This window comes from Eucyclogobius newberryi, unplaced genomic scaffold (assembly GCF_026437365.1).
Source record: "Eucyclogobius newberryi isolate DKJ021-1_F unplaced genomic scaffold, fEucNew1.0.hap1 SCAF_1, whole genome shotgun sequence".
Taxonomy (NCBI): domain Eukaryota; kingdom Metazoa; phylum Chordata; class Actinopteri; order Gobiiformes; family Gobiidae; genus Eucyclogobius; species Eucyclogobius newberryi.
Genome location: NW_027315723.1, coordinates 34,282,363 through 34,354,451, shown reverse-complemented (window position 1 = coordinate 34,354,451; position 72,089 = coordinate 34,282,363). Strand labels below are relative to the sequence as shown.

General features: G+C 40.1%; 2 protein-coding genes across 3 annotated transcripts in view; both read left to right on the top strand.

Moving 5' to 3' along the window:
- The first annotated feature begins 25,097 nt into the window (after positions 1–25,097).
- On the top strand, positions 25,098–50,838 carry kcnk13b (potassium channel, subfamily K, member 13b). The gene is made up of 3 exons (XM_072451695.1): positions 25,098–25,699; positions 40,189–40,931; positions 50,573–50,838. Exons 1-3 carry the CDS (start codon positions 25,369–25,371, stop codon positions 50,726–50,728), a joined length of 1,230 nt encoding a protein of 409 aa, XP_072307796.1. The 5' UTR covers positions 25,098–25,368; the 3' UTR covers positions 50,729–50,838.
- An 11,667-nt stretch (positions 50,839–62,505) lies between these two features.
- Positions 62,506–72,089, top strand: part of psmc1b (proteasome 26S subunit, ATPase 1b) — a 471,402-nt gene continuing 461,818 nt past the window's right edge. The window contains exons 1-11 of one of the 2 annotated variants that reach the window (XM_072444716.1): positions 62,506–62,528; positions 62,989–63,042; positions 63,199–63,295; positions 63,712–63,836; positions 63,911–64,096; positions 64,299–64,427; positions 64,887–64,983; positions 66,204–66,393; positions 67,203–67,354; positions 67,889–68,043; positions 70,552–70,689. In XM_072444716.1, coding sequence (XP_072300817.1) covers positions 62,526–62,528; positions 62,989–63,042; positions 63,199–63,295; positions 63,712–63,836; positions 63,911–64,096; positions 64,299–64,427; positions 64,887–64,983; positions 66,204–66,393; positions 67,203–67,354; positions 67,889–68,043; positions 70,552–70,686 — 1,323 coding nt within the window. In that variant the 5' untranslated portion in view covers positions 62,506–62,525 and the 3' untranslated portion in view covers positions 70,687–70,689. Of the gene's footprint in view, positions 62,529–62,988; positions 63,043–63,198; positions 63,296–63,711; positions 63,837–63,910; positions 64,097–64,298; positions 64,428–64,886; positions 64,984–66,203; positions 66,394–67,202; positions 67,355–67,888; positions 68,044–70,551; positions 70,814–72,089 lie in introns of those variants that run through there. The other variant, XM_072444708.1, reaches the window with a different exon arrangement.

Sequence of the window (72,089 nt, the reverse complement as noted above, 5' to 3'; positions counted from 1 at the left end):
TCTGCTCCTGCTGTGTGATTATTACGGCATGGAGCTAATGGCTAATGGACAGTATAAGGAAGTAACTAAATAAATGTACCCAAACTACTGTATATTGTTAGTTACTCTTTCACTTAGTGGTGTTCAGAATATGGTTCTTTTCCGAAAATAAAAGGAATACAGTGCAATATGTGACGCAATTTAGGCTTCAAACGGCACCTCATTACTAAGAAAGATATACAACATCAGCTCTCTGTGCATATGTCTCGAATCTGTGACGAATAAATGCAGAAAAAAACAGTGCGACAAACAGTAGGCTGTTTTAATCCTACATCTTACTTTTTACACTTTAATATAATGTAACTGAACATGAAATAATTTTTAAAAAACAGAACACGGTAGCTCAATTGGACAGTGTAACGGAGAACATTACGAAATATTTTTAATGCAAGTATACAATATTAGAAATACATTTGATTCTTTCCATACTGCTTGTGTGATAACTGCTGCCTGGAGTGAACAGTGAACTGCTGTGGCTGTGATGAGAGACAAGTGCCACCTCATTCTGTTCTGATTAGACACAGTGAGGGAGGACTGTTCAAACTGCTGCAGCTGATAACATGCCCCAGTGATCCAAAGCTGAATAGGAAACAGAGGTTAGAGCTATAGACGCTCTCCCTATTAAGTCCGAGGAACTGTCTAGCCCTCCTTGCTCGCGTTCACAAAACAACAGTTGTTGAAAGCTGATCTAACTAACGCAATTAGGAAAACTATGTTTTTTTCCTTCATCCTGCTCCAGTTGAGCGCTGTAGACCTACACAAAAAGCTCAAACAAACAATGAAATCAACATTAAAACACAATTATTCACATGCAAGTGCTTTTCCTTTGAGGACAGGCCATGGCTCATTCAGAACTCAGTCTCACTGAGCTGCAGAGGCTGCACTAGCACTGCTCTATGATCGGTGCAGTTGCTGGGCTTGAGAGAGGCATTTTAGGTTAATTTCCAACTACCTTGTAGTTTTAGTTGTAGAACTGGCAACCCACATGGGAAACTCATGTGGAGCTCGTTCTGCTTTCTGATGGAAATATTGAAAACCAAAACTCAAAATGAAAACACGAACAATCTTTTTTTTGTAATAAAGAATAAAGGTGCACCGAGTCTGCATATAATAATAAACTTTATACTTGTTTGCAAACCCACAAGAAAGAGCTGAGCGCTGAGAGCGGATGAGCATTGACAGTCGACCTCTGCTTCACTTTACCACATGCAAGTGTGAGAGTAATATGTGCCAAAGGTTTTGAGGGAGATAGGAACCCCTTTTGTGTTTTGAACACCGCGTATAATGTATCATATGCATGATAAAATGAAGTGTTACAAAAAATAAAACAAATACAAACAGAAGGCAACATTGTTTTTTCCAAGTTGAACTGTGCCATTAGTTATTATGACTTTTCTGTAGTGATCATGGCTGACTCATGCCCTGCCTTTGGGCCTCAGCCCTCACAATAATCTCATTTGTGGATGACATCAAAGCATCTCTCTGTGGACCCTTCTCCAAGCTGTGGTCGCTCGCAGCCTTTGACCAAGGACAGATTACCGCTTATGCAACACTTCACACCACGCTTAAGAGAAACAAGGGCACACCTTGGAAAATATGAATAAAAATCAAGAACCAAAAGAGATTTTTTTTTTCTTCCAATCTCTCTCAAAGGCCACTACAATCATGCAACGCTGTAATAATTTACTATACATGCATAAAATGTGATCACCTCATGCAATCAGGGCAATCATACTGGAGAACAATAGCGGCCAGCGGCTTAATACTGTTTGTGAAGGTGTAGTGAGCTCTGAGCTCTGGTGACACTATCCTTATTAAAACATGCAGGGTCAGTGCTGAAGTGCAGCCTTAAGCCGGGGTTGATTCTCTAATGTACTAATTAGCTTATACAAGTCCACTATAAAATTGTGCAGTACAGAATAGAGAAGGAAACATGGATATTTTAAAGGTGCCATATCATGCTTTTTTGTGTATAATTGATAATAATAAGGGTTGTGCAACACCCATAACATAATAGTTAAGAAACATCACCCAGACCTTGGACCCCCTCACCAACCCGGAAATGCAAATGGCTTGGTTTGATATTCGCCCCCACCCTTGCGAAGAGCGATCTGGCTCCCCCGCCCAACCCGTGACGTAGTCTCAGAGAGCGCGTGTGTGCCCCGCCCACCCCGGAGACGGTGGGGGTGTAAACAAACTAACTCAATAATCACGTTTTCGATTCTAGCGGCGGTGAAAGACGACGGGACCGGTCTCCTTGTCATACGTTGCCGTCACTTGTTGCGTTCCTTTGCACTGATAGAGCGTGGAAAGTGATCTCAAACGTACATTATGGAGCCCCCAGTGCTTTCAGAGGCCACAAACTCCTTGGATGAGCTACACAGGTCAATATTTAGAAAAGCTGCGATCAATCAACTCAGATCCATATTTTATGCCTAAATCACGACTCTTCCAGATATCTCCAAGCCCACTGGGTGGAGAGGGGGAGGGGGAGGGGGGATGGTGACGCGTGCCTGTGGTTATGACGCGGTCTTGCACCCACCATCCGTCAGTTTGGAGATTCGAGGAAAGGAAATAGTCTGTAATATAGCTAAAAACTGCGGAAATCAATCAAAAAAACACTCTGGGTACATATATGAAGCACAAATAGCAATGTAAGAAGGTTAAAAGCTCTGAAAAGTCGATTTTGCATGTTATGGGACCTTTAAGTATCTTTCTGTGTGCACATTTAATGTAAACAATGTTTTATTTTATTTATCCTTGTGGATTTGTTTCAAGATTGAAGCTTTACTACATTTGAATAACCTCTATAGCTTGTGTGTGTGTTTTTTTAAATCATTTTAAACTTGAATACATGTATACATAGTTATCGGTCCAATATGATACACTATTAGACATGTTCTGGGTCAACAAGCCTTTTTCAATAGCTGCCGCAGTATTAACCCGGACCAACTTCTCCTTCTCATGGGTCTAAGCATTGCCCCCATCTCTATGGCAACGTCGTTTATTATCGGCATGTTGAGTAATATGTCCAATTGCCTCAACCACAAGATTATCTGGATTGGAAAATTGTGTACTTTTCAAGGGCCCGTTCTGATTCATCTATTTATCCACAGGGATTCAAACTAAAACACACTTGACATTTCAAATGACAAGCGCTCCTGGAAAAAGTAGGAAAATCATATTGAAAGCATTCTTATTAAGCGGTTTATGCAATGTGGAGGGAAATTGCCTTGCTCACAGTCTCATAATAAAACCTTTACAATTAAATTGTATTGTTTTTTTGGCTTAAAAATGGACACCAACTGTGAAGCGAAGCATGTCTGTCAAGCTTTATTTTACAGATTTAATAGAATAAACTACGTTTTTATGTCAATTTCAAAAGGAGACATATTATACTAAATTTACTTTTCATATTCAATTCCATACCCCACACGGAGCAGCTCCGGGTCCAGTGAAAAAAGCATACTATGTCCACTTATCCCAGTATGGTCATTGAGGGTTAAAGGCATGGATGTATTTGCAGTGAACATTTCAACACATTCTTTCCGTAATTTTCCAGCTCAGAAACAAAGCTGGAAAATACTTTGAAAACGATTACAGTGTGTTCCTTCAAACACAACTGAATACAATGACAACTCACAAGCTGCTTTCTTGTGGACGTACTTGTGAAGGTGTGGGAGGAACCGCTGACCTGCGCTGACCTGCTTCCTGCTGGTGCTGCAGGAGAAACACCTCTAATGTGAGCTCAATTATGTGCAGCACACTCCATGTTTGGGTAAGAGTTAGTTTTAAATGCCACTGCCCTTATTACCTGATTAAAAGGAGGTCCAAGTACAGCCATTAATCGAGGGGTGAATCTAACTGGAGGCACTGCTCTCAGGAGTTCTGTTTGTTTTAACATTATTGGACCATAAAGAACGAATTAAACAACGCTCCAAACAAGTGAGCTGACTTGTGCTGTTGGAAACATTAATTTATGTTATAGGACTTAGTTTAGTGGGAAATGTGTGGTGAATATTCATCATCATTTTGCATCTGTCATGTGGCATGTGTTTGTGAAGAAAGTTTAAACAAAGTTGAGAATGACAGGAAGCAGCACTGAATTGTAAAACATGTTCATGACATCACACTGGGAGCACTCCAGAAATGTTAGTGTCTTGGAGAACCCTGTTGGCTCTACATGCATAACACATGCATAACTACATGCATAACACATTCATGCATATGTTTATGGGTCCTGGCTAGATTCACATCTATGCTGGACCATGAGTGTCACCCCCTGCAGGACACTCTGTCCGCTCTGGAGAGCAGCTTCAGTGAGAGACTGATCCACCCTCGCTGTGTGAAGGAAAGGTTTCGCAGGTCTTTCCTTCCTGCTGCTGTCAGACTTTATAACAAACACTGTTAGTCCTGAACACTCGCAATACTGACCTAACCATGTGCAATTCCGTCATATTCATGTGCAATTACTGTCGTGATTCATGTGCAATTACTGTGGAATTCATGTGCAATCTATGTGCCGTTGTGACACATATTCATGTGCAATTACTGTCGTGATCACATGCAATGGTATTTATGTATTTATTCATTTATTTATTTTTATCTTTATTATGTTGTTGTATATGTATAGACAACATCCCATCATTATTTAAAGGTGCACTATGGAACTTTCTTTGGTGCTTGTCCTCCTGAAGATTTTATTGCTTTTGCTTCACTGTTCAAAATAATGCTTTCCAAGGTTTAGCTTTAAAACAACTGATATTTAATGAATGCAAGAACAATACATTGATTACTGTAGAACATTCCAGGCAAAGCAATAGCACCCTCCGTCTGAAAAGTAACATTGTGCACCTTTAAAAAGGTAAAGGTAATATGTCTAGCAGATGCTCTAACTTGTGTGGCAACAGCAGTATCCTCTGCTTCTGACTACTTTTTCCATCAAATAATATTTCATATTTAATTTCGCTTGCAATCTGTTCATTGCCTTTTCTTCTTCTTCTCCCACTTCCCCGCCAGGAGTGGGACAGGCCCAGAGGATCCTCAACTCCCTGGAGGAACGGTCTCTACTCCACATGAACGGTTCTTCATCTGTCTCGAGGAACTTGTTCTCCTCCTGAGTGGGTCCAGCTCCACTGTCTCTCTCGCGTCCGTCTGTCCATCTGAGGGAGCCAGATCTCTCCTTCACTGTGGAACTCCTCCAGGTTTCTACTTTTTCCCAAGGAGGTTTAGTCGTTTTTTCCTGGCCGAGGAGTAGGGTCAGGGGAGCTTGGGACATTTGTCTAAAGGACAGAGGAACTTGGGACATTTGCCTAAGAGACAGGGGAGCTTGGGACATTTGTGTAAGAGACAGGGGAGCTTGGGACATTTGTCTAAGAGACAGGGGAGCTTGGGACATTTGTCTAAGGACAGGGAACTTGGGACATTTGCCTAAGAAACAGGGGAGCTTGGGACATTTGTCTAAGGACAGGGGAGCTTGGGACATTTGCTTAAGGACACAGGATGCTGGGACATTGCCAAGTCCCTATGAACATTGTTTAATCTGTTTTTCACTGTCGCCCCTCAAGGCAACTGCTGTTGTGATTTTGGGTGTTACAAAAACATTGAATTGAACAGTTCTAAAATCACAATTATCAGCTTAGTCGTACTGAGAACACATGGGTTTTGTACATTGTTTTAGAATCAGTCATTCAAAAGGGAAAAGCTCATACTCTCTATAGCTCAATCACCTTGAGAAGTTACTTTTATTTAATGTAAACCTGCGAATATATCTACATTACAATAAATTAAAAAAAAAGTCCGGACAAAGATTCATAATATATATTCTACCTTTAAAGTATGAAGTAAACAGTCTTTTTAATCACTTTATGCATCTCCAGTGATATTTTCTCGTTTATGCACTTTCAACTGTCCAGATTGGAGTGAGCGTCCAAAATGGAAGTACAACATGACTAGATTCATGGTCTTGGACAGATGAAAGCAGCACTTTCTCCATAGTAACGCTCCTGCCTCACTACAGAAGCGCCGCAGAGGGCAGGGGTCCTTGAAAGGGTGTTTGCGCCTGTGTTTGCAGTGGACAAAGATATGAAAAATAAACACCCAAATGATCAGCAGGCACAGCCACAAAGCAATTTAAAAAAAAAAAGGCTTTCGGGAGATCAAACAAGGAAAATAGTGTGGCTGGTGTATTTATAGTGTGCCTTAATTATATATAATTTATAGTGCAATGCATCAATTTGAAATAGTTGGTGAAATGTTTGGTGTTTCATGTTATTAATGCAAAGAAGTAGGATTTAGAATCTGACTCTATATTAATTCCTAAACCAGTAAAGATGGTTAACATGATTTTTCAGCCAATACTAATATCCAAAGGACTGGTATTGACAAAGTTTAATGTACATTTTTGGAGTATCCCGTTAATGATAGTCAGACATTATTCCAACAGAAATGTGTTAAACGTGTAATATTGTGGACAATCTCAGAATATACAACTCCTTTTAATAAATGCATGTATTTTTGGTTTATTAATTTAAATTAATTCTTAAGTCTGGGACCTGCTACTGCAAAAGCATGGTCCCCTCTGGTTTTTTACCTTGGATTTTCCGAGGTCATCAGTGTCACGAACAGCAGAATGGAGCCAATTACGGAGCTGGAAACAGGCGATGATTGTAACAGATTTTAATTGAACAGACAGAGAAATGTACAAAAGTCACTGGTAAGGTCTGAACGACCACGGAAGGGTCCTTCCAACGGTGGTCAGAGCCAGCAAAATAGCGGTGTCAGAGAGCAGGCGAGAGGCATAGTCAAAATCCGTTCCAGGTTCGGTACGCAGATGTTCAGCTAAGTCAGAGGAAAGGCGGAAGGAATACTCAGGACGGTCCAAGGTCGATAACAGCAAACAGGATCATGAGGGTTGGGCAAAAATCTGAGTCAGAGTCAAAACACGACTCAAATATCAGCGCGCTCGTATACTGGGGCAGAACAGGGCAACGCAGACAATCTCGCACTGAAGCAGAGGAAACAAACACCTAAAATACTACACCCAGTGATTAACAACCAGATACAGCTGTGAACCCACACACAGGTGTGAGGAGCCTGTGATGAGCCTGATGACGCGTGCCTGTGGTTATGACGCGGTCTTGCACCCACCCCCCCGTCAGTTTGGAGATTCGAGGAAAGGAGATAGTCTATAATAAAGCTAAACACTGCGGGAATCAATAAAAAAAAAACACTCTGGGTACATATATGAAGCACAAATAGCAATGTAAGAAGGTTAAAAGCTCTGAAAAGTCAATTTTGCGTGTTATGGGACCTTTAAGGCAAGACAAGTTTATTTGTAGAGCACATTTCATACACAGGGCAATTCAAAGTGCTTCACACAGCAGGACAAATGCATTCAAATCACAAAGATATTACAGAAACAGAAATACAATAAAATTAACTAAATAAAAAATAAAAATAAAAAACACCTAGCTACAAAGGGTAACGTGTTTTCGGAGACCAACTCCTTTTTAAATCCTTTTTAAATCAGTCCAACTGATTGTACATAAGATAAGATAATATATTCCTTTATTGTCCCACATGGGGAAATTTCATTGGTGCAACGCAGGTAGATACAGAGGTAGATACAGAAGAACAGATCACTTATAGGAAGTCTGAAAAACACTTTCAGTAGAAGATCTCCTATAAATAAATAAAAACTCCCATAGACAAATAAATACCATTGCATGTGATCCCGAAAGTAATTGCACATGAATATGTGTCACGACAGCACATAGATTGCACATGAATTCCAACAGTAATTGCACATACGACAGAATTGCACATCAGTATTAGGTTAGGTCAGTATTGCGACGGGATAACGTGACGATCTCCGGGTAAGACGACTGTACATACTTTTACACGTCTAACGTGTTTTGGAGTCCAACTCCCTTTTAAATCAATCCAACTGATTGTCTAAACTAATTAAATCACAAACATGAAAGAGAAGAGTCCAAAGAAAAATCCTTTCAGTCATATGCGCAGCTAAACAAAACTGAAATACAGATTCCCATGTTTAGTCCTGACTCTGGGCACCAGCAGGAGGCCGGCCCATGTTTAGTCCTGACTCTGGGCACCAGCAGGAGGCCGGTCCATGTTTAGTCCTGACTCTGGCACCAGCAGGAAGCCGGTCCATGTTTAGTCCTGACTCTGGGTACCAGCAGGAGGCCGGTCCATGTTTAGTCCTGACTCTGGCACCAGCAGGAGGCCGGTCCATGTTTAGTCCTGACTCTGGGCACCAGCAGGAGGCCGGTCCCTGAGGTCCTCAGAGTCCGAGATGGTTCATATGGCACTAACATGTCCAAGATGTACTTTGGTGCTAGGCCATGGAGAGACTTGTGCACAAGCAGAGCTGCTTTAAAGTCTCTTCTCTGAGCCACAGGAGCCAGTGCAGAGACCTGAGAACAGGACTAATGTGATGGTACTTCCTGGTTCTAGTTAGGACCCGAGCAGCAGCGTTCTGGATGTACTGCAGCTGTTTTACAGCTCGTTTGGAGCGGCCAGTGAGCAGGCCGTTACAGTAGTCTAATCTACTGGAGACAAACGCATGGATAAGTCTCTCTAAATCTGGTTTTGAAACTATATCTTTGATTTTGGCAATCTTTTTTAGATGGTAAAAAGCTGCTGATGTTATTGATTTGATGTGGCTATTAAAGTTCAGGTCTGAGTCCATTATTACCCCCAGATTTCTGACTTGGTTTGTAGGTTTTAGAGCGAGACTCTGGAGGTGACCGCTAACACTTTCATACCGCTAACACTTTCATATATATATATATATATATATATATATATATATATATATATATATATATATATATATATATATATATATTTATATATATATATAATGAGGACCAGAGCACCTTGATGACAAATGGGCTGCTGGGACAGACATTAAGGACAGTTACAACTGTAACCCTCTTAGACTGTCTCTACGTGTGGTCCCAGTAATCTCCGCACCCCCAGCGTCAGGACTCTGCGTTGTGTTGAGGTGAGGTAGGAGCGGCTAGGTGTGGTGCAGGGAGAAGGAGCACAGCAGACAAGATAGTTCTTTTGGATTGTGGACCGAGCAGTGAGAGGCAGGCACATTTATTTTCAAGTTTTCGGTTGGTGAGGTTTAATGGTGTTTCACTGACTCTTCGAACCTTTCGGAGCAAAGGCGGGACAAAGAGAGAGCATAAAAAAAAAACAATTAATCAACTAATACAGCACAGGTAGTATGTAACATAAATCAGAACCAGCACCACTTGACCTAATTTACATTTAAGTTTCACAATACAAATGCTGGCCGACCAAAACAGGGCCAAAACTAAGGAACAATAGCTTAGGCAGACTATTTAGTGCATTAAACATGTGAATGGCGAATAAAAACAAATACATTTACAGATTATATCAAGAGCAAGTGGCCATGCGTACCTTTCGGAGCAAAGGCGGGACAAAGAGGAAGAAGCGCCGTACTGCGCAGCCTCTCTGCTCCGCTTCCGTCCTACGGCGGCATGAAAGGGCCAAAAACACCTGATAGCGAACTCACAATGAAAACAAAGTATGAGTGCACCATCTAGTGGTCACTCCCTTACACAACCATCACCATGGCAACCTTGAAGGAGGAACAGAGGATGATGAGGTGCTGGAGGAACCATCATGGGAGGACAAGCCTTCATGGGATGGAACAGCACAGAAGGCCAGCTTAATAGAGGCCCAGATCTACCACACCAGAGTTAGGGTTAGACCCTAACCCTTTGCCGGAGGTGGTCTTAAACACCTGTCACTTTAACTAATTTAATCAATCACTCACTGCACTGTTGACTTTCAACACTCCTGTCAATGTTAACTGTACATTTTGTGTACATATTAAGCCTATCTTTATCCTATAGCAGATTCAAATTGTTTTTCTTTAATTCATGCTCTTTTTGATTTAAGATTGTTTTATTATTGTTTATTGTTTTATGTCGCACTGAATCACCAAAGCAAGTTCCGATGTTTGTGACGTCTGTTCTTTAGCAATGGCAATAACCTTTTCTGATTCTGTTTCTGATATCAAGCACTGTCTCAAATTGAGCACTCCTCTTGCTGCATCTATGATCAATCTCAACTAACCATAAACACAAGCGTTCAACAAAGCAGCTTAGCTGCATGGTGATGTCATCAGACAATCACAGACAAAATTCTGAGTAAGCTCTTATATAAACTCTAAGGTACTGATGATCAAACTATTCTTCTAGGCACTTCTATGCTTAACATAACATCCAGACATGTCCAAACTATTCTGATGAATCCAATGTCATCACCTTTCTTCACTTTTCATTAGTCATTAGTTTAATAGATGCAGGGGCTATTTGCCGATCCAACACAGACTGAAACAAAAGCAGCCAATTAGCTCAACCTCCTCCCAATTAGCTTGTTCTGTGTGTGCGTCATTGAAACAACTCACAGCTTGTGTCAAAAGAATTGGAGATGAAATCCAAATGTTCATCCTGTCTCCTACCATCTCCTGTAGAGAAGACAGTGTAGCTAATTCTTCTAAAGCATACCTGACATTTAAATCATCAATGCACCATCTGTGAAAATAGATGCTTGGCTTGGACAATATTTGAAATGAATCCACAGTAAATATCACAGGCAGCTCTTATATATCCTTTCCCCGTTGCTCCTCCAGCAGGAAATGGAAGGGAAGTTTATGTTGATAGTTTATAAAAAAAATGCATTACATCACATGTGGTTTGTTCAAACAAAACTTTAAATCAGTGGTCCCCAAACTACGGCCCGCGGGCCACATCCGGCCCGTTGGGCCTTTCAATCTGGCCCGCCAAGTTGTCCAAGTTATATTCCATCTACTAGTAGATGGAATGAGAAAGAAAGGAAGGGGAATGATGTGAGAGAAAGGAGGACATGCAGCAAATGTCGGAGTCAGGATTCAAACTCACGATACTGTGGCTGGCCGTTCATTTTACCTTTCGCCTGTGATGCCCACATTTCCCCAAGAGATGGCCACTGTTCCTTCTAAGCTGCTCGCACTTAGTGCACTGCTCGCGCATAGTGCGCGCATAAGAAAATCTATGGCGCGCAGGAAGCGCAAGTGTTTGACACTGAAGAAGACTCTTGCGGACAGTAGAAGACTCTTGTGGACAGTAGAATACTCTTGTGGACAGTAGAAGACTCTTGTGGACAGTAGAATACTCTTGTGGACAGTAGAAGACAGTAGATAATGAATCATTATTGAATGCATTTGGAAAACAATTTGTACATTGAGCCTTGCATTTGTTGCTTTGTTACAAGTTACAGGTCAAATCTTGCGTGTAATTTATAGTAATTCATTAGATCACACAAACACACCATATTTTCCTGGCCCGGCCCCTCGGCCAAATTTTAGAATCCAATGTGGCCCTCGAGTCAAAAAGTTTGGGGACCACTGCTTTAAATGATTCACAAACATTGTTGTAGATTCCTTACTGTAAGTTGCATTCGTATCCATAGATTTCAGAGCGATGTAAAGTTAGCACAGCTGCCATTGCAATTAAGAATTCAAAAAAAAATATAATATTCAAACTGGAAGCTGAAACCCGTATCTAAAAATCAACGGGGACATCAATGGGGACATTATGTCCAGATCTTGAGCCATAAGAAAGAAAGTCCACACAGAAAGATCCAGAAATAAACCCCAAGACCTGTTTGTCTCCTCCCCTGTGCCACCAGTGTAGTATTAGATCTGTACTTTGCTACCCCTTTGCCCTCACTCACTAACTATCCATCCTCTCTCTATGAAGCCTCGACCATAGACGATGTAAGTTCCATAAAACATCAAAGCAGTTTTTGGTTTTGCATCTGCATCTGGATCCTTTGATTGAGAACAACAGATCCCGCCAAACATCATTGTCTCCATGGATTAGTCTTGGTGTGCAGGCACAACAAGCCTTTGTCACAGTGAGTAACAGGACACTGAACAAACTGCTCTCCATCATGGACCCTCACCCACTCCAGTGAACAGTACAGGACCGAAGGAGCTCTATACCCAACAAGCTCCCACAGTGACTGACACAGAACCACATTCATACCATACAAAAGTTCAGCAACTCACCTTATATGTCGGTGGAAAAAGAGGAAGTGATAGACCGGCCTCTGTATTACAGACTGTATCCTGGGGAAGCCATGCCATTCATTTATGGCCTTCCAAAAATACACAAAAAGGATGTTCCACTCAGACCCATAGTGTGCAGCACAGATTCCATCACCTACAATGTGGCCAAGCATTTAACAACTATATTGGCTCCGCTTGTGGGGAATTCGGAACATCATGTGGAAAACACGCACAACTTTGTGGATAAAGTGAAACATCTCCAACTGGACCCAGATGACCTCATGATTTCATATGATGTTGTGTCCCTGTTCACCTGCATCCCGACCTCTGAGGCAGTAGCAGCAGTGAGGATCAGACTGCATGAAGACACCACCCTACAGGAAAGGACCAAACTGACACCTGAACACATATGTAAACTGTTGGACATCTGTCTGAACACCACTTACTTTCAATTCCGGGGACAATTTTACAGACAGATTCATGGCTGTGCCATGGGCTCGCCCGTCTCTCCCATAGTGGCCAACCTGTACATGGAGCACTTTGAGAAGAAGGCATTGGCCTCCTTCTCAGGCATTGCCCCAAAGCTGTGGCTTCGCTATGTCGATGATACTTTTGTAACAATCAAGAAACAAGAGCTGCCTTCTCAGAGCACATCAATGCTGTGGACCCACATATCAGGTTTACAAGAGAAGACGTTAAAAGGGGGAGTTTCTGTTGAAACAAACAACTCTTTCTACTTCAGGAAGGCTCCTCCCAATGGGCTGGACTTTACACAGAATAGTACAAATATCGGAGTTCTCGACCTAAATTCTTTTATTGTCAATGACTCTTGGATGAGAGTCGAAACGTCAAACTGAGTCCAGATGACTACAACTGAAGCTTTTTCCACAACTCACCTTATGTAAGAAAAAACATTTTGTCATTGCAAAGCTATATCATATCCATATTTACAATGTATTTCAGAGGCCCTGGGGAAGACCCAGGACACACTGGAGGGACTATGTCTCTCGGCTGGCCTGGGAACACCTCGGGATCCCCCGGAGGAGTTGGAAGAAGTGTCTTGGGAGAGGGAAATCTGGGAGTCCCCACTTAGGGAGCTGCCGCCGTGCCGCCCTTATAAGCGGAAGAAGATGGATGGATGGACAATGAATTTACTTATGTAAACCACCTTTTGTATTGTGTTGTATTGCATATGTTGTCTTACAAAAGTACAATATAAATTGGTATATTTCTACCTTTATCAGTATTTTTGTTTTATTATGTTGTGGAAAAGAAGGACCTGAGTCAAAAGGCAAAGCTCTTAATTTTCTGGTCATCTACGTTCCTACCCTCACCTCTGGCTATGAGCTTTGGGTAGTGACCGAAAGGAGAAGTTTGCGGGTACAAGCTGTTGAAATGAGTTTCCTCTGGCTTGCTGGGTGCTCCTTAGAGATAGGGTGAGGAGTTCAGTCACAGGAGGAGCTCAGAAAGAGCAGATCATTGGGGAGGTGTTCTGCATCCCCGAGGAGGAGCTGGAGGTATGCCTTCAGTCCAGTCCCCAGACATATAATATTCAATAATTATTTAATTTAAAAACATAGCCTACGTCCAGCTCCAAGAGGGTAACCATGGCAACGGGAAAATAAGTTTTTAATGAAAATTGTGTAAATAAACTAGAGGGAGAGATTATCCATGATTAATGTAGTGAATGTGACAATCAAAGTGCCAGGTTTATTGAGTTATGGAGTTATTCAGGTTGTAAGAAACCACAATGCCAACACAGTATTACTAAAAACCATTGGGGAATATGAGTGGAAAAATGTAAAGTGGATAATGATCTGTCTTAATTCACAAATGCTGTTTGCACCCTTGCATTTATTTATGCTACAGAACAGTAATGAAATAAGCCTGTGTGATATGGATCAATAAACAGTATTAGTAACAGAAAATACATTTATGCAAATCTTATGACCAAGCTGTGAATGGCGTTTTCAAGTTGGTCGGGCTGTCTAATTAACCAATTTTATAAAACAAATCATGTGTCTAGGAAAATGTACTAACATTTTGTATGTTCCATTTGTTGCATATGTTTTGCAATCATTAGCAATTTTCAAAGTTGTACAGTACACATGTTAAAGAATACCTAAACCATCATCTCTCAAATGTCAACTCATCCTGTATCTTCCACTTGATGAACTCAGTGGTGGAAAAACTTGATAAAAAGCATCAAAATTAGCGACCTGAATTGAATTGGGCTGATTTGCACATGTTTCTAGTAGTTTTCATTTGAATATTTTTGTTTACTCAAACTATGTGAGTGCTAAAAATAACTACAGGATAGTAAGTACTTCAGTCCTATTAAACATGTAGTGGAGTAGAAAGTACAGATACATGCTCTCAAATGTTATAAAGTAAAAGTAAAAGGTATCCACTATAAAAAAAAAAAAAAATACTGAAGTAAAGTACATATACCAAACAATGTATGGGACCAAAGCGTAATTCAGATAAACGTAAATCAAGAGTGAGACAGTGTGTAGACGTTTTCTTATGCACCCGTGTCCCATCAGGTCCTAGTCCACCCTCAAATACACACAGTTTGAAATAGTTGATGTTAAAATTGACTGGAGCTGCAGGGTTTGGTTTGGCTAATCTGCCATCCGGACTTAACACATCTGCTCAGTTCAAAGAAAAAAATAAATCTGATGAGAATCTGAAGTTTATAAGGCCAACATTTTATCTAATAATACTTATCTTAAGAAAGATTGTTTGACAAATGTTAAGTTTTAATGTCGGTGTAATCCCTCATTCGTCCAGGCGTGTTCCATAGTAGAAAAAGCTTCAGTTGTAGTCATCTGGACTCAGTTTGAAAAAATAGACGTTTCGACTCTCATCCAAGAGTCATTGTCAATAAAAGAATTTAGATCGCGAACTCCGATATTAATACTGTTCTGTGGTAAGACCCACCCATTGGGCGGAGCCTTCCTGAAGTAGCAAGAGTTGTTTGTTTCAACAGAAATTCCCCCCTTGTATCTACCGAGCTAGCCTATTCAGAATCTTAATGGGCTATTAGAATCCTCTTTGTCTTTGTGAGACCCTGGCTCAACCACCCTGAGTACCTGATTAGCATCTAAATGTCCTTGTCCTGGTCCTCTACCTTTCCAGGGGTTCAGTAACCCATTATAAATAACAGGAAGATTAAACCATAGCCCTCCATTTCTGTTTAAAGAAGGTCTTTCTTTTTTAACAAAAATAGCTTCCTTGACTCCTCTTTCAAACCATCTTTTCTCCCTGCTTAAAACCTTCACATCACCGTCTTCAAACGAGTGATTAGAGGCTTCAAGATGGAGATGCACGGCACTCTGAGGTCCTGAACTTGTATTTCTTCTGTGCTGATAAATTAAGTTTTAATGCGCTTTTCACACATAAAATGTAACACAAAGTGCTATACAGTGCATTAAAACATTCCCACAGGCCTCATCCCACCCAACACTGCTCTTTCTCCTCTCGACAGTTGATCACATGTTTATCATGTTCTTCTGCACCAGAGGGCACACTCCAGTGGTGCTGCTGAAGCTGTGGAAGGTTTATGTAAATAATCTGATTTGAAATGCACATTGTAAGCAGTGTCAGTGAATGTGTGAACAGTGATATTTAAATGCAGCTGTTTCTGATTCCACAGATACAATGATATAGAGTATAATATTAATATGATGACACTAATGCCATATCTTCATATGGGTCCTGTCTATAGACAAATAAGAAAAACAAAGTGATGTTGCATTCAGAATATCTGATACATATTATGCCAGACTCTGCAGGCACAAGTGATGTGACTTTCAGCATATATAACATACATTCTAAAATACATTCTTCTAATTAAAAAAAAATGAATGAGTCATAAATGAAAATCCCTTTTGGCGCTCTATTAGCTGAAGCTTGATTAGATTGCCTCTAAACACAGGGTGAAGAGGCCACTCATAATGATGGAAAACAGCCCTGACCTTCACCTGCTGCATACTAACGTGTCATTGATGTTTTCTGCAGCAAACAATTAAAATAAAATGACGGCTAAGTATCAGAAATATAAACAGAAACAGGTGAAGGGTTACCGTGGGGATAATTTGGCCTTAATAGATTATTTGGAGAGGATTTCCATGGCAACAGATCTCATGCCAAGATGGTAAATATAGAAACTAAATGATACTTTTTGTAATAACATGTTTTTGGATTGTGTCAGGCAGTCCACAATGCTGCTCCCTGTTTTAAAGGTTTGTGGACACAATGAACAATTTACTTAATTCCTTTTATTGTCTCGTGTCGACATACATGACAATATAATATATAGAATAGATGTTCTCTAGTACTCACATCAACATCTGCAGTCTCAGAGACAAAGTCCATGAGATCGAGTCACTGCTTAGGACTAATAGCTTGTGTGTCCTTTTTCTTTTTGGACCTTTGACAATGATGAACTTAATATTGGTAGTTATATACTTTACAGGAAAGTCAGAAATGTGATCAAAGGAGGTGCTACGTTATATATGAAAATATTTTTGGTGTTAAATTACGCCAAGACCTGATGCCCTTTAAAACTGTACATGTTTGTGTTCAGTTGCAGCCACCCCATGGGAAATCAATTTTAATTGGGTGCGTCTATAGACACTCTAATTCAAATGCATTTTATATTGAGCAAATCTGTGAAATAGAAAACAGACTGTCAAAAGAAAACCATTTTTTTTTTCTTTTCTAATTGCTCTCTGCTCTGGTTGTAGCATAACCCTGTTATCATGGTTCTCGAGTCAAAACATCCACTTGTATAGATCACATTTATACTAATGTGCCAGACTCATGTAGCAATATTGTTTCTATCCAAGTGGGTGATCAGTGATGAACTGGTTCTCCTCCTGCTCCAGCTCCACTGTCTCTCTCTCGTTCGCCTGTCCGTCTGAGGGAGTCGGATCTCTCCTTCACTGTGGAACTCTTCCAGGTTTCTACTTTTTCCCAAGAAGGTTTTTTGTAGTTTTTCCTGGCCGAGAAGAAGGGTCTAAGGACAGGAGACCCTGGGACATCGCCCCTCGTCCCTGTGGACATTGTTAAACCGTTTTTCACCGTCGCTCTCAGAGGCAACCGCTGTTGTGATTTTGGGCGTTACAAAAATAAATTGAATTGAAATTGAATTGAATCATCATGTCGTGGCCATGAGCAGAAAAACTAGCTAAAAAAATAATATAGAAAAGGCTATATAAATCCCGATTTAGTCCTCACCAAATCAAAATGTTCTGGACTATTAACTAGTTCCCTGTTCTTTATCAAAGGTTACTTAATTAATAGAAGCCAGGAAGTCTTTTACAATGGCTTCTTGTCTGAAAGTGTGGGTGTCCATTGTGGCCTACCTCAGGGCAGCTGTCTCGCCCCACTTCTTCATTCAGTTTATACAAATGACCTGCCTTATGTTTTAAACAAGTCATCTGTCATCATCTGGCTGATGATTCTACTACGTACTATATTAATTCAAATGTCAATGAAATATCAAATGTTTTTGAAAAGGAGCTAGAAGAGCAGTTATGAAAGAGGCGGTACAGTCTCTGGTTTCATCACATTTGGAAAACTGCTCTATCATAAGGGAGAATACCAGTATGTACCAGATGTTGTGGTGGGGCAGAAGTGGTGCATACTGTCGGTGTGTCCTAGGCAAGACACATTACCTTGTATAAATGTGGTGTGTGAGTGAATAATTGGTAGTTTGGTGCAGATTGTAGTAGCTCACCTTCACCTCAGTGTTTTGCCTTCTTTTAGCGTGGTTTTGTGGCCTCTTGCAAGGGTGCAAATCACCCCTTGGTTAGATGGCCTATGGACAAGGCATAATATTCTGGATGTGGCAATGGTCTCGGTTCCATCTGTTTGGTTGCATTGAGGTGCTTGGGGGTGAACCATGTGTTTCTTTTAGAGTAAAAGAGGAGGTGGTCCGTTCCTCCTCTGCATCTTCTAACAGTTGCTGCCTAAGTTCTCTGGGGAGGATCCGGTTATTTTTTTTGAGCGTTGGAGCGGCTTGGAGCGTACATTGCTCCTTCGGTGTGGTTTTGTGGAAGATGCGCAGGTGCATGGTCTGCGTTAGATTAACCTGGCTCACAGCAGATGAATTCTTGTGATATTCGTCCCACAAACTCTTGAGAATCTATCTGGTAAGGCTGAGTGGTGGACCAATCACAGCGTTTTAGTTTGGGTTGAAGTCAAAAGGACGAACCTAAACAAACATGGCGACGCTGACAGATGTACTTTTGCCTATTTTAAAAACATCTACATAGAAGCACTTTGTGTATCTGAGGATGGGGAAGAAGTCTGTGCTTTTCTCTGACTGGGTTTAACAACAGTTTGATTTTTCGGCTTGTTGCTGTTTTTGTGTGACGCTTTGACCAATCAGAGTCAAATATTAGTCAAATAGACGTTACGCCTTTTCCCAACTGCTCTCGGAGAAAAGAAAAGAGATTTTCCAGATTCATATTGTGTAGAACTCAGTTCCTGTGGCGGCTGGTGGTACAAATTATAGGGGGGGCTATTTGACAAGACCGTGTTTTTGTTTTTTTTAAATGTCCAAAATTGAAATTTTTAACTTTGACTGAATGATACATATTTTAAACACACATTTACAACTGAATTAATTAAGTAAACACACTTTATTTCCACTTTTGCTAATGATAATACAAGGACTTAGAGACAGATTCCATTTGTGAGAAAACACATTTGACATAAAATTACATTTTACACTTTATAAAATTTCAGATTGAAAATAGCAAATCAAAAATCTCAGTGATACTGTCACTTGTAGTGCAGAGTAGACATTACTACATTAAGAGGAAATGAAAACACAAGCAATTGTTGGTGTTTCATAAAACAGCTTCTAAGTTGCATTAGTTACTCTGAACTACATGTGTAACATTTTGCATTGTTATATTTAATCATCACAGACATTATTGCTGTACGGAAAGTTGTCATTTATGGCTTTCTTTCATATGTTTTCTAATAAGAAAAGCAGATTTTTATCAATAGAAGTTAAGCGATACTTAATGCTTAGCGTTAGCCTTATGCAAGTAAAAAATATTGCGTGTTTGTTGTCATGGTAACGGAGCACGGAGTTTGACAGATCACATGTCTCGGCTCGGATTGATACAAAATCAGCTGCTTTCACTTCAACACAAATAAATCCAGCAAACAGTTGAGCAGCTCCTTCTGAGTCGTTTTGGACGTACCTTTTGTCACAGACTCTGCAGATGCAGTTTTAAGACGTAAACACGGAAAACACAGCGTGTGTGGCACTTCCGCGTAGGCGCGCGCACATGTCTGTGTTTCGAGCGTAAAAGGCATAGCTCCATGGCGTAACTTCTACGTTCAAAAGGGCGCTTTCTGGGGCGCCCCAAAGTCTATTTTCCTATGGAGAAAACCATAGTGACGTAGTCACTTTTGATTGTGATTTGATTGGCTAAAAATCCCCATTGCTTTTTTATGGGGCTCTGAGGCGCTTTTCAAACTGCCCCCCGAGAACGTACAAAAGTGACGCAGGCTGCGCCAGGCAGCAGACCACGCGGCGTGCAAACAAAGTATACATCTATATCTATTTATAGATATATATATATATATATGGATAAATATTCTTATTTTACACATTTACACTAATAAGAATATAAGATATTTCTGAATAAATTTATATTGTTTTCAGACAAAAAAAAAATGTACGTAGTTGACAGATTGACAGGGGGGGCGGCGCCCCAGCGCCCTTAATGGACCAGCCGCTGCTGCTCAGTTCAGAGTGATAAACATCAATCAGGCAGAGCCAGGCTAGCGTCAGATAGCTGATGATAAAGAGAAGACTGCGGTTTGCAGGAGTGCAGGACAGAGCTGTTTGGAGTTTGCTTTGATTTAAAGTTGCACTTTATGTTGCGCTGCATTGACAGTCACCAGTTTTGAAGAGCCTTGTGAGTTAATTGTTTTGGTTGTTTTGGAGCAGCCCCATGTTGTTGCCATCTGAGATTATGATTTATTTATTTTTTAAAGCATGTGTTTGTTCTCGCACTCTGTGTCCAGCCTGTCACGTGTCCTCAGCCTGCACGCCCTTTTTGTCTTTTCCTTATTTCCTTTATTCTGCAACACATCACGCAACATTGCTCTGACTTCTGCTGACATTCCCACATTGCCTATACATCCACAGAATCATGTTTGTTTGCGTTACTCTATTCTTTTTGTTAGTTTGTTGTTGTGGCCTGACATTATGTGCAACAGTAAGGCATTATTAAGTTGGTATGGAAAAGACAGCAAAGACTCAAATGTGAGGGACCAGGTCTAATGTCAGGGAATTATGTAAAAAATTTGCTTTGACTCAATGGTGTATGGACATGGCATCGGTCGCTATTTTAAATGTGGCAATGCTCTCTGTTCTGTCCCTTTTTAAATAAACTACTATTAATAAAAGTATCAACAATGATAAAGGAAATCTTCAGCTATTATTTAGTTTTAGTTTCTATGTAAATATGTTTTCAAATGCCACACTACAATTGACTCTTAATCATAAATAGTAAGCACTTGGTCCTTTTTAGTGCTCCACAAATAAATTGGATTGGACAAATCAGCAGTTGCTTCATCTTGCTTCATGCTTCAAACAGTTTCTCAGTACTTACACTTGTAGTACTTGAAGCTACATGCTTTCTTACTAATTATTTGAGTCAGTGAGTCAGTACTTTGAGTGAGTGTATTCATAGTATTTATGATACTCATTATGGTACTCTTTTTGAACTCTTTAAAAAAAAGGATTTCAGCTACTATACCCCTGGAAAACTGTAGTTCCTTGTGTAGTTTCTCATTTCTAATAACCATCCTAATACCTTGTCTGTGCCTGTCACTTTCCAGAATTACTGTCCTCTAAGGCCACCCTGGTCTTTGAAGTGTGGAGACGGCAGTCTGCACTACAGTTATATATCTTGCTGCTAAAAGATATTATCTAGACCAGAGCCACTTCTCTCGTGCTGTAGTATGCTCAGAAAAGTTAATTCCATTGAAGTTTGAAACAAATTTAAATATTTGTCATAGCTGGAAACAGAAGTCACAAATATTCTTTATTTGAATTGCAGATTAAACCAACATTTTGACTTTGATCCCTTTAAAGAAATTGTTGCAGTGTGTCGTGGGCACAGAGGAAACAGGTGAGACAGCTCTCTGGGGGGCTCGGAGTCCGCCTGTTCTTTGCTCCATGTGGTGAAGTGCATGCAGCGAGAAGTGCCATCTCCAGACATAATCACAAAGTGTTTTTCCTTATTTCATCCTTTTCCTTGAGATATGAAAAAGACCAGTCTATTAAAAAACACAATTACAGCAGCCACAAAAGAAAATGGCAAAATAAAATTGGTTTTCAAGTGTAAATCTATGTAGATGTTGTAAAGAACTAAGCATTAACCTAGGTGTGTTAAAACGGAGAGCTGAATCATATTACGTTTACAATTTGTAGTTGAACGTATGGTTCACGTATCGTTCAGAACTTTTAAGATGGTTGAGACAAGTGCATGTATAAAATGTGACTATTTACCCTTCATAAAGTCTAATGGCTCATAGTTAATATTGAGTGAATAAAGCATCTTTTATTCGTCACCATTGTTGTCAAAAACAACATAACTCAATTTAACATTCACAATTTGTATGGATATATAATAGAAAAATATAAAACATATAGCCAAGTCTTAGATTCCTGGACTATTGCATTTAACAGTGCTTTACATTGAAATGTAGGGAATCTTCACAGAGGTGTGTCAAGAAATGTGCTAAATATATATTTATGTGGAAATGTAAAACAAAAATAGAGAGAAAATACAATCTAGTGGCAGTCAGGACCCATCTCCAGATCTTGAGCTAGTCTTGGTCAGGACTATAGCTGGAGGATTGTGCATGTTTTGTTGATGTGGAAAGCAAAGGTAACAATGAAACTTCTTGCAGTGAGGCGAGACAGGTGGCCACTCTGCCAATATAGTAGTGGTTGTAGTAATAGTGGTGGTAGTAGTGCTTGAGTTTGCTCCATCAGCATTGAAGGATGGGTCAAATTCAATAAACAACTTTCCCTATGGGGACATTAAAGTTAACCACACTGGCAAGTAGCCATTGTGGCATATGGTTTCCTGCAATATAACCTTACAAAACACACAACAACCAATGTTATTCTTTCCCCGTTCTAATGAGCACAGCTTTAGCTAAATAAACCCATTCCCCTCCTGAATGCAAACTTGTGTAATGAACAGTAACACCATTTTTTTGAATTACAATCCCCCCTGAATACAAACCACAGTGGAGCATCCTGTATTGTGTCTATCTCAACAAGCCAGTCAAAATCAACGGTGGTGTGTAGTTTATTATTGCTTGATAGCTTTTAACAGCCTCTTCAGACTCATATCAGCCCATCGAGTAGAAAAACAACACTCCAATCAACGCTGACCGGCAGATAATTGCAGGTAAAATATTGATGGTTTGTACTATGTTATAGATGGGGACCGTCTCGGGAAATCAGCAGTGACTTGGTTGTAATCAGCAATTGAGTTCATAGCCAGATTATCTCCTGTTTGTGACTCAAGCTGCCATTAGGCTAACCCCGCTATTTTCTCCATCCATCGATCCATTTTCTTCCGCTTTATCCGGGGCCGTGTTGCGGGGGCAGCAGTCTAAGCAGAGACTACCATGACTTCCTCCTCCCCAGACACTTCTTCCAACTCCTCTGGGGGGATCCCGAGGCGTTCCCAGTACAGCCGAGAGACATAGTCCCTCCATCGTGTCCTGGGTCTTCCCAGCAGCCACACGGGGGGAGCGGCTCTACTCCGAGCTCCCCCCGTGTGGCTGAGCTCCTCACCTTATCTCTAAGGGAGCGCCCAGCCACCCGACGGAGGAAACTAATTTCGACCGCTTGTATCCGCGATCTTGTCCTTTCGGTCATCACCCAAAGCTCATGACCATAGGTGAGGGTAGGAACGAAGATTGACCGGTAAATTGAGAGCTTTGCCTTTCGACTCAGCTCCTTCTTCAACACAACGGTCCGATGCAGCGACTGCATCACTGCAGCCGCTGCACCGATCCGCCTGTCAATCTCACGCTCCAGCCTTCCCTCACTCGTGAACAAGACCCCGAGATACTTGAACTCCTCCACTTGGGGCAAGGACTCTCCACCCACCCGGAGAAGGCAAGCCACCTTTATCCAGTTGAGAACCATGGCCTCGGATTTGGAGGTGCTGATTCTCATCCCAGCCGCTTCACACTCGGCTGCAAACCGTCCCAGTGCATGTTGCAGGTCCGGGTTTGATGGAGCCATCAGGACAACATCGTCTGCAAACAGCAGAGATGGAATCCTGTGGTCCCCAAACCGGACACACTCCGACCCCTGACTGTCTAGAAATTCTGTCCATAAAAACTATGAACAGAACCGGTGACAAAGGGCAGCCCTGGCGGAGTCCAACATGCACTGGGAACAGGTCTGACTTACTACCGGCAATGCGAACACAGCTCCTGCTCCGGTCATACAGGGACCGGACAGCCCTGAGCAAAGGGCCCCGGACCTGGTACTCCCGGAGCACCCCCAAAAAATCCTCCAGATCCACAAAGCGCATGTCGACTTGTTGAGCAAACTCCCATGAACCCTCGAGCACCCGATGGAGAGTATAGAGCTGGTCTAGTGTTCCACGACCCCCGTGGGGAAAGACCCCACCAGGCGCTCGCCGTCGAGCACCCACCCCAGGCCTGGATCCAGGATGAGGCCCTGGTGACGTCAATCCAGGTGACGTAACTGGCCTTGATCTTTTACTTGTCATAAGGGGCTTCCTGCTATTTTCTATCCAACAAAATTGATTGTTTTGCCTGGAAAAAAAGACAAATCAATCAATAACTAGACTGTTGATTGATACTGTAACACTGTAATGATAGTGGACGGAAAGTAAGAGATTAAATGCTTTACTCACACACTGTTTCCGAATAAGCCATAGTTCAGGTTAGATGTGTCAGGGTGGACATCCAAAGAGGAGAGAGATTTCAACAGTTGTAAAAGAACAGGGTTGTAAGCCTAAAACTGCACTAACTACTGATCTTAAAAAAAAAAAAAAACAGCACTATAGTTATCATTCCAGAAAATTTATTATTTTGGAGATGTGTTGTGATTTAATTAAAACTGACGACAACAACACATATAATTTTGAAGATATCTTTATTCAGCTTGCTTGAAACAAAGCATAGATTTTTTTTTAGATTCCGGTAAACTGGTATGTATACTTCATATGAGCCTGTGCCTGATGTTCCTTTTTATGCATTATTATTTTGAGGTTTCCTTTCCTTAAGATTTGGTTTAGGAACAGCTGATCAAAAACGATACTGTAAAAATAGCTTAAATATACTAAAACCGTTTAATAGCTTTTAAAAGTTCTAAGCCCTTAAGTTCTCACGTAGAAGTAATATTTCAAAGACGTTTGGGGTCTTTGAGTCCAATGTTTTGTTTTGCTGTCCCCACCCTACTGTGTAATAATTTGTTGACGGTCCCTAAAGAAGAACGAATGTCCAATGTCCAACTTCACCACGGTAACGTCAGTGTCCCGCCACTAAACGGTCTGGTCTCTGTCCATGGTGCTGAACCACTCTAATTCAAACCAAATCCCTATGTTCAACTTTTTTTGGCACAACGTTCCTGTGATCGTGAATAATTTATCAGTAAACCCTTTTAGTGTCATGACATTTGCTCTGACCGTCCCCGGGCAACGCACCGGAGCCTGCGCCCACATCCCTGCCAGAACTTACAAAGGTCACGTAATATTGATCGCATCTACGCAAGCGCTTTGAACAACAGCATCCGCTTTGTATCGAGCAAGACAACAAGAGGGAGCGACGTGATGATCTACACGTTTCAAATAATGAGCAGATGAGAAGAGTTGCTGGTCCGTGGCTGGTGCGTAAAGCGCGCGCTCTGGGGTGGAGATTTCTTTGGAGAGGCTGGATCTCAGGCTCCACCGCACGACTCTGCACATCCACAGGTTGCAGCGCGGACATCACAGTTTTACATGGGTGAATAGAGGGGACCAATGAGAACAGAAGACGTACAATGCATTTGACTTCATGCGCTTAATTAATTCGCTTGACATTTGGAAACTATTGACACTTTTCTTCGTGTTTTTGTCTCGCCCTGGCTTTAAGCGCCTCGACAGCACCATGCCACAGGTGCTGACGGCTACATAATGGCATGTAGGAGCGGCTGTTGCTGCAGCTCCATCAACGAGGACAACGCCAGGTTCCTGCTTCTTGCGCTCTTCATAGTCTTGTACCTTCTGTGCGGAGCCGCCGTGTTCTCCGCGCTGGAGCAGCCCAAGGAGCGGGAGGCGAAGCAGCGCTGGACGCAGAGGTTTGAGCATTTCAGCCAGAAGTACAACCTGAGCAAAATGGAGCTAAACAACTTTCTGAGGAACTACGAGGAGGCGAACGTTGCGGGGATACGCGTGGATACGATCCGAGCCCGGTGGGACTTCACGGGAGCTTTTTACTTCGTGGGGACTGTGGTGTCGACCATCGGTAAGAAAAGGAGCTTTCAGAATCAGAAACGACGCGCAAACTCAACATTGTCACTCGTCTTTGTGATTCTAATTAAATTAAAACATGATTAGCCTTAATGGACGACGAAGTTCTAGGCTTTGTTTATTTGTTTAACTTGCCAATTTAAACAATACTAAGTCAAAAATGACATGCTTCCTCTTCAGTGTTTGGAACATGTAAAAAATGGTTGACCACTTATATTTCAATCTTTAAATTATGTTGTTAGGATGCCTGGTTCAAGAGCAAAACATCTTAATATTAAGTGAATGCACCATGTCATGGCATTAACCATGTCATGACATGTAAACCAATATGACTTCAGGTATTGGTTTGGATTTGTCTTTCCCAGAGGAAACCATCAAATGGAATCTGAATTAATGCAGTGTCCACATGAAGCTTAATTGGTTTTCCATTTTTCCATTCCATTCCATTTGGCTCTTCAATTGACTCAGGCGTGGTTAAAAATATGAGATTCAAGGAGTTATTGATGGCAAAAAAAAGAATATTTTACTGTGACTTTACAGTCTGGAGCTTAATGTAAAATAGACTTATAATATAAGTAAACTTTACATTATTTGCACATGTTTGGGGGATGCATCCTAATAATGCAAGATTACTCAAAGTCCACACATCACCAGACTCTTTCAAATCAATTCAATACACAAACCTATAAGCAACTTATTAAGCAATCATCATGTGGAGCTGTCACTAATGTGTGCCGTGTGTGCTTCATTGTCATATTTATAATCTGATTCTTCTAATGGTCGTGTTCTTCACCATTTGTGCTGTCTTATTGTGCTTATGTTGCCTGGTTTTTACGAATGTTTCTTTAACTAATTTAACGTCCGTGTAACCTTTAACCATGTTTGCTTTGTTTTGTGGTTTGATATGGGACTACGGATGGAAAATACATTTTACGGCTAAATCTGGCATATTTACATGAGATAATGTTAATTCATAATAATAATTTAAAGTTACATTACTGCAGCTCTGACCCTCGGTTGGTATTTTGTAGAAGTAAAAATAAGGAAATGGCCTTTAGTTTTCCTTACGTTTAGTCAAAGTACCAAGACTATGTCCAAACATAACAATAAGCCCTACTCAAACTGAAGCTTTTCCTGAAAACTTTGGAGCACAGACAAATGGCTCCACTCTCTGTGAAGCTGATTTACTTAATTATACGCCATCTCAAAGTCTTTAAATTCCGCCCTGAAAAGAGTAAATAAAGGATCACAAATCAACAAATGAATACAATGTAGTACTGCCTTCATTCACTGAGTATCGTCTTAGAAAATATTTCAGAACAGGTTTAAGAAAGTCTCTTGAATACATACAGCAGATATGTTAAAGCAGCGCTCGGGTCAAAATGAGACTGGTGTGCATAAAGAAAAAGATTGCTTCTAAACTCATCACACTGAACATAAAGAACAAATTGCATTCCGGATTAGTTTGTAAGGAATATTAAGGAATAAGGAGCAAGGAATGGAAAGGATATTTCCATCCAAATAAAGGAACGGTTGTTAGTCGAATATAATGCCCACCTGCAACTAGCTGTCCACTGCATGATTGTTGAGCAGAAGTAGGGACGCTAGCTGGTGTTAGATAATAATGTAATAAATGTGTTAGTAGTTATGTTTTTCATTTAACATTTTTCAAGACTGTAAAAATAATACACAGTGCCTTACATTGTTAGATGGAATGCACACTAAGGAGAATATCAGAATCGATGCAATTCAGAATGCAACAGTGAGTAGATTGTAAATTTACAACAACATACTCACGCCACCTACACACTGCCCTGAGCAAACCACAGCTTAGTCCAGGGTTCCAGAATGAAGAGGAGATACAACCATTGCCGTAGCGATTAACAATTTAAAAGTACAAATCATAATACATTTTGAACGTGAGAAACATTTGTGCAAGACATTCGGTCCAGGGATACGGCAGTGATCTGGTTGCCATGGTAATGAGCTAACTTCAGTTGCTAAACTGGTTCTATCTTATTGCACATGTTTTCTATTACAGCATAAGATGAGATGAGGCTAGCAACACAATTATTTTTGCAGAATATGAGTACCAGTACTTTTTTATAACCTTACCCTTTACCCTTTTCCTAAACTTACCCTTTTCCTAAACTTACTCTTTACCCTAACCCTACTTTTACCCTAAACTTTCTAACTTTTAATGACCAATCAAAGCAAACTGTCTCTCTGGACCCAACACTCTAGCATTAAGCTGAGAAAAAGTTCTTAAAATGTTGCAGATATCAAAAAGTACAACAACAACAAAACATGCATTGGAGTTCTGCCAGTGTCTGGATTGTATTTATTCTGTAGAAATGTAGTCAACAACCAGCAAAAACCCTAGGAACACGAGGCTCCTGTAAATATGTGTGTTTAAAGGTGAACGCTAAAGCCATGGAGTAGGAACAGACTACAAATGATGAAATCATGTCTTCGGATTTTTTCCTTTGTTCTCTCAAAACAATGAAGCATAAAGGTCTTGTGGATGAGGAGCTGAGGTGGATGAGGAGCTGAGATAGATGATAGACCTATTGATCCAACTCTGGCATTATAGTCTTGTGATTTCTGCCTCGGGATTATTATTATATAGATTTTTTTTCTACTTGACAAAGCGATTGTTTGAAAAATACCTCGATGGTTGATACTTTGATGGCTAGCGTAGTGTGGAGATCTGTGACAGCCCACAACTTGGCTCCAGAAGTAAATTTCCATTTCATTTTTCCCATAGACTTTCCAATGAATATAAAAAAAAAGGTTTGAAAGCTTTCCTGAGACTGATCAGGCATGTGGTCATGTGACTCATCTTCACTAATCATCTTCAAAATCCAAGAAAATCCATCTTTTCAAAAACACCTTTCAATAACTACTCTTTTGTTTATGTTTGTCTGCTCTATATAAAGTGTATTTGGTTAACTTTGTTAATCTTAACCCTGTGATGAGCTGGCCCCTGTCTAGGGTGTACCCCGCCTAAGGCCCAAAGTCACTGGGATAGGCTCCAGTCACCCGCGACCCCAAAAGGGAACAAGCGGTACAAAATTCGTTCTTCTTTTTTCCCTACCGCTTGTTCCCGTTAGGGAATACTTCATTTGATCACAGTATTATTCATTTTGTACTAACCCTGCAGTTGTTCTTTTCATTTTTTGATTGTTCTATCATCATCGACCTCAAGACATAAATGCATTTAATTTCTGTTTCTGAAACTTAATAAACCATTCTCTAACCATAAACAACTGTGACGATTGGGACTGAAAACAACCACATAATGGACATTAGTTACCATATAGCTGGTTTACCTCTGTGACGAAGAACCCTGTTTCTGCCGGGTGCTTGATTGACAGGCCGAGTAGCCAATCAGAAGTTAGCATAGGCAAGATTGGCTGACAGAACTACGTGTTTCCTAAGTTTGAGTTGTTTTCTCCGCATTGTGCAGAGCTTGTGGTTGTCGACTTGTGTGCGTAATAAAAAAGTGAGTAATGGTTGAAAATTAAGGCAAACATAAACCCCACATTAGTTCACACAGTTTTGTAAGTGTTGCATGGTATGTGAATAGTTAAATAGGGTAGTTTGAGGCTATATATTTATATAATTTGTATTTTCCAAATGCTAAGTTGTAATGTTATTTCTGCAAATAAGTATTTGAACACCAGAGAAAATCAATGTCAATATGTGGTACAGAGTTAAAAGTTTTCCTGTAGTTCTTGACCAGGATTTTGGCCCACACACACAGTCTTCTCTAGACCTGTCAGGTTTCAGGGCTGTTTCTAAGCAAAACAGAGTTTCGGGTCCCTCCAAAGATTTTCTATTGGATTTAGGTCTGGAAACTGGCTAGGCCACTACCAAACCTTGATATGTTTCTTATGGAGCCACTCCTCCTGGCTGTGTTCTCCGGGAAAGGTTAGCCTACGGTTGTTGCTCAAAATCCAAAATCTCACAATACATGTCCTCATTCACTCTCTCTTAATACAGTGCCAACTGTAGACAGTGCAGATCACAGCCGACCCATCTCACCCTGTACATGGACTATCTGAGCCACTCCCCTCAGGCAGGAGGCCACTCCCCTCAGGCAGGAGGCCACTCCCCTCAGGCAGGAGGCCACTCCCCTCAGGCAGGAGGCCACTCCCCTCAGGCAGGAGGCTACGGTCCATCTGGACCAGAACCTCCCTCCACAAGAACAGTTTCTTTCCCTCTGCCGTTGGACTCATGAACACTTCTTAAACACTGTAACTTTAACCATAATTGAATCACTCACTGCACTGTTCACTTTCTGCACTCGTATGTATGTAAACTCAACTGTACATTTGTGTACAGATTAAGCTTATTTTTAATTTTCATTCTTATTTTTTATCTTTAGCTTATTGTTATTTTATCCCATAGTAAATTTAAATTGTTTCTCTTTTTGACTTATTGATTGCTCTTTGTTTTATGTTGCACCAAATCACCAAGACAAGTTCCTATGTTTGTGAAATTTGTTAATTGACAATGACAATAAACCCATTCTGATTCTGATTCTGATCATTGACACCCCACGAGGTGATAGAGCCCCAGTTCGAGGGAGATTGACAGTCATCTTTAGCCTCTTCCATTTTCTAGCAATTGCTCCAACAGTTTTTTCACCAAGCTGCTTGCCAATTGCCCGTAGCCCTTACCAGCCTTGTGGAGGTCTACAATTTTGTTTCTAGTGTCTTTTGACAGCTATTTGGTAGTAGTTGGAGTCTGACAGGGGGCTGGACAGGGGTCTTTATGCAGTTAAGAAGCTCAAACAGGTGCTACTAATTTGTATTAATAAATGTAGCAGAGATGGACTTTTTAAATGTAGACTAACAGGTCTTTGAGAGCCAGAATTCTTCCTGATTGGCAGGTTTTCAAATACATATTTGCAGCAATAATATACAAATACATAATTTAAAATACAATGTGATTTGCAGATATTTATTTTTAGATTTTGTCTCTCACAGTGGAAATGCATATAAAATGAAAATTTCAGACCCCTCCATAATTTCTAAGTGGGAAAAATCACAGGATGTTCAAATATGCATTTTCCTCACTGTACGTTTAAACTCTTAAAAGGAACTGTACCTAATTTTGATTGTCTCAAAAACATGAAAAACAGAACCAAACCTATATATTGCTCACTTACCTGATGCTTTTCAAACATTGTAACTATTCACCGCAATGAATGTATAAGTGCAGCGTTTAGCGCCACGTAATGCTAACAAACATTAGCATGCTAACAGCACACAGCAGCCTAATTTTGAAGATCCGCTTCTACAAAACGGCTGACTTGCTGTCTGAGCTAGAGCACGCGCACGTCCTCCATACATTTGAATGGGCTTTGAAGAACACTACTGCTAAATCCTTAAATACATGATTATGTTCAAGTAGCATCAACAAGTGCATCGTTTATGTTAATCTGAAAGACAAAGAGCTCTCTTGTATGATCTTTATGTTATGATTAACATTCTCGTACACAATATCAATTCATGTAAGAGCAATAATAATTTTTAGTTTTTATGTCATTGTATTCTAGAACACCTCATGTCTTCTCTTTTTTAAATTCCTTCTGTTATTTTTGTATATTTCACATGGATTTCACACCGCTTTTGAGAACTGTTTAAGTGTTGGGGAGGGATTGATAGAAATGTAATAGATTTTTTGTAAACAGAAACAATTTGAATATGTTTAATGTGAACTATATATATATATATATATATATATATATATATATATATATATATATATATATATATATATATTGTCTGCTACAAACTTCAAAGCCTTTACGCTGGATGTGGAAGTACTTTTTAATTTTCAGTCCAGTTACAAATGTTGTGGAGTAAACTACAGATGTTTGTGCTTTAATGTGGTGGTACATGCACAAAGTGTAATAAATGTGGAATTCCAATCATATTTAATTCTTAGGCCTTCTTTTATATTTCAATATCGCTTTAGCGGCAGATTTTTACACCTGACAGCAGTTTGGTTTATTTTTAACTCCCAAAAAAGGTCATTAGCTGTCAGATGGACAGATAGTCTACAGCACTGTTTATTGATAATGTCAGCGCTGTAAAACCACTGCAATCTGAACTGAATTTGAATGGTCTGGATTAGCTTCTTTTTTGTTGTTGATTAAACCTTATGCTGCATTCATGTGTTTTTGTGTCAGAAGAAAGTCGGGATATTGATGGTCACCAATAATAATAAAAATCACAGAATCCGCTCTTTAACAACCTTTAAGCGAGCTAAGCAGTAAGATCCATTTCTGCTAGCCTTTCCGACAGCGAATGTGTTTGTTTTGGAAATCATTCTATTATTTTTTCTTTAGCTAGAAAACGTTACATTGGTAATTGAACACTAGTGTCTGTCAAAGCTGTTGCACTAATGATCTGGAAAACTCACAGTAAATCCCTAAATCTGGTAACATTTTGTCAAAAGAGTTCAAGTTATTAACATAAACTGACAAATGAGCCAATTTTCATCCGTCTCCAAACAGGACGACGTCAAGTGGAGCAGCTTTTGATCCAAGTTTCCGATTTCTGTGAACATTCGTATACATTTTACAACTCTGAAAAACATGTTACCGAGAACCACATGAACGCAGCAATAGACCTCTACAAACGTGTTCTGAACTGCATGGAATTCCTATATATTAGTTCAATTTTCAGTTTTCTCTCAAACGTTAAGGGTGTGTTCAAATGTGGACCGTTTCCAGCAAATCTTCCTTTTTGGCCATCCAGAGTTATAGCATCACATATGGCGTACAGCTTCATAGACAGTTCAAATGAGTCAGCAGGGGAGAATAAAAGTAACACGGAAAAATAGATTGTGAACTGAAATTCAATGCATGTTGGTGGAAAAAAATGAATCCATAATTAGCACCTTGACAACAGAGCTCATGTGGTGACAATCACATGCTCACTGAGAAGCTGCCAAAGACTCACCACCAATTATGGGGAGGGGGGGGGGTAAATTGTCTAATTGGGTGAAATGTACATAAGTAGTAGGAGGAAAAGTACACAAACTTCTAAACCGAGCTCAAAAGCGCACCATTTGGTTTTGGAAGTCATTTTCCTATAGACTTTCCACAAAAGTTTGAACGTTTGCATTGGGCAAGAGTTGGGAGGTAACTAAATAAAAGTAAAATACAGAATATTCTATTCCGGTTAGGGATGTCACAAAATTGAAATTTAGTTACAATTATTGTGAGAAAAATCTCCACAATATGACCATTATTTTCGATTGTTGACACACGCTCTAATGCATTACTATTCCAATAGTATGATAACTGTTAAACAGCTTCTTGAAATCAAACTTTTTGAATGCAAAACTAAAGTTACTGTAACATAAAAAGCATTATATATTTAAGTACTTTTTAGACTACAGATTGAATTGAAATGACTTAAATCTATCTTCTTAAATAGTAACAATTATTTGTTTTTTGTTCATACGATTATATTGTGACCAGGTTCATGTCTGGGCTCTGGCTGGAAGACTCAAGGACATTCACAGAGTTGTCCTGTAGCCACTCCTTTGTTATCCTGGCTGTGTGATTAAGGTTGTTGTCTTGTTGGAAGATGAGCCTTTGTCACAGTCGGAGGTCCAGAGTGCTCCGGAGCAGGTTTTACCAGAGAATTCTCACTATCTGAGAGTCCTTCATGTGCCTTTTTGCAAACTCCAGACGAGCTGTGCCTTTTACTGAAAAGTAGTTTCCGTCTGGCCACACAGGCCTGATTGGTGAGTGTTGCTGAGATGGTTGTTCTTCTGGAAGCTTCTCCTCTTTCCACAGAGACACGGTGGAGCTCTGTCAGAGTGACCATCAAGTTCCTGGTCACCTCCCTGACTAAGACCCTTTTCCCCCGATTGCTCAGTTTGGCCGGAGGCCAACTCTAGAAAGAGTCTTGGTCCAATCTTTTTTCATTTAATGGATTGTGTAGGTGACTTAAAAACTTTAAATGCTGCTGTTTCTGTGCCATGTTACAATCCTGTCTCTGAGGTCTACAGACAAGTGCTGTGACACTGTTGACTCTGGGACATTACATAGACAGAAATGTGCTTTTCCAAATCAACTGAATTGACCATAGATTGACTCAAATCAAGTTATAGAATCCTCTCAAAGATGATCAGTGGAAAAATGATGTACCTGAGCTCCATTTTGAGTGTCATGTGTGTATACTTATGCACATGTGTTTTTTTTTGTTTTTTAAACAAATTTGAAATGGCTTCAAACTTGTTTTAAGTAGTTTGTTCTCTAATAAGAACAACATAAATAAATGAATAACAAATTGTGAAACAAAGGAAAAACGAAACAATTGAACTTGTAATAATCCCTTAATTGTATATTGTTGAGCTGATGAAGCCGTACTATCTTCTTTTCCATATTGACATTGAGACATTTACTTGCCACTATGGGCCTTCTGGACAATGAATCATGTATTGCAAAGCTGACATTTAGAAACATAAAGCACTGTTATTCACATGAGCTAAAATGTGACAATGTAAGAAGGTTAAAGGTGCACTATTTCAACAATCATAAATTAATATGCTCATGATGATATTATGGAAAAAAAGCAATTTAGCATTTTGATAATCACATTTATTCTGCAGCTTTGAAATTATACTGCACACGATGTTAATTTATAATTTATTTTCAAGTATTTTCATGAATAAATGAATAGCAAACACATTGAGGATTTAGTAGTATACAAAGACTGCAAGTGACAAAGCATCAGATACTCACATTAGTGTCTATCTATTGACAAAAGCAGTGTTTTAATCAGCATAATTGTTCAACTAAAGTGTAACATTTAGTTTGATTTTATTTGTAACATGAGCTTTATTATACAGTAAAATTTAACACACCAACATACATTGCGTACGGCTGCGCTCTCACACACGTCATATAGGGACTAAACCAGGTCCAAACCAAGTCTTCCTCACTCTGTTGAGCTGTTTGTTTCAGGTAGTTAGCAGCTGGCTAATGCTAGTTTATATCTTATTGCGTGGCTATGCTAATAATAAACGTTAGCCTACTTGCAGACAGTTTTCACAAGTCTAATTTCCAACTGTCCGGGTGTTATATTTTAGGATCAGACACAAAGTCCGTGCTCTTGAGCTTTGAGGGCCGGTCCAGTGCAGAGGGTTTGTGGACGAGGAAGAGCAGATGGAAGACCAGATGGAAAAGTCTGTGGCAAGTTTAGGGTGACCAGATTTTCAAATTTAAAAACTGGGACACACCCAGGTTGGAATGGGAAGTATAAAACACAGGTAATTAAGAAAATGTTTATGCACTCGGATCATTCATACCATTTTCTCGGCTCACTTGAGTCAGTGTATAATCTTAGAGACTTTCATCAATGGAAATTAGTGCATCTTTTGTGTTTTGGTTATTCTAAAGCCAGATTTTCTTTAGTTTGGCTAAAGAAAACAACAATATATTGCCTTCTTAAAGGTGCCATAACATGCTTTTTTTCACGTTTCGTAGTCTATCCTAAGTGTATAATTGATAATAATAAGGGTTGTGCAACACCCTTAACATAATAGTTAAGAAATATCACCCAGACCTTGGACCCCCTCACCAACCCGGAAATGCAAACGGCTTGGTTTGATATTCGCCCCCACCCTTGCGAAGAGCGATCTGGCTCCCCCGCCCAACCTGTGACGTAGTCTCAGAGCGCGTGTGTGCCCCGCCCACCCGTGACGTAGCCCCACAGCTGTCTGCTCCGCGCTGCGCTGCTCCTGCCGCGCTACTGAGTGAGAAACGATAGTGAGGGGAGGATGATGACACGTGCTTGCCCTTATGACGCGGTCTTGCCCCACCGCCCGTCAGTTTAGAGATTGGAGGAAAGGAGATAGTCTGTAATATAGCTAAACACTGCGGGAATCAATCAAAAAACACTCTGGGTACATGTATGAAGCACAAATAGCAATGTAAGAAGGTTAAAAGCTCTGAAAAGTCGATTTTGCATGTTATGGGACCTTTAACTGTTGGAAGGTCTCAAAGGGATCAAAACTGGGACAAATCAATGGTTTTGGATGCATCTGCTGGGACACACAGGCCTTAAAACTGTCCCATGTAAATAGGGACATCTGGTCTGTTATGCTGAATAAACCATACATTTATGCACAACTATTGGGGTTGTGGAACAGTAGGCTGGTTGAACCAGGAGCTCGTTCTATAATTTGAGGAGATTCAACAGGCCAATAATCAACAACATGCATGGAATGGATGCACCGGGGAATACCTACGATAGTTTCCCCATTCATAGTAAAGGATGAACATAGGTACCAAGGAATATAGGTACGCACCAATCAGTGACTGCTGTAGATAACGATCAAAGCCCATAACTTATGTCTTCTTCACGTGTCAACACTTTTTATTTCCCATGTGTTTCATGACTAACAGCGGAGAGGAAACAGCATGTGGTGACGTCTTCAAAATAATTCACGTGACTGAAAGCCATGGATAGAGAAACACTGACGTATAAGGTATTTTGACAGATATTTTTTGCGCTGCGGTTGTACAATTGTATTTGTTGCTTCTATAGTCATGGCAATTAATCTTACCAAATTGAAATATGCTGTTTGTCAAAAACAATAAGTCGCCACAGACAATGAAAAGCTACACGACTCTAATACTGTATTTGTTGGACGGCCTTTAGCTTTGATTACAGCACACATTCGCTGTGACATAGTTCCAATAAACGTCCGCAATACCAACATATTTCTTTCCATCCAGAGTTGCATTATCTTTCACCAGTTGATCTTGTGTTGATGATGTGAGAGAGTGACACTGCACAAAGTCTTCTCCAGCTCAAACACTCTCACTGGGGTTCAGATCTGGAGTACTAGTTTCAAGCAGAGATGTTTTCTCTGCTTGATGCCAATGATTTAACCTTCTCAAACACACTGACATCTTTTCCTTGACCACGGGATTTGTCTTTCCATACGGTTGTTTCAGAAATGAGAAGCCACTCACTGCATTACCCATTTCCTTAGTTGAATCCAGGTGTCGACTTTTGTTTGGGACAGTCAGTGCATAACATTTTTTGAAAGGAGAATATTCTATAAAAATCCTTCAAATCAGGAATTAATCATTTGCTCGAAATCCATGAATACTTAAAGAAGAAAATTTCAGGGTAAAGCATTATGTTTATTTTGACTGACTTCTTTACCACAAGACACTACTTTCGCGGACAGTTTCGCCAGCATGTTGGCTTATATTTTTAGCCTTGTCTATCACCTTCTCTTCACATGTGCTGCGCGAGGTTATAATTGGTCGGTGACGATGTGATGTAGTGGGAAATAAAAAGGCTTCTGTGAATTCTCCTCTCCAACTCATGTTTTTTTGCGAGATGCGAAGATAAGAATCGTATCTTGACCTGATCTCTGTGAAAATTAGCACTTTATGTGAAATTGCCATATTGTGATTAATTGCTTAAAAATAGACATACTCTTTATATTAGTCGGCCTCTGTCATGCCCTGAGTGAGTTAATTTAACTAATTACAGTGAAGTGAAAACGAAAGTTCACAATTTATTCAACATAATTTAATCTATCTTTTAAGTGCTCTCTGATTTGACTAAAATACAGTTAAAGTCAAGGTCAAGCTTTATTTACGCCTCGATCTGGGACTCTCTAAAACCAATTGTTGAAACGACATTAACGTGCATGTACTCTGGAGCTAGGCCGGTTAAAGATTTAAACTCAGCAATAACATTTTAAACTGAGTTCTGAAAAAGACATGGAGACACTGAAGTGATTGGAGCACAGGAGTAATGTACTCAGAGCGTTCTGTTCCCTTCAACAACCGCGCCGCAGCCTTGTGGACTCGTTGCAGTCTATTTATTGAAGAGGAATTAAGCCATAGTACAGGGAGTTAAGAATTTAAGATTTAGCTGGATATGTTACACATTTTATCCCAGTTTTGTCCTTTAAAATGTATTGCATAATGTACAACTATTAATGCGTTCCTGCTTCCTGTTATGCAACATTTTGAAGACTTCATCTCATGCAAAATTTACAATATGTAGTTTTAAAATTTGAATCGCTATGGCAACTGTTCTTAAGGATGATACAGTTTCTCGGATTACTGTTCTTCAAGGTTGTAAACATGTGCTACTGTTCTGGGTGACCGTGGATGTTATACTTAGATAAATAAAAGCAACATAAGTGAAAACGCAGACTATTTTCTTGTTTCCCGTATGATTGTGGTGGTTTACAATGGCACTTAAGTTGAAGAGGGTGTTAAGGACAGAGGATAAGGCTCATCGCCAATGGCAACCATCTGAGAGACAGGGTATGGATAAATTAGTCTTTACACGAGCGATAATGAGGGTGACTTTGGTCCAGAAAAGTAAAACAATAAAGCTTACAGGAATGAATTTCTCTTAAAATGTCTATATAAGTCTTATATGAATGTCTGCATTAAAAAGAAGATCCATAGCTAAGTCAAAATAATGAAATATAAAAGATCACCCTATAATTATTTATCTCATTATTTAGAATGTATTCAATTGCATATAGCTAGAGCAATATCCCTTTTCATGTATATCAACCAGCACCCCCAATAAACATTCAATGAGAAATTTGTTGAAGCATGTTTTTCTTTTGTCAATAATGTATGTTTTTTTGTTTGTTTGTTTTTTCCTTTATTATTATTATTTTTTAATTTAATCACTCCTACAATAGTATGCCAGATTTTTTTTCCTTGGGATTTATTTTTATTTTTCTGTAAAGCCTTGAAAGCACCTTTGAAAAATATAGAAGAAAAATAGATATCTGTTATGTTCAGCTCTAACAGAAAATGTGTTTTGGCCTTGTTGCTCCTGCATTGTGTCCTCGAAGGTAGAATGTTATAAACTTGGTTCAGTCGATCAAAATCTCTTTCCCTGGGAATTGTCTGATTATATTTGTGTCCCACTTATAATCTGTCCTGAGCACTGAACCACTGGTAAACACTACAGCACTGACAATGAGCAAAGCAAAGAGGTGAATAAATATAATTCTGAAATGGGCATTTTAAGTAATTCTCGACAATTGATCTTGTTTTTCTTAAATGGTACACTTTTGAAGGACAAAAGTGAGCCTTTTTGTTCAGCCTTTTAGTTACCCGAGTTGAGTGAAATCAGGAATAGAGTCAATGGTTGCATAGAAATCAAAGCACTTAGATTTGATATTGAAAACATGCTGATAAAAGGTCACATTTATGAGTGCATTAAGAGCAGCTGCGTCATCGGCAGACGCGGAGCTACGTGCGTTTTCCACGCTCATTTAGACATGAATTGTGCTACCCAATGGAAACGGGCTTCCTGGAAGGGACAAGGGACAAAACACACCACAGAAAAAACATTATTGTCCATTGCGCTGACAAAGAAAACACTGATTGCTCTGTGCGTGCTTTTGCTCCCTCAGCTGTGTCAATATGTCCTTTTCACCACCCACAATCAATAATAAATAGCCTTATTTTATACTTAAATGCTTAAGCTATTTTAGTCAGATATCGCTAAAGCCAGTCAACTTTACATCATTATACTTTTTCTAAAACATACAGTTCGTTGTAGTGTCAGTTGTCAAATATAGAGGTTAGTGGTACATCCTGTTGACACACATTGCACCAATTATCATCTACTTTTTACTTTATTGTTTCCTGTACTACTTCATCAAAATCATATGTCTGGAAAATACATCCAGGATTTTCTTTGCCTTGACTTGTGTGTAATGCAAATGAAGTACACTCGGCAGACATCTGCCAGCGCAATAAAGAAGGGAGCTGTTTGTATCAAGCTCATAAAATGGCAGCTTAAGCTAACTAGAACTAGGGATGGAACATAAACAAGCTACAAGGTATTGCGAGATAAAATTGCCACAAAATTGGTTACACACATGGAAAGACATTGTGTGAGATTTGTTTTATATTTGACTCGGTTCAACAGTCAACGCTGGTGAGTTACATCTCTTGAGAAGCTGTAGTTCCAAATAACAACAGCAAAAATGACAGCAAAACTATATAATTCTAAAAACAAATAATTGTGAACTGAACCATGCCAATTAAAAAAATATAAATTGTAGTCATCTCCAAGTCAACTTTGCATAACATAGAACCTTAGAAGAAAGAACTCATAATATCAGACGACTTTATCCATAAGGAATCTTGATTATTCAGGTCACAATGTAATTACAATAACTAAAAAAATACTAATTATCATGATAATTTAAGCTAAGATATTTTTTTTACACCTGGCAATTTTTTGTTTTAGTTTTAAATCATAAAGCCGATCAAAAACTTGATGTTGGAAAATGGGAATGAAATAAAAAGAAACATTTTACTGTTGTGTGGTCATGTAATAGTGAATAACTGTTAAATCGTGTTTTTCTCGCAATAATCGTAAAATGTGATATTGTGACATCCCTACTTCGTACTATCCCTTTTCCCCTGTTGTTTTTGTCCAGGTTTCGGGATGACCACTCCTGCGACCATCGGCGGTAAAGTCTTCCTGATGTTCTACGGCCTGTTGGGCTGCGCCTCCACCATCTTGTTCTTCAACCTCTTCCTGGAGCGCGTCATCACCGTCATCGCCGTCGTTCTCAAATCCTGCCACGAGAGGCGCCACAGCAACATCGTCCTGCCCCAAAATGGTCGGGCACGGACCAAACTGGAGAATCTATCTGGATGGAAGCCGTCCGTTTACTGCGTCATGCTCATCCTTGGCGCGGCGGCCATTTTGGTGTCTTGCTGCGCTTCTCTCATGTACTCCGCTGCAGAGGGTTGGGGATACCTGGACTCCCTCTATTTCTGCTTTGTTGCCTTTAGCACCATCGGATTTGGGGACATGGTCAGCAGTCAGCGAACAGTTTATGAGGGATTCCCCACCGCTGCCTACAGAGTGTGTAATTTCTTTTTCATCCTCACCGGCGTTTGCTGCATCTACTCGCTCTTCAATGTAATATCCATAGTGATCAAGCAGGTTCTAAATTGGTTGCTTCGGAGATTGGAAGCGCCATGTCGTTGCTGTCATCCCAGAAGGGGGCACCCACACAGACACCCGCGGCGAAACGTGGTGGCTCCAGGGAACCTCAGGACCCGCCGGGACCCCTCCATCGAGACGGACGCGGTGAACGAGAGCGAGACAGACACCGGGCGCAGGATGTCTGGGGAGATGATCTCAATGAGGGACTTCCTGGCAGCCAATAAGGTGAGAGAGTTGTGGCTTAGTCTTTAAGGGTTGTACTTGTACTCATGGTTCAGGAAAATGCCCTTTACGCTAAGTTGTAAAAGCAGTTTCATATGGGAGGGACTTGGTAACCACATGAGCGTACTGGTGGGCTGTTCCTCTATCGTGGTTCTGAATCGGGGAAAGAAGGAAGTAAGTGACAAGGCTATTAAAAACATGTTCCTCCATGTTTGTGTGTGCTTTATACTGTTTGTTTACCTTGTTATATCTGCTCTTACCCCCTGCGTGTGGGACTACGGATGGAAATTCGCATTGTGCTAAATCCGGTGTATTAAACTTGTAATAATGAGGCTAATCTCAGCATGCGCAGAAATTCACAAAAACTAACAACAGGGTAACTCAACAACAGGGCTAGAGTATACAACAAATTACTTCAGGTTTAACACCAGCTTTTTCTGGTTTTATTTAAATTCTCTGCATGTCTTTTTATGGATGGTTTGGATAATGTTAAATGCATTTTGCACCAGAAATACATTATTTTTATCTCGATGCGGGTGCAATTAATGAGTCAATAAACAGGAAACATCTGAGGCTAACTTGCCTTAGCTTTATTTTGCTACAAATTGGCTCAACAGTTAGCTTCACTGGAAATATGGTTGTTTATCACAAGATCAAGTCAGCATTTGATGAGAAAAGGATTATTTTCTGTTTTCTGTTTGCTTTTTGCAGTCTTGTTTTCATCCGAGTCTGCGTTTTTTTTTCTCATCCACTCATCTCAAAGCAAACTAGACCCCTTTGGAAGCTAGTATTTCTCAGTCTTGGACCCTTAAACGGACTGATTCAGTTAATTTCCGAACCAGTGGAAAAATAGCTCTTGGTTCAAATCTGAATACAGGACTTTAAAGGGCCTATATTATGCAGCAACAATCAGTGCTCTTGGTATCTTTTATATGTGCCCAAAGTGTTTTTTTTTTGATTGATTCCTGCAGTCTTTAGCTAGAGAAGTCTCTATCCTTCCCCTCGGATGAGCAGACGAACGGGGGCTACTCACCAGGATGACATGGCACTCACCAGGATGACGCGGCACGCTTCTCTGTTTCAGGAAGTGCTCTGCACCTGTAACATTTTTTTTATTATCACCAGACTGTGCATTTCTCCTGTCTAATCACGGTCATTACAACCGTGTGCATAACCAAAGTTTTGCACAGAAGTTATACATGGACAGCTGTTTTCAAGCCATCCCAGAGAGAGGTTGCATTATTGACTTTACACACAAATCAACCTACTTTATATAATATATTAGCTGCAAGACTTTACTCTATATTGAAATGAAATGAATAATAACCGGAAGTGCGATCAAAACAAGCACGGGTCAGTTGCAGTCAGAACTAAAAGTGGAATAAGGTGAAAAACATTGGCAATTCAGGATTTGCTTACTCATTGCACTGAGAATGTTGTATTTGGTATCTGTCACCCTCTGGTCTCAGAGAAATATTGAGCTTGACGAGTTATCAAATTAGCTACACAACAATTAGCAACATGACGCTAACAGATAGATCCTTCATAGTGAAATCAATTCAATTGATGTTGGACACTACAGTAGAGACTAGAGAAGCTTAAAGACATAGAATGTTAAAGATTATGGTATTGACGTACATTCACCGCCAGCAATCTTTACAGTACTGTTTAATAATTAATCATCTGAATATAAAGAGGTTTGGATTTTAATGAGCATCTCAAATAAATAGATGTAAGATGCAGCTGCAGAGACGAGGCAACCTCAAAGGGTTAACCTCAAAAAGGCTAACAGCAAAATCTGTGAAAAATGTTTTAATAAAAGAGAATGCATCTATGGTAAGCTAAATTGTAACCTAATTCAAAAGGGTATTATAATCAAAACAAAGAATGACAATTTACTTAACTCTGTTATGGCTCTAAAAATAAGATAATTGGAAATTTAGTGAACGTGTCATCAAACGTATGATTACAAACAGCTTCTGTGATCATTTCTCTGCTGATTGGAGGAGCTGAAATTCCAATAAAACGTTCCCCTGAAGTAATGCTGCCTTTATTAGCTCTCTCACTTGTTCTCTTAACGCAATAGGATTTAAAATGCTACAATTTAATTTACAATTGTCCTACTTAAAATCAAACAAAAAACAAAGTCCATTATGCCCAAAACACATATTCACGCAGTGTGACGCCATGAAGTCATTTTATATCCCCACAGCACAATTAGCAAATGATGTGAATAACAAACACATCTTTTCATCAAGTCAAGGCACCAGCTTGTGGATTAGATAAACAGGGCAAACAAGTGAAAAATATGTCAAAATGAATGTGTGAATGATCATGGACTTTATGTGACGGTTGTCTTCAAAACGGCAGCTCTTAATATGTGTCATGATCATTAACTAACCCAAAAGCCAAGCAAAAGTTTAGATAAAAGCTTTCTGATGTTTTCGTATCCATGGAGATAGTCGAGGACCTCGGAAATGAGACTTTCCACACCAAAGTTCAAGTGAGCTTTCCTGTTGTGTCTCCAGAGTTTACCCGCCCCCCGGAAGCTGTCTGTCCTACACAGACACAGAGGGACACTTTTGTCAAACTGCCCTCCTCTGAAGCCTTTGTTTCAGTTTTCTACTTGTTCTTGTATTTTAATTGCTCGATGTGCTTAAATGGATCAAATTGACTTTAAAATGGAATAAATTGACTTTATTTGATTTATTTATTTATATTGATTTATTAATATTTATTGAAAATTAAGATACAGTAAGTGGACTCACCTCAAAGATCTGGCTCTTAATTCTTGCCTGGTGGCATCACATACTTGTCACCATAGACATAGAAACGTTTAATGCCATACTGTGGAACATTGTAGTAAAGCAATAACATATCCATGGAGACACGCAGTGCACGTTTAAAGACATAAGACATAATAAGTAGAGCATAATTTCACATTTTGTTCATTGTAAAATTCAATCTAAAACGGCTCAGTTATAGAAGTTTGTTCATTGACTTCCTGGAGAATTTATTAGCCCCGCCTCTTCATTGAGCATTTCACCTTAACAAGCAGTGAATAATCATTTATGTATATTTATTTGTAAAGAATGGACCAAACATTTTAAACCAATGTGTACGACTCTGAGCCTTAATTGTTCAAATACTCACAGCTATAGTACAGGGATGTGGGCGGGGATAGGGGGTGGGACATTTTCTGAGCACTCGGGCCTCAAATGTAGGACAAACCAGGATTAGCTCCAACATGCACGGAATCAATCTAAATACAAATTTGAGTAATGAAGGAACACCATCGATTTTGAGCCACAGTATGCCTTTTATTTTTAAATCTACACATTTAATCACAGTCGGCAAATGGTCAGACCTTTGCTCGCATTACCTTAAGTGTCTTTAGACATTTTGCCATTAACATTAAAATTTACAGCCCATAAGTCATGTTAGATTTCTTATCTAGCTGTTGTTAGGAGGAGAAACTGCACCACTCTGGCCTTTGCTTTAACACAGGTCTACTTTATTTCAAATACACAATCACAACACACATATTTTCTCAATGGACTGAACATAAGCTTTGTAGGTATAAATCATTATGCATTTAATTCACTGATAAAACACATGCATGCTTCGATTAATTGCCGACAACTTATATAAATGAGCTTATTTTAGCGCGGCGGTGGTTGTGTCTGTTGTTGTTTTGTCCAGGGAATGCTCCTGGCTTTGTGATTTTACAGCAGATATAAAGAGGAGCGAGGGTAGCAATTACCGACTTGCACTGGAAAATAGAGCAGAGTCACCAGGGAATTCAGTGTGTTTGGCATAAAAAATAACATGCAACTTCTGCAATTTCTTGACATGCATTTGAACCGGACATTTTAATATACATAAGTAGGCCTGATTATGTGGAAGGTAACCGGACATTCACTCATCTACGGTAAAAAAAAAAGAAAATTTACGTTTTTGTAACTGCAGAATATCTATAATATATAATAAAGTTATTTACACTTTCTGTGTTGCAACTAAACCTGGCACAATTCCATCGAATTTGTTGTTGCAATTTAGTTTATTTCAACAAAGTAACACTTCCTTGTTACATTATTATTGCATGACCAGCAAAGAATATGGGGTTCTCCAATACTTTACAAAGATGTTAAATTCAGACACCGGTTTAATCCCCTCACATTCATATTACTGCCAGGTGGATTATCCATACGCAAGGTTCATCTCAAAACAATCTTTAATACTTATGAAGAGAAAAGAAAAGGAAAAAAGTAGCACATAAAACTAAAAACACCTTGAGTTCTGTAGAATCAATATGCGAAGTAAACTCTGTTACAGCACGCGCACACCATGCAGTTCATTCCAAATTCACCGCGAACACCTTTTGACAGACACTCGCAAGGAATTGATCGAGGCACAAAAAGCCTCCTAATCGCCCCCTCGGTTTGATAACTTCCTGTAGAGCGCTGGCGACAATACGAGAGCAAACATGGCTCGGGAAGGCGGGTCTGTTGCTGCTGGTGTGCTGTAAATGTGAAGTGAAAGTAGTTTTGATGTTGTTCTAGAACGATGATGACCACTGCAAACCAGGCGTGATTGCGTTGCCGCGGAGGAGGCGGTGTGACCAGACTGAGAGATCTTCTTCATGTATAGAATATAAACACAGAACCAGTCCGGATCTACATACACTGACCACCTCAAAACTTTGTGCTTAACTTTTTTGAGCAGTAATATCGTGCTCACATTTTATGGCTCCCTCTTTCATAGTCTTACCACAGATTATGTCAAATAAAATAAAATATTGGATTAAAGACTAATATCCCTGATTTAATATCTTCATGTATTAAAAACCCCAAATCAGACATTATGTAACCAGACTGACAGCTCAATATCGCTTTGAAGGGTATTTAAACATTGAGTTACAATTATATGCTACATTATCATATTAGTTTACACAGACCTTTCATTTGAGCATTAAACTCACTGACAAAATTACACAAATAGGGATTTACCGTACTGCAAATATAGTTACTGATTAACGAAAAAATGCTTATTTCTCTATTAAGTCACTCTAAAATAGGCAGTGTATTTGTTTCCAGCGTTATTTTTGTGCCGTCTTAGTTTCAAACCTTTTTACTTTTAATTTATCCATGTGTTTCACTTCAATTCCCATGTGTATGTTGCATTTTGAGCACCTTTCTCCATTCAAAAGACATCATTGAATTGTCAATTCCTTCATGAATATATCCGATGTTGCAGTATATAGGGGGAAGCGGGTGGCTTATCTCTATGTACTTCTCTTTGTCCAGAAGTATGTTCTGTCTGGACCGTCTAAGAAACGTTAGAGCAATTCAGTGTGAATGGACATTGTCTCACTGACCATACTGAGACAGGAGCTTTCAAGAGTCTTTGTGTCCTAACAATGACATGTGACTCATCTAATGGTCTTTCGAGTATATGTTCAGTCCGACCATTGTTCAAAACCACCTTTACCCTTTTATTCTTCTAAAGGTACATGAACAAGACAATCCTTCTCTCCATTGTGTCTCAACTTTCCTCATCCCGGAAAGGGTGATTTTCTACTGTTAAAACTGTATGAAGAATGAAGCCAATGACACTTACACATGCAGCAGGTCGACTAGGGAGTAGAATGAGACAAATAGAGACTAAACATAGGTGAAAATTTATATAGGTATAATCATATTAGATCAAAACAATCATTACAAATCTGAATGTCTCCAACAGTTGTTTAACAGTCTCAGTGATATTATATAATTTATTTATTTTACCTTTGTTTTACAAAGCATCAATAACAATTTCTTATTTACAATGTTGTCTTGGGTGTGTTAGAGAGCACCCTTGGGGGAGGGAGAGAGGGTGAACACACAATTTGCTTAAAACTAAAGTACACATCTTTCATTTGTAAAACATTTACTAAATGCTTAAAAATGTCTTTTAGTTTACAGTTAAAAGCAGAAAGAGGAATCATAGATGCGATTTTAGTCAGTTCTGAGCCAAATGCCATCATTAGCTGTATTAAATCGAAGTTAAATGAGGCCGTAAGTAAGTGACCTGGGGCCTCATTTATATTAAAAAAAAGTGCATAAAATCGCGCTTGAAAGACTGCGTACCAGAAAGCAAAAAATCTTAGCTGCTCATCTGTAGCGGCACAAAAACTCGGGACCCAAGTGCAATTTGATGGTCAATGGAAACAAGACTTGTCTCCTCTATCAGTAATCTGTCATAATCTGGGCCTGATTGTTCTGAATGTGCCCAGATCAGACTGTATCCAACACTGCCCTGCGTGATAATCCCCTGTGCGCAAAGTGATCCATCTAAGGCCTCAATTGTAATAATGTTACAGTAAAACCAACTGAACAACAGGGATAGGGACACAAAATGAAATCAAATGAGATATCAGACGAGATGTCAGACGAGGAGCGCCGACCACGAGAGCCCCGTGCGTCAGGTTGAGTGAGCGGGGTGAGAACAGGGGAGAGGCTCAGAGAAGGAGCTGTGACAGGAGCAATGATGGAAAACTTTAAAATATGTGTGGTACCCTCACAAAGATCGTAAAAATAATTAACTTTTTTGTTAATAGTCCATTTGACCAAGCTGCCATGTGATCGAAAAACAGATTAAAACAATGTTCAGAAGAACCGTTCATCTACAGTAGAGAGTTCTCCTACACCTCAGCATCGGCAGTGTCTGAAACAGAACTACTCCTTGAAGAAGGAGGAAAACATGTGACCAGCAATGAACAGACACAGATGAACTAAAATATTAAATTTTGTTTATAGGAGAAGTTGGAGAAACCAGAGGATTGTGCTCAAGCTGCAATTCTTCCCTCAGTATAGTTGCTCCTAGGGCAGCGTAGCTGAAACTGTAGGTTTTTATTTCTGTTCCTAACTGGCCTGACCATAAGCAATTTCAAAGAGGAACGTTTTAAGCCTTAAATGAAGAGACTGTGTCGGCCTCTTTAACATGGGCTGGAGCTGATTCCATAACAGGAGCTTGGTGACGCTCGTCCTCCTACTGTGCTTTTAGAGACTGTTGGGACCACCACAAGGCCAGCATTTTGAGAGCGAAGAGCGCTGTTTGGATGATATGGTACTCTTTGAGGTAGGATGGGGCCATATCATTTATGGCTTTGTAAACTGAACAGGAGCCATTGAAGAGACTCGAGCACCGGTGTAATGTGTTCTCTTCATTTAGTTCCAGATAGTGATCTTGCTGCTGCGTTTTGAACCAGTTGAAAGCTCTTTACATAATTTTCCAGTTATGTGGCTTAAAAGGAGCGTTTGTAACAAAACAAATCGCAGAATGATAAATCACAACATTTTGCAGGGCTGCTTTTACAAGCGTGAGATTATGTCACCTAGTCACGTGACACGTTTCCGTAGCGACTATGCGTCTACAGCGTTGCAGATTCAGGGTCATGTCCTTTGAGATTTGATCATTAGTTCAATGTCTTTAGCCACTCTTAATTTCACTGCCGCGGCCAATCGGCTGAAAGATAAAAGGCCACAATGAAGAGAACTGAAAAAGCACAACTTCAAATCAAATCAATTTATTTTTTTAAGGCCCAAAATCACAACAACAGTTGCCTCTGAGGGCCACAGGGAGAAAATGAATCAACAATGTCTGTGGTGGCGATGAAGTCAGACAATGTCTGTGGTGGCGAGGGACGATGTCCCAGGGTCCTCTGTCCTTAGACTCTCCTTCTCGGCCAGGAAAAACTACAAAAAAAAAACCTCTTTGGGGAAAAAAGCGTAGAAACCTGGAGGAGTTCCAGTGAAGGAGAGATCCGACTCTCACAGACGGACAGACGGACACAAGGAGACTGGAGCTGGACCCACTCTTCAGGCAGAAGAGGGACCGTCTGAGTCGAGCTGGACCCACTCTTCAGGCAGATGAGGGACCGTCTGAGTCGAGCTGGACCCACTCTTCAGGCAGAAGAGGGACCGTCTGAGTCGAGCTGGACCCACTCTTCAGGCAGATGAGGGACCGTCGGAGGCGAGCTGGACCCACTCTTCAGGCAGATGAGGGACCGTCGGAGGCGAGCTGGACCCACTCTTCAGGCAGATGAGGGACCGTCCACACAGGGCAGGGACCACTTCACCAGGGGAGGGGCATCTGGGTCCACAGGTCCTCAGGAGTGAGGGAAAGAAAAGGCGGTGAACAGTTTGCAAGTGGAATCAAAAAATAAATATTGTTTGATAGCATAAGTAGTCAGAAGAAGAAGAGGATAGTGCTCAAGCTGTCATACTTCCCCCAGCATAGTTACTCCTAGGGCAGCGTAGCTAAAGCTGTGGGTTTATGTTTCTGTTCCTAACTACTCTGACCATAAGCGATTTCGAAGAGGAACGTTTTAAGCCTGGACTTAAATGAAGAGACTGTGTCAGCATATTTAACATGGGTCGGGAGCTGATTCCATAACACAGGAGCTTGGTAGCTAAACGCTCTACCTCCTACAGTACTTTTAGAGACTCTTGGCACCACCAGAAGGCCAGCATTCTGAGAGCGAAGAGCTCTGTTTGGATGATATGGTTCTATAGCATCTTTGAGGTAGGATGGGGCCATGTCATTTATGGCTTTGTAGGTCAAGAGTAGAATTTTGAATTTGATTCTAGACTCGACGGGGAGCCAGTGAAGAGACTTCAGCACTGGCGTAATGTGCTCTCTTCTTTTTGTTCCTGTTAGTAATCTTGCTGCTGCATTTTGAACCAGTTGAAAGCTTTTTATGGAGCTTTTAGGACACGCTGCAAGCAGGGAGTTACAGTAGTCTAATCTAGTCGTTACAAATGCATGGATAAGTTTTTCAGCATCACTTTTAGGCAGGATTCTTCTGATTTTGGCGATGTTGCGCAAATGGAAATAGGCTGTTTTACAAGCTTGATTTATATGAGCTTTAAATGAGAGCTCCTGGTCAAATAAGACTCCAAGGTTTCTTACAGTAGAACTGGAGGCTACACTGACATTGTCCAGTGTGACTATCTGCTCAGATAGAGCGTCTCGTAGATGCTTAGGGCCAAGCACAATGACCTCGGTTTTTTCAGGGTTAAGAAGCAGGTAGTTTAGTGTCATCCAGGTTTTTAACTTGTCTCCTGTTCTGTTAGTGATAGTGATTTTATTGTTGATTAATATTGGATTCAGTGGCATTCGATACATTGCATGTGGAAACATTGGCATTTTGATTTTTTTTTTTTCTGGTCACAAGTTAAAAGATCTCAATGGGTCATGGGTAAATACAGGTTGATAAATAAATAAAGAAATAATACAGAATGAATGTGAGAGTCTGTGTGTCTCTGTGTTAACCCTGCAACGAGCCGGTCCCTGTCCAGGCTGTGCCCCGCCCTAAGGCCCAAAGTCACTGGGAAAGGCTCCAAATCTAGATCAATTAATATACAGAATATAGAATTAGCTCTACTTTGAACCACCAATAAGCTATAAAGATATCTGTCAATGCAATGTTGGAGAATGCTGTGTTTTACCTGTCCTTTTTGTCTCTGTTTTGCTACACCTCTGTATTATTGTGTGTGTTTTATTCCTTAGTTCAGTGATGAATAAAGCACTGAATAACACACCTGCGGCCGTAATTCTATGCCACATTATGTAAATCCTCTTTGTGTTTTGTGTCTTCGCAGGTGAATCTGGCCATAATGCAAAAGCAGTTATCCGAGATGGCCATCGGTCACCCACGGCAGCCCGGCTCCAGCTCCAGGCACAACGGGTTTTCCGGAGGAGTGGGCGCCCTCGGCATCATGAACAACAGACTGGCAGAGACCAGTGTGGACAGATAAGACCACCCCAGACTGAATCCGTTGCTCATAGGACAATCAATAATGTATGGGCTGCATCCAGGTTTTGTTCATGTTGTAATGAGAGTTTTAAAAGGATGAGAGTCATTTTTTTCTGGCGGTTCTGGCTGTTATTTGGTTCTATAACGTGAAGATGTCACACTCTCAGATGGAGCCACTTTGTGTCAATTATATATGGTGTTTTATTCCAAAATATTAAGAATAAAAACAGTATCATTAGTGATAAAGTATAACGCGAATTACAAACAATCTGCAGAATAAAGCCTTCGGACATAAAGAAAAAAAAAAAAAAAAAAAAAAAAAAAAAAGGCATTCCCTTCATTGTGAATGCCAGGTGTTTTTATTGCACTAAAAACCTGGTAAAACCTGCCCCGTGTCTGTGAGGAGGTGTCTCTGCACAGATGCCACCTGCTTGTCTTAAAATGTATTATTTGATAGAGACAGTGCATAATAATGAACATATTTAAAATGCAGTGTTAATTTACCAGATTAAAGCAAATATGTAAATTTCCATCAGTTGTCAGGCAGGTTTTCAAAAACAGTTCTGCAGAATGATGCCATATTAAAGGTTGAATGGACGATTTTTTGGCCCAAATCTGAGTCTTATTTCCTCGTGGCGTGGACTGCCCATTAGTCCTGCCATGTATCAATCATAAAACGCACCTACCGCTCACCTGCAGCCGAGAGCAGCACTTTCCGCATGTCTAAGCGCAATGATCTATCATAATATAGTTCCCTCAGTGTACGGGACAAAATGAAGACGGAGAAAGACAGTTCGAGCTGACTCATAAGAAGACAGAAATCTACGGGAGACGAGAGATGCGATGTGATCCGTTGCACTAATAAACAAACGCACGTGTGTGTTGTATCAGTCCGCACGGGGGAGTGGCATGCGCACTTCCGCCTGCGTTCTCAAATCGCCAATTCAAATACAATTAAAAGTTGTGTGATAAGTCCTTCTAGGGACACGTGCTGCAAATTGATTTAGGCTATAAGCACTCCGCCGCATTGTGTTGTTTTCACAATTACTTTACGTCACTGTCTAAATAGTGAATCACCCTTAAATTATGCCGTCCTCCGCCTGAGAGTTTGACATCAGCCGATCCCACAACTTGAACACGACGCCACGTTCCACATCCCGCACATCACAGCCCTCGCTGAAGAGACGAGGAGCATCCTTCAGCGTGTAGTGTAAAAAAGAGCGCACCAACGATCCGAGCACATCTGGACGGCCGCGCGCGTAATGGCCAGGGCCTCAGTTTCCATGGTGATCAATAAAGCCCCGTTCTACTGCTCTCCCGGAGATTTAAAGACCCGAGTATCTTCACGCACTCTCGCTGCAGAACTGAGGATCATGCGCCGCGCTGTCGGGCCCATTACAAGAGCACATTCACAAGCTGTGTTCCCGATAGTTTGTGAAGATGTTTGAAGGAATATTTGGTCCATCCTGCCAAAACGACGGCTTTACAAAGCAGTAAAGTGTTGAAATAATGATGCGGCAATATGCAAAACGAAAACCACATGGCAGGGAGATGTTTGGCTGCGTTCACACTTGCCCGCACGGCAATCTGCAAAATTGGTACTTTATTGGGACTTAACTCAGAATCAAACCACTAACCAGGGACTAGAAAAGGACCAATCCAAGTCTACCGGGCTCAAAGCCAGTGTGAACGCAGCCAAAGAGGTTAAATTCATTTTAGATAGGACAAATTACACCAAAATGTGACTATATTTTTCTTATTTCAATCGTGTACCATCCCATTTTATAAGACAATGATACACAAGCCTGAATAATACGCATTTGACTGTCAGAAATGACTAAGTTCGGCCACAGGAGCTTGTGGGGAAAAAAAAAGTAACACAGGAGGACGTTGTAGTATAAATTGTATTAATATAAATAAATATTCAAAACAACAAAAGAGGTTCCCAGCAAAGTTCTGTTCCTTTGGGTGCTTAAGTTCAGTTTGTAGGATCTCAAAAAAAGGTGAATATATTCCGAGTTAAACGAAAAAAAATATTCCAACTTAGGGTGTCCGTATCCGGGGAAAAAACAAAGCGTGATCCTACCAGATTCTTAGGTCACATGGGTCGCTTGCCACACACACACACACACACACACACACACACACACACACACACACACACACACACACACACACACACACACACACACACACACACACACACACACACACACACACACACACACACACACACACACACACACACACACACACACACACACACACACACACACACACACACACACACACACACACACACACACACACACACACACACACACACACACACACACACACACACACACACACACACACACACACACACACACACACACACACACACACACACACACACACACACACACACACACACACACACACACACACACACACACACACACACACACACACACACACACACACACACACACACACACACACACACACACACACACACACACACACACACACACACACACACACACACACACACACACACACACACACACACACACACACACACACACACACACACACACACACACACACACACACACACACACACACACACACACACACACACACACACACACACACACACACACACACACACACACACACACACACACACACACACACACACACACACACACACACACACACACACACACACACACACACACACACACACACACACACACACACACACACACACACACACACACACACACACACACACACACACACACACACACACACACACACACACACACACACACACACACACACACACACACACACACACACACACACACACACACACACACACACACACACACACACACACACACACACACACACACACACACACACACACACACACACACACACACACACACACACACACACACACACACACACACACACACACACACACACACACACACACACACACACACACACACACACACACACACACACACACACACACACACACACACACACACACACACACACACACACACACACACACACACACACACACACACACACACACACACACACACACACACACACACACACACACGTTGATTAAAAAAGCAAAGTTAATTAAATGTAATTCATTCATGGAAAATCAAATTCAGCTTCATTCACATTTCTTAACGTTCGTTCTTAATGTTCATTCACAAATGTTGCGCAACAATCAATCTAAACAACGGGGAAAGTTTGCCGCGGGAAAGGCGGAAGTAAATTTGCCGCGGTAAAACGCGGAAGTAACTAAAACATCAAACATCTAAACAACAACGAAAGCAAATACATTTTAAACAAAGCGGTTCAATTTGGTGTAGTTGTAGTTCACTCACCATTGAGTCTTGGAATGATCTGTAACCGCTTCAGTTAGTTTCGAGACGTTTAACAGTTCATAACCATACGTTTTCACTCCACAGCCGGAGCAGGAAGCGGAAATGGCTTGGTGGTTCGGCCATTTTTATACTAGCGCCCCTTGTGGTTGGGCCAATGAAAGTGTATGAGGGGGCAATATCAATCATTTAGAACCGGATTTGAGACATGGGTTACAAATAGCAAAAATAAAATTTCAGCATATGAACAATCAGTATATCACCACATTAGAAAGCAGAACAGATAATAAGTAATGAGGCATTTTTCACAACCATCCTTGGCCAGACCACCTTAATTTGCTGGATATTTTAAAAGGTGATGGACCAAACTGGTGCTGTATCAGTTTTTATTACAGTGTGTCCTGGATGTTAGCAGCAGCTTGCAATTGTAACAATGCAGTCCAGAAAGCATCACATTTTAAAGTGTAAAAATAAAGAAAGAAAATGCTAAAATGTCACTTTGATGTGTTGAAAATGCCCATAATTATGACCTATTCTGAATCTGGCACTTGTGAAATTCCCTCCAACCGATCGATGCTAAAGAAAAAACTATTTCAATTTTACCAAGCAAAACCTTTCACCAGCTCCTTGTCTTCATTGAGATGTTATAGATTATGCTGTTCCAGTGTATGACATTTGTATAAATGACAGGTTTTCATGTTTTGTTTTTTGATTCATTATTATTTATTTGGTGGGTATAACCTCTGCTTATTTTTATAAATCTGTCAAGTTGCAATTTGTAAAGAAAATTTGAATTAATACAAGTTTGAAATTACAGGAACTGAATTCTAAACACAATCTACCTTTGTCATCAATAAGAGACACTCCAAAATGCAGAGACAATTTATACACAACTGACAGGATTTTGGTCCTTGTTTAGACTACGGTTGCTTGACAACAATGACTTTGCATCTTCTGCTCCACCAGGAAGTTCAATTGTAAACTTCCCCAAAATGATCACACTGGAGAAAAACAGATAACATTTTATTCTCAAATGTAATCATGTTCAATATGTTTTAGTGAAATGTGTAATAAAATCTGTCATATGCAGTTTAAACATTATCTCATGGAGACAAACAGATGCCACAAGTTACAGGTCAGATCTGTGGAGAGGCGTTATCGCTTGCCGTAAGAATGCGTTTTTTTAATGTATTTACTTTTTGGCAACAAAAGACCTCTTTGATTGTTGATTATAATTGAATAAATACAAGTTAACGATGATAGCATAAATGGAGACCAGAAAAGATACATAGCACACCTTGTAGTCAAATAGAAATTACATCAATTCTAGTCTTAATGCGCAGAAAACGAAACCACAAAAGTCTACTTCATGGGGTTATACTACTCAATGTCGATGTTGAAAAGACACAAGAATTGCTTTAATGCATGTCTGCAAAATCAACAAATTCATGAAATACACATGAGATGCATGGACTTGCCCTGAATGTAGAATACTGTTGCCGCATTGTGAAGAGCTGAAAATTGAAAATTGTCTTGGTCGTCACCAGCTCAAAAGTGAACAGGACAAGGTGCAATGGCAGATTTTACAGATGTGAAATTACTTTTGGAAAACCAACAACGAAGAAAAAACAGTGGTATTTTTTGAGGGAAAACTGTAGCAAATGAATGTCCCAAATGAAAAATGTCTTGAATGCTTTGGTTCATGAAGTCCATCATCATGTAAAATGACAAAAAAATCAATAAAGGTTTTCAATTCAGGTTTTTGACTTTATATAGGTTGTATTATTGTTCATTGTTTTATGTTGCACCGAAATCACCAAAGCAAGTTCCTATGTTTATGAATTCTGTTCATTGGCAATGGCAACAAAAAAAATCTTATTCTGATTCTGGTAACACAACTATCTATGCAACTGGGTATTTGGGTAATGACTTTGGTAGACACTTTATGAATTATGATAAGAAGAGAGCTCTTATGTGGCTGTTTAATTCTGCCATGTGGAGGATTAATGAAATTCACATTATTAACATGCACTTGCAGGAAATGAAGAAATTAATAAAGAAAAAATTGAATTCAACATTAATTTACGTAACTTTTGAATGATTCTCAAACTTTTCACTCCGGGCCGATAACTCACAAGAAAATGTCAACCTCTCCGAAAATATTTTTTACAGAAAAACTGACCTAAACTAGAGCAAAATCAAGGCTAAAATTTAAATACTCTTAAATATAGTCAAATCAGTGACAAAATCAGACCTGTGTCCAATTGCATCGAATTGTAAAACATTTTGGATTTAAACTATTCTCTGTTTACCTTATTCCGGAAGTCCATCTGGGCACCGCCATCAGTTGTTATCCTCCTTCTGGTTGTGTTAGTCAACATAGGGCTACCGACCTTGAGAGAAAATAAGTTCTACACAGACTAAAAAGTATTTTCACAGAATTTGTGCATTGTTGACTAGTTGGTGCACATGAACATTTTACACTTTATGCAACAGAGTTCCTGCTTGACCGAAAGTGGAAAAACTATGGATACATAAGCCAGCTCCAACACGGTGAAAAGCAACTGCAGCGCCTTGATGGACTACAAGGTCCAAATGCATGAAGGGAAATGCAGTGCTGTGTAACACGTGAGAAGACTGACAGCATGTCTCATCAGTGCTCTTTATTTTGCCTGTTTTTGTTCGTAAAATGTGTGTCAGCTTGCTCTTACACCTGTGAAGAGCTCTTATCCATCAGAACCACAACTCCTACGGATCTAGTTCCAGTTTTTTTAGTCACAGTTCAGGAACAGGATGTAAGCAGGCTATTTCGGGAATCCAATCCCTGAACCCTGGGCCAGACGGTATCACTCCTGCCACTTTAAGACACTGTGCAGGCGAGCTGGCCCCTGTCTTCACTGGCATTTTAACACATCCCTGGAGTCATGCCATGTCCCAGCCTGCTTCAAGTCGTCCTTCAATGTCCCTGTCCCCAAGAAGCCCCCGATCACAGGACTTAATCTGGCGCTCCACTTCATCATGCAGCATCTGGACTCCCCGGGAACCTATGCCAGGATCCTTTTTGTGGACTTCAGCTCTGCATTCAACACCATCCTCCCTGCTCTGCTCCAGGACAAGCTCTTCCAGCTCAATGTGCCTGACTCCACCTGCAAGGGGAGCACCGACTTCCTGACGGATCAGAGGCAGTGTGTGCGGCTGTACGCTGCACCTCCAGCCACTACTCCGTGAAACTGATCAAGTTTGCGGACGACACCACCCTCATTGGGCTCATCTCGGACGGGGATGAGTCTGCCTACAGGAGGGAGGTGGACCGGCTGGTGTCCTGTTGCAGCGGTAACAACCTGGAGTTCAACGCCCAGAAAACAGTGGAGATGATTGTGGAATTCAGGAAAGACACAGCCGCCCAGCCCCCCCTCATTATCAGACTCCCCCATCATCACTGTGGACTCCTTCCGCTTCCTCTGCAGCACCATCACTCAGGACCTCAAGTGGGGGCTCACCATCAGCTCCCTCATCAAGAAGGCCCAGCAGAGGATGTACTTCCTGCAGCAGCTGAGGAAAGCCAAGCTGCCAGTGCAGATGATGGTGCAGTTCTACACGGCCATCATTGAGTCCATCCTCACCTCCTCCATCACCGTGTGGTACGCTGGAGCCACAGCCAGGGACAAACAGAGACTACAGTGCATTGAGCGCTCTACTGAGAAGGTGATCGGCTTCCTGTCAGGACCGGCAGGACCTGTCTCCAGGGCCGTGGGATGAACAGGTCGGATCACAGCTGATTGGACCAGATCTGTTTTGATCAGAAATGTGATCAAAACGTGATTCTGCTGTTCTGCACTGTTCCTCCCCCTCAGCTCATCTATCAACTTTCACAGATGGTCCAAATGAGACAGTAAAGGCCCAGGCTGTTGTACAATATGTTCAACTTGATTCAAAGAGATTCCAGGCGGTTTCTCCGCCCCTTGGCTTCAGGCGCCTAATCTTGCCAATAATCCAGGTGGAGATTTTGTCTTCTTAAACAAGCATATTAGCAACATGTCCACAATCTGAAAAAGCAGTTTTAAAGCTAGTTGTGCCTAAACAAAGCATGCATGTGAATGGATGTGCCACAGGGTTTGGGAGAGCAAGAAACAAGATAGATATTCTAAAATGCCTATGTAAGATAAGATGTTCCTTTATTGTCCCACATGGGGAAACTTCATTGATGCAATGCAGGTAGATACAGAGGCAGATACAGAGGAAAAGAACAGATCACTTATAGGAAGTTTGAAAAACACTCTCAGTAGAAGATCTCCTATAAACAAAAACTCCCATAGACAAAACCTCCCATTTCCCAACAAGGGATGGAGGGGAAAAAATAATAAAGATAAAAATAAATAAATAAATACATAAATACCATTGCATGTGATCACAACAGTAATTGCACATGAATATGTGTCACGACAGCACATAGATTGCAGATGAATTTCACAGTAATTGCACATGATATACTGATGTGTATATATGACATACATATATATATATATATATATATATATATATATATATATATATATATATATATATATATATATATATATATATATATATATATATATATATATATATATATATGACACTATATAGTAGACCCTTCCAGGAGTGATGTGTTTACATTCCATCACTTTCATTTTAATGGGGCAGTAAGTAAAAGCTGACAAGCTGAAAAGCTGAAGACAACGCACGCACATTTGTTACATTCATTACATTTGCCAATGAGTAATGGCTATCGTTGTCTACCTTCAACCTCTATTTCAACCACTTACTATGTAGGATTTGTGGCGCTTGGTGAAACAAGACAAACTGTTATAGCCCACTGTGTTGGTGCACTGTTGACCAGAATAACATCAGATTTAAGAAATGTTTGTTACAAGGGAGTTAGCATGTATGCTCAAACTGCTGCTAATCGCTTCCGATAACAATTTACACAAAACACTTCTACACGTGCTAATGTTTTCCAACAAGGCTCTGGTATTATTTTTGTGGGGTCGAGTGGTCGTCAGTTGCCAAATAGTTTGTGATGTTTGAAGGTTAACGCCAACTCTCCCATTGAAAAGGCTTTGGTGCTAATGCATTTTTTTCCTGTTGTGTGAAGCATTTTGAATTGCCTTGTGTACAAATTGTGCTCTACAAATAAACTTGGCTTGCCTTACTCCTGGAATGGTACCGGGCTAATGAAACAATATTTTTCTTTACAAACACTGAAAAGCTCTGTACTTTCTTCTTTCCCAGTTTAAAAATCAAGTACACCAACTGTAACCAAGTCTAAACCAGAACTATTCCCAAAAGTAAAGACAAAACCAATTGTCACTGTTGCACTGAGCAACACTGGGGAAAGCTCAAACTCCATTGATTCCGTTCTATTTTGTCCAGAGGTCAAAGTGTCCCTCCATCAGAAAACAAGTCTGACAGTGTTCCTCATTAAACACTTTCTCTGCAAACATCAGTCGCTGCAATCAAAATCTCACGAAAGCAAAACCTTTTTGTGATCTCCAACAAATGCTAAAAATAACAGTAGCGAGCGGCAGCCTCCACTCTTCGCTATGGAGACGACTGTACACAGGAGATTAGCTTTGCCAATGTTAATGCCGGCGCAAATCAAACAAAAATACACAAAGACTTCCAAGAATATACCGTGGGACAATAATAAGAGAGACATGCCCTTACGAGCTATAGATACTTGTGTAGAGGCTGAAGACACAATGAGTCTTTGTCAATAGCTTTTTCTGTCCTGGTTTTCAATTATATTAGTTGATTATAATATCAAATAAACTCTAATGGAACAACTCTTGCCAACTGCCACAAAAGGGAAATCAAAAATAAAACATTTGACTTAATTTGTTAGTGTGAGGGGAAAAGTGTAAAATGCATGTAGCAGATAATTATCATAATACAGCCAAACAATGTTAAATCAGGGGAGGTATTTTGCACATTCTGAATAAGTTACTGGACAGAATGCTTTATGTTTTATGTTTTATGTATGTGTTGTGAACATAAACAGCATGTATTATTGTTGTTAGGGAATATACTGTTTTTTGTGGATTAATACAAAATGAACACTGGAAAACACAATATGCCAGTGCAGAGTGGATAAAAGTACGTGTTGAAGACCATTGAACATGAGTTATTTAGCATAGTGACACTAACAAATGACATGTCTGCATGAGCGTTTGAAAATCATGTTAACGTGCATTTGACAGGTTGGACTACACATTTCACTAAAACAGAGTCAACATCTTATCGACAATGTTAGTTAAGTTTATTATTTTACTTCCTGGTTGGACATATAGTTAATATTTCACAAAAAAAAAACACGAGACAACGTGTTTAAATTGTCAAAAAAAACATGTTGCTTGTGCATACTTTTCCCCTGCATTTTGAATGGTATTGTGTGCATTTCTTACATTACTTCACGAAAAACCATGTAACTGACATAAAGCTATTGACGAGAATATGTCACCAAACAAAGGGCCTAATCATTAAAAAAACATGTAACACTGTATTTGTTTCTTCCATATAGCCAAAGGGGATTCTGGGCATCTCCTCCCCGCTACTTTTTCTTTTTTTATACAACAATATGAAATCAGTCTTCAATCACTAACCATGTTCAAGAAGAAACATATGGCATAATATAATCCAATTCATTGGAGAGTCCACAGTCTGATTCCCTCATTCTGTAGTGAAATTAAATGCCAAATGGAAATCAATTCTCTCATTTGACCTAAGCTTCTGTCTGGAGCAGTGAGCAGCCTCCACACAGGGACCAGGGATCCATCTCCAGATCTTGAGTCGGCATGTCCATGTTTTAGGTTGATGGGGGAAAGTGGAGACTGGAGAAAACTCACATAAACACCCAAAGAATCATGCAAACAGAAAAACCTGGATCATTAGAGAATTCACTCACTGACCATTGACTTCAACGTAGGTATTCAAACCTGTCATGAATAATATGTCTTCATTCACAGGTCCATAATGTATTCAAATATCGGGTTGTATGGGCAGATTTGTGAGCCACATTAGGCCTACGCCAATTACCTTAATGCCATGATTAGAATGGGCACACATTGTAGAAGTGTACATAATTACTGATCTGTCACAAGCTCATGTGACACACAGCAACAGCACATGCAGGAGAATGACGGACGACCATTAAAGCTGAAGGTGTAAGGCTGTCAAGGACAAATGATGTTCAGAAGGATTTGTTTACTAACCTGCAGCCACTGCCAGGTTTGTTGTAAATTATGTAACAGGACATAGTCAGTTGAACTATTTGAGGACTTTTTACCATTCTAAACATCGCCTAACAATGTGTATCAATTTGTTAGTTATTTTGGAAGCAGTCCTAATTTTTCATCATTCTGAAACCCATGTGTGAATTTCTAGCATTCAAGGTCTTATAATAAGAATATGAAGACAAAGAGGATGATTCATTAAATGAATACAGTTGCAAATAATGCCCTATATTTATAGTGTTAGGTTTATTTACTTTTACTAAATTGATGGAAAAGGTTATGCACCACCATCTTAGGTTTATTTTTAGTGCAAAATCAATACACTTGGAAATATCCTATAAGATAAGATATTCCTTTATTGTCCCACATGGGGAAATTTCATAGCAGTGACTGTTATACTTTGACCTATCCATTGCTGTCAGGGTGATGAAAAATGAGCCCTGTTACCATAGCAATTAATTTGTGTAATACAATGAGTTCCTGGTTCTAATCATTAACAGAAATGCTCAGGTTAAACATATGTGAATTTTCCTTTCATGGCAAAGTCTCACCCAATCAAAGGGGAAAAGTGGCTCTTGCCCATCTGAGGTTGTGTTATAATCCTGTGAATGCAACATATTTATCTTTGTATGTAACAATTGATAAAAGCTTTTAAAAAAATATGTACGCAATGACTTCCTGTAAGAAGAAATATTATAGCTCAATGGGACCTTCCTGGACAAATAAATGAATAATAATAATAAATAATGATAATAAAATAACTACAGTGTTATGGCAGTTATTGAGCTTGAATTTCCCTCAATGCCCCAACTACATTCACCCTACACTATTTATTTATTTGTTTGTTTATTTGTTTATTTATGTATTTATTTATTTATTCATCTATTAACAATGTAAATTATAATACATTTTATAACAGCATAATAGTATGTTTAGGATATGAAAAATAAATTACTATGAAAGGGGTAATTAAGTCCAGATTGAACATTTGAATGGCTCCATGCTGATGACGTGTGATTAGCTTCACTACACTCACCGCTAGAGGGCGCTTTAACGGCGTTGTCATTTTCGTCGCGTGAATAATTCGTAATAGTTTGACGTCATATCCAAGCGACAGGCAACAATGGTAAGTGAGCAAGCAGTTTTCTTTGCGGCGATTTTACCTTGAAATCAAATCATATTATGGATTAATGTCGACGAAATGTACCATTTAAAATGGTATTCAAATGTCAACTCCAAATGATGAACTGAAAGACAATTTATTTGGATATTCTAACGAGTAAAAACGTACTGTGATGTATCTGCTTGTGGCTAACCGTAAAGCTACAACGCCGCTTCCAGCTTTTTTCTTCTATGGCTAACTTTAACATTATTACATATATCATCTATTGTACAATGCGCTACTGTTTTAACAAATATATAAACATAACAATTGTGTGTCTGAATTGTCAGGCTGAATGTGTCTAGAGCTAATGCTAAGTCATGCCAGCTCAACGTAAACAACGCTGCTGCTGAGGACAGTCTTTACCATGATAACATTCAAGCCTGTAGAGTTCTGGAGGTTTTTAACAAATGTTTCTGTACAGGGACAAAGTCAGAGTGGAGGACACGGACCTGGAGGAGGAAAGAAGGACGACAAGGTGAGGAGGATGACACCGCTGATTTCTGCTAATAAACAGGCTTTCCATTCCACTGTTTGTTGTTACAATGCAGCTGTTTAAAACATATTAAATATTTGTTTTCACTACTGACTATCTGAAAATGAAAACATATTTCCCAAATGTGTGTACACTTAGGATAAGAAAAAGAAGTATGAGCCCCCCATTCCCACCAGAGTTGGAAAGAAAAAGAAGAAGACCAAGGGGCCAGATGCTGCCAGTAAACTTCCACTTGGTAAGAAATGTAGTGCAAACCGTGATGAGCTACTTTTACTGAGGCACTGCAGTGAAGCTGATACACAAACACAGATGTTAAAGCGCTCCTGCCACAAAATCTCACAAGATTGTGGAATATTATGTTGAGATTTTTTTACATTTGGCTTGGACAAAAACTTGCTTAACGCTGTTGAGTCGCACCTCTTGAGGCGATGTAGTTCCAAAAAGCAGTGCTACAATAACAGAAAAAAAAAGAAACGGGACGCTAAATTGTGAACTGGAACGTAAAATGTGTTCTTATAATTTATGTAAAAAATATTGTCTTGTTCTTGTGGACTGAATCTCCTTGAATCTCCTCCATATCATAGGAATTTTGACTTATTTGCTTATTTGGGATTGCACTTGTGTAACTCGCTCATAACTGTGACCCTCTAGTCACCCCTCACACTCAGTGCCGCCTGAAGCTCTTGAAACAGGAGCGCATCAAAGACTACCTGCTGATGGAGGAGGAGTTCATCAGGAACCAGGAGCAGATGAAGCCCCTGGAGGAGAAGCAGGAGGTCAGGCCTTTACTCCTAGTCGTAAGTGATCCATCAAAAGCAGACGCGTATGTTTCATCTTTGTGCTGTTGCAGGAGGAGAGGTCTAAAGTGGACGACCTCAGAGGCACTCCGATGTCTGTGGGCACTCTGGAGGAAATCATCGACGATAACCATGCCATCGTATCCACCTCTGTTGGATCAGAGCACTACGTCAGCATCCTGTCGTTTGTGGACAAGGACCTGCTGGAGCCCGGCTGCTCGGTGCTGCTCAATCACAAGGTAAACCATCATTATATTATGGATATTGCTAATTATACAAGCAAAAACGGTGTGACGTTTTGTTACGATATTGATTGCAATGCTGTGTTTGGCAGTATATGAAAATGAAGATGATTATTAGATCTTTTGGGGCTCCTATTTAACCCCTAAAACCTGGTCAGTGTTTGCTATATTAAATACTGAATATTGATTTTCCTCCCAGGTGCATGCAGTGATTGGAGTTCTCATGGACGACACAGATCCTTTAGTGACGGTGATGAAAGTAGAAAAAGCGCCACAGGAAACGTACGCAGACATTGGAGGACTCGACAACCAGATCCAGGAGATCAAGGTGTGCCATGTTTTAGCACAGACTGGTTTTCTTTTTCAGCAAAGGCAGTTGCATAGAAAGAAACAAAGAAAAATTAAAGCTAAAGACTTTTGGAATGAACAATTTTTTTAAGCTCTCTAGCTACTTTGAGCAAAAGCATGAATGATCCAATGATGGAACATGGAGTTCATAAATGCACAATTATTGTTTTTGTTGGAAGCTTCTTGTAGGCTATCTAAAATGTAATTATGATTCTCTGATACATCCTTTAAATTGTTCCAAGCTTGAGACTGGCACACTGATCTTTAAATGTTTCTGTGATAGTGGTGTGTTTTATTCTTATTTGAATCTGCAGTTTTGCTAGATATTCTAATTTTATATCTCTCCAAAACAACCTTTGCAATATTGTCCATCTTTCACTATATTTCCCAGCTTTAGCCTGTGATTACCTCTTTTTTTGTGTGTCTTTGTGTTGAACAGGAGTCTGTGGAGCTCCCTCTCACACATCCAGAATACTACGAGGAAATGGGCATCAAACCTCCCAAAGGAGTCATTCTGTACGGCGCCCCAGGCACCGGTGCGCACGCTTTACTCACACATGCAACTGAACTTAAACATCATGTTATTAAGTCTGGAACACGTTAGTAGAAGAAAAATCATACTATTATTTATGTTTTGATTAGAGCTGTCAAAGCTAACATGCTAACTCGTGCTATTGATTAAAGGTGCCATAACATGCTTTTTTTCAAGTTTTGTAGTCTATCCTAAGTGTATAATTGATGATCATAATAAGGGTTGTGGGAGGGGGGTGGAGAGGGGGGATGATGATGCGTGCTTGCCCTTATGACGCGGTCTTGCCCCACGCCCGTCAGTTCGGAGATTCGAGGAAAGGAGATAGTCTGTAATATAGCTAAACACTGCGGGAATCAATCAAAAAACACTCTGGGTACATGTATGAAGCACAAATAGCAATGTAAGAAGGTTAAAAGCTCAAAGTCGATTTTGCATGTTATGGAACCTTTAAAGAAATGGAGGCATTCATCACGAATTAACATGTGATTGAATTTTAAAATATATATGTTTAGTGCTGTAAATCCCAGGTCTAATCCTGATGGTGAATTATAAATTTTGACATTTGTAGCTGCTTTTTACAAACTCAAATGTGGGTTTGATAAGTGGACCCCGGACTCCATTTGGCTGCATAAAAGGACACATTAAGCACCGTAATAAAACTCTAAAATGTCAGTCTAAATTATGTAGGACCGAAAGCTGCATTACCTGCTGTGAGGAAGTTTGTATTTATTTCTATCAAACTTGTCTCTTGCTCCCAGAAGGCTTTTGGAGCATCGTTAAAATGTACACGTATTCAAAATAGACCTTTTTAAACTTACGATGCAGTGGTCTGATCTTGTCATACGATTCTGATTGTTTTAAAATAAAGTTGGGCGCTTCAGATTTAAGCCTCTCACTTTTAAAAATCCAATACAAAATTTGTTTTACTGTGTTTTCTGAAATGAACGTGCTTCAAAATGTTAGAATAGCGGTATGATGTTTATAAACAAGGAACACTGTAGTAACATTAATATTTACACACAGAAGCTACTTATTGCACCAATGTAAGTCATATTGATTTGTATCTAGTCGATTGAAAGACAAATTCATAGTTTTCTGTTAAAAATTGTATTCAGGCGTTATATAATTAGTATTGATAGTGAATAATTTCACTTAATAATCCAACTATTACAACAAATGTGAAGGTGAAAGAGAAGATTTTAAGGCCTGTCTGTTGTGCTTCAGGTAAAACGCTCCTGGCCAAGGCTGTAGCCAATCAGACGTCAGCCACTTTCCTGCGTGTGGTGGGCTCCGAGCTCATTCAGAAATACCTCGGCGACGGGCCCAAGCTCGTGCGCGAGCTGTTCCGGGTGGCGGAGGAGCACGCGCCCTCTATCGTGTTCATCGACGAGATCGACGCCATCGGCACCAAGAGGTTTGTGCAGGGTTCAATCTGCGCCCCGAGGGGACAATGTTTCACCTCCGAGCCTCGCCTGAGCCGACAGGAGGAGGAGGTGGTGGTCAGGGTTAAATATAGCAGCAGGTCTTCTGGGTCGGTTAATGTTGCCACAGGTTGCTCCAGGAGTGGTGCTTAAGTGTCTACGGTCTAAAGAAGATGATTCTCTTTTCTTCTGTTCAGAGCTGAACACGTGTCTGCCCGTGTGTCTTTAATAAAGATCCAGTGAAGTAATGGATCACAATAGCCCACATTTTACAGACATTCTTTATTTGTTTCATCAATGTTCGCGTTGGTCCTGGATTCAAATGTCGCCCTCGGGAAAGTAATGGCCCAGCCCTGCTTTATACTGTAGTTACAAGTACTTTGTTGTGGATAAAAAAAGTTGTGGGATTTCTGTCCCATAGACGAAACATAAACCATGTCAATTATAACAAAATAATGGATTTGTTTTATAGCATTTGGCCTGTAATGTACAAAAGGTTTCATCTAGACACAATTTTAAGAAATCAGAATGTTTCCACTTCCACCCAAAAGTCATTTCATGTTCAGTCTGATGGAAGTGGGTTGAGCTGCAGCGTTTATTCTCACCTGAGCTCTAATTAGTCCCGCCCCCAAAAGGAAGAGTTACAACTGAGACTCGCCCCAGCGCTTTTCAAGGCGCTTTAAAGAACAATACAAACGGTGCATTTAATTTAAAGTCTATTGTATGGACTCAATGGTAACGTGTCATTTCTCCTCTAAACTCTCGGCCGTGTGTTTGACGTGGATCCGTGCGCTCTCTGCAGGTACGACTCGAACTCGGGCGGAGAGCGAGAGATCCAGAGGACGATGCTGGAGCTGCTGAACCAATTGGACGGCTTCGACTCTCGAGGAGACGTGAAGGTCATTATGGCCACCAACCGGATCGAGACGCTGGACCCGGCCCTCATCAGACCTGGTGGGTTCAGGCCGGGGTCTTCTAAAGGGGCCGTTTAGGAGATGTGTGTGATTTGTTACTTGATTGATTGGCTTCACGGTATATGATGGCGTCTGTCAGTTGCTCCAGAGAAAATGTGTTTCAGAGGATTGTACATTTATTACTTTCATTATATTTTTTCTTTTTAATTCACCAGAACTGTGACGACATCTTGTTTTATGAAAAGCTATTCACTTTTCATAATAGAACATATTCTCTGTTCAGTATTTCACATTTCACAATATTCAGAAAATATTATACTGTATTATATGTTGTTGAGTGTATTTATCATTATTTATCAGGGACTGTACAAATGAATGAATGTACCAGATTTAGCCACTGCTCCTTTCAGTCTGCCGTCCTTGGGAACATGTAATAGAAAATGCACTTCTTATCAACATTGGCTCAGTAAAATACACAATAATATATATCAGTAGTTGTGATTATGAGAATTTCAAAGGCTTAAGTAGTATTTTTTTTTTTCCCCCCATCTCCTTTTCCTCTACCTGCTTTCAGGGAGAATCGACCGCAAGATTGAGTTCCCGCTGCCGGACGAAAAAACCAAAAGGCGAATCTTCCAGATCCACACGAGCCGCATGACGGTGGCCGACGACGTGACGCTCGACGAACTCATCCTGGCCAAAGACGACCTCTCGGGGGCCGACATCAAAGTGAGCCTCTCTCTCCTCACCGCAGAGCTTCCCACTGGCGAAGAAAAGCTCACAGAAACTTAAACGAGGCAGCGTTTTATTCCCTCCGGCTCCAGCCCGGTATCGATCAGAGAGCCCTGCTGTCTGGCACCGAGTCGGAGCTCAATGTGGAGCGAGGAAACAAACCTGTGAAAACAAATCAGATGCAGTTTGGGCTGAAAACAACTACTCAACTAGATAGAGATGAAACACATGAGCACCTAGATTTTATTACACACAAGCTGAACATATACACTCCTCACAGTAATATTGTAGAATAATGTGCACTAGTTTCCTTTTATAGTACACTCTAGTTTCATTTATAGTGCACTCTAGTTTCATTTATAGTGCACTCTTGTTTCCTTTATAGTGCACTCTTGTTTCCTTTATAGTGCACTCTAGTTTCCTTTATAGTGCACTCTAGTTTCATTTATAGTGCACTCTAGTTTCATTTATTGTGCACTCTAGTTTCCTTTATAGTGCACTCTAGTTTCATTTATAGTGCACTCTAGTTTCATTTATTGTGCACTCTAGTTTCCTTTATAGTGCGCACTTGTTTCCTTTTGTCCGTAAGTAAGGACGTCCTCAAGCGGATTGTGTTCAGCTTTATCTCTGGAAAATGTAGTAAAAATCTCTGGCGTTTACGTTTCTAAACAACAAATTGAAAGAATAATTCCTTGACAAATCAAAGGCTGAAGCAGAAAAGTACAACAGCAAAAGTACAAAATAATGTGGCATTTTAAGAAGAAATTTAAAGACAATAATTCTATATTTAGTTGGATACATTTTTAGTATGGTAATATTTTGTCTTTTTTAGGCCCGAGCGCCACAAGCTGGCGAGAGGCCTATTAATCTCGTAAGGCCGTGCGAAGCACGGCTGCGAAATCGAGCGCGAAGCGCTCGCCCACTTCCAAACACTCACTAACGCACTCCTTCACTCATGCACGCCCCGTGCATACTAATTAGTAGTAGGAAAATGGAACATTACCGTTGTAAACTCATTTGCGCTAAGTAGCTCACGAATACGTTCCCCATCTCTTGCATGTTCCGTGCATATAAGCATGTAATGCAAAAATTGAACATTATTACTGTATAGAGGGCCAAAAACACAAAGTGGGCGGAGCCCACTCAAAATTAACGAAAGTACCCGTCAGTGACCAGGGACCCACACCATGAGGTAATGTATAGTTTATGATATTTGAAAAATGGGAAACATTGTCTTCTTCTTCTTCTTCTTCTTCTTCTTCTTCTTCTTCTTCTTCTTCTTCTTCTTCTTCTTCTTCTTCTTCTTCTTCTTCTTCTTCTTCTTCTTCTTCTTCTTCTTCTTCTTCTTCTTCTTCTTCTTCTTCTTCTTCTTCTTCTTCTTCTTCTTCTTCTTCTTCTTCTTCTTCTTCTTCTTCTTCTTCTTCTTCTTCTTCTTCTTCTTCTTCTTCTTCTTCTTCTTCTTCTTCTTCTTCTTCTTCTTCTTCTTCTTCTTCTTCTTCTTCTTCTTCTTCTTCTTCTTCTTCTTCTTCTTCTTCTTCTTCTTCTTCTTCTTCTTCTTCTTCTTCTTCTTCTTCTTCTTCTTCTTCTTCTTCTTCTTCTTCTTCTTCTTCTTCTTCTTCTTCTTCTTCTTCTTCTTCTTCTTCTTCTTCTTCTTCTTCTTCTTCTTCTTCTTCTTCTAGTCCGATAAAGTCCGAATTGCGTCAAATTAGAATCAGTTGTTAAACTCTTTGCCCTAAACCTACTTGAAGTGAAATAAATTCATTTGGCGCCACAGCGCCCCCTACAGATTTTATATGGAGGTTAAATGTTTAGTTTTGCGAAATTATACACACAACTTATTACACACAACTCAATTTTAGCATCCCCATCAAAAAAGTCAATGAGACCCATGTCATAATTGTTATGTCGTTGCCGTAACGATGACCGAAACCTTTCATGTTATTCCAATGGGGAAATCGCCAGAACATGTTTACACTTTAGACTTTCACAAACTCCTCCCAGGGCGTCAGCCCTATTAACCTGAAATTTGGTGAGACTCATCTTCAGGTGTGGACCATCAAAAGTTATCCACATTTTCATTCAAAGAGTCACGGTGTCTGTGCGGCAAAGCCGCACATTTTGCCAAGAATTCAAAATAAAATAGCTTTTTGATGGTAAAACAAAGGGGAGAAGATTCAGATTCAGCAGTAGGCGTAATAAAAGGACAATTGGGGCGCGTTAGCGCCCCCTCCTCTTGCGGCGTGGCGGCGGCGTGGCGAGGGCCGATCATTGCCGCTTGCGGCTATATTTCTTATTACTGTTGTTGCAATTAATGATTTACCTTAAAGGAAATGTCTGATTTGAAGAGATTTATAAAGTTGAACAGTCAATAGCCGTTTTAGCCATAACTATCAAGAACTTTATTAAAAAACAAAGGTCACGTTCATATTATTTTACCTCACAAATTCCATGTTAGCGAGACCACGACAGTCTGTTCATTTATTGTCCCTCTTTGTGTTTGCTCAGGCGATCTGCACAGAAGCTGGTCTCATGGCTTTACGCGAACGCCGCATGAAAGTCACCAACGAAGACTTCAAGAAATCGAAAGAAAACGTTTTGTACAAGAAGCAGGAGGGCACGCCGGAGGGGCTCTACCTTTAGGTGAACGGAGCCGACGGCGCCCCCTACAGCCGTCTACAGAACGTTTTCATATATTTTGTGCGCGTCATGTTCCATCCCTCTGTTGTTACCGGAGTGTCTGAAATGCTAAATAAATTCTCATTATACTATGTTCTGTCGGCTCAGCGTGTCTGACATGTTCTCCTCGGACTCTGCAGCGGTTGTTTTGATGTTCTCCAGTCATTTCTCCGAGTTTGAATAATGCAGTAAAGCCAGATGAGGATCGAGTATGTTTTGAGATGTTTTTTGTCCTGAGCGAGATTTGACGCCTTCAAGAGCAGAACGCATACAAGACGTGAATAAAACAAAGATGTTGGAGTGAAATATTGATGTTTTTTTTGAAGATGAGCGATATTTGTACAGCTTCTATTTACGAACTGCACCAAAGCGAGCTGAAACCTACTGTATTCTCTTTCAAACGAGGCTATGGAAGTGACATTTCAGCACTTTTTTTGTCATTTTGCAGTCCAATTACAGGCACGTGTCAATTAGATTCCGAAATTAGGAGATAAACACAAAACATTCACGTTTGTAAAAATATGTTAGAATGATGTATTATGATTTGATAGAAGAATTATATTTACATTGGACTTTGAGAATATGGATCTAGAGCTGGTTCTGGTGTGGGACAGGACTGTTTGAAGGCTGATGGCTCGATGGCGCTCGCTGCAGAAGAAGAGTAAAGTTTTCACTCTAAACATCTCCATAAACTTAATCTGGAGCAGCTCAGCCGGAGAATAGAACAGTATATTGTGTGGTGAAAGTGCTTTTACAACTAAAGGCTGCTTTATTATTGATCATAGGCCACTGCCAGAGTGTGACACAAACAACCAAAGTGACACATTAATAATGGACACCAGTTTCATGTAAGATGCATTAATACTGTGACCTCTTTGACCAAAGCACAATTAACTTTTAGTAGAAATGTCATAACTAAAATTCCCCAAATAATATATGATACATGACAGTGTTTTCAGAACTAAGCCATTTTGTTTGTATTAATACAATATATTTATAGAGCGCTTTTCCACCTTCAAGGCACCCTTCAGTTATTTACTAGTTGATATAGTAATGGTTGATGTGTGTGAAATGTCTTTATTAAGGACACTACAACATTCCCTCTAGCGCCCCCCTGTGGCACCAGGTGTTCCCGCAGTTTCCCATCCAAGTACTGCCCAGGCCCTGCTTTATAGCCTCTGACAGATCTAGCTTTGGCCTGCAGGAATTTGATTTGGTTAAATTTTTTATATAAATGAGCCGTTTACTGGTGTTGTTTTTAAATCTGTTTCATATGGTGATCAATTATACAATTATGTGTATTATGTAAAAAAAGATCAATTACATAAATTAATTACATTTATTGCTAGACATAAACTGGATGAGAA

Coding starts and splice junctions, on each gene's coding strand:
- kcnk13b (XM_072451695.1), top strand. CDS start 25,369: ATGGCATGTAGGAGCGGCTGTTGCTGCAGCTCCATCAACGAGGACAAC. Junction 25,700..40,188: donor GACTGTGGTGTCGACCATCG/GTAAGAAAAGGA, acceptor GTTTTTGTCCAG/GTTTCGGGATGACCACTCCT. Junction 40,932..50,572: donor ACTTCCTGGCAGCCAATAAG/GTGAGAGAGTTG, acceptor GTGTCTTCGCAG/GTGAATCTGGCCATAATGCA.